Source organism: Panthera onca, chromosome Y (assembly GCF_046562875.1).
Source record: "Panthera onca isolate mPanOnc1 chromosome Y, mPanOnc1 haplotype 2, whole genome shotgun sequence".
In the NCBI taxonomy this organism is placed as follows: Eukaryota; Metazoa; Chordata; class Mammalia; order Carnivora; family Felidae; genus Panthera; species Panthera onca.
Genome location: NC_138358.1, coordinates 37012 through 109100, shown reverse-complemented (window position 1 = coordinate 109100; position 72089 = coordinate 37012).

The window sequence follows — 72089 nt, the reverse complement described above, 5'->3', positions numbered from 1 at the left end:
CCTAGCGAAGTCTCTCTCCCCATGGGGCCCAAACCAAAATCGGACAACACCATGTGCCTGTGGTTCAGAATCATTGCGGGGTCACTCAGCATGGAACCTGGGAGCACCCATGTCGTTTCACGGCCCAGCTGCAGCTGAGAGAATTCCTGAGCCCTCCCCGACCAGGGGCCCAGGGAGTTGTGTGGCCTTTGAAGCCAAACACTGATCCTGACCCGCACCCTCCCTTGGGCCCTCAACTTAGCCCTTCGAGGAGTCCACTGCACTGCTGTGGGTTCAGCTCCTGGAGCCTCCTGGACCTAACTCTAAATCTAACCCTACCCCTAACCGGGATCCTCCACTGAAACCTAAGCCAGCCTGGAACAGTACTCCTACACTTGAGTCGCACTATCTTATGGGACCTCACGTCAGCCCACGAAGGAGATCACGAAACTGGAGTCCCTTTGGCCATGGCGAAGTCCCTGGCCCAAACCTTAACCCTAGCTAAGGCTCTCTCCCTATGGGGCGCGAATACCAACGTCTGAGAACAACACGCACCTTAGGTCCAGAAGCGTTGCAGGGTCACTCTGCTTGGAACCTGGAATTTCACCATGTCGTTTCACAGGCCCGGCTGCAGCTGCTCCAGAGAATTCCTGAGTCCTTCCCGACCTGTGGTCCATAGAATTTGTGGCCTTTGAATCCAAATTCTATTCTGACCGGCACCCTCCTTTGTGCCCTCCACTCAGCCCTTCGGGGATACAACTGCAGTGCTCTGGCTTCAGCACTTGGAGCCTCCTGGGTCCTTACCCTAACCGTAAATCTAACCACAATGGTCAGTGGAAACCTAACCCTTTCTGAGAGATTATCCTACACTTGACCCTCCCCGTCGCTTGGGCCCTCACTTCAACTCTTGAGGGATATAACGAGTTTGGATTTACTTTCCCCCTGGGACGACCCTGGACTGAACTTCAAACCTAGCTAATACTCTCTCCCAATGGGGATCCAATACCAGAATCTGACAACACCACGTGCCTTGTCTCAGAAGAGATGAGGGATCATTGGACTAGATCCTGGTACATTAGCATGTCGTTTCCAAGGCCTGGCTGCAGCTGCCTGAGAGTTTTCCTGATGCCTACCCAACTAGTGGCCCATACAGCTGACTGGTCTTGGAAACCAAAGACTAATATTGACCAGCACCTTCCATTTTGCTTTCAACTCAGGTCTTTGGGGAGACAACTGCACTGCTGTGGTTTTAGCCCCTTGAGTCTCCTGGGAAATAAACCTAACCCTAACTCTAAGCTTATTTCTCAACCAAACCCTATTGTATAAACGAAGGTCATGAGACTGGAGTTGCTTCAGCCTTGGTGAAGTGCCTGGATCGAATCCTTAGCAATATTAAGGCTCTCTCCCAATCGGGACCCAATTCCAATGTCTGACAACAGCACGTACATGGGTTCGAGTATCAGTACAGAAATACTCGGCATGGAACGTGGAACATCACCATGTCATTTCAAAAGTGCACCTGCAGCTGCACGAGATGATACCTGAGGCCTCCCTGAAGGGTTGACCATATTTTGTCTGGTCTTGGAACCCACGCCTATTCCTAACTCGCACCCTCCCTGTGTACTCCACTCAGCCCTTCGGGCAGAAAATTGCTCTCCTGTGGGGTCAGTGCCTGGAGCCTCCTCGGACATAACCCTAACCCTAACCTTAACCCTTACCATAAACCTCAACCTACACCTAACCCTATCTGTCACAGTAACTCTACAGCAGACCCGCATATGCCCTCACTTCAGCCCTCCATGTAATTCACGACACTTGTGTCATTTCAGCCATGGTGATGTCCCAGGTCGAAATCTAACCCTAGCTACGGCTGTCTCCCCATGGGAACCCAATTTCACAGTCTGACAACAGCACACACACGGGTTCCTAAATCGGTGCAGAAATACTCAGCATGGAACCTGAAATATCACCATGCCATTTCCAAACCACGACTGCATCTACAAGAAAGTATTTCTGAGGCCTACTCAAAAGGTGTGCCTTAGAGTTGGCTGGTCTTGGTACCCAAAGATTAATCCTGACTGGACTCTCCATTGTGTACTCCACTCAGCCCTTCAGGGACGCAAGTGCACTGTTGGGGTTTCAGTGCCTGAAACCTTCTGGGACCTAACCCCAATCCTAACCCTTACCCTAACCATAACCATCAACCTACCCCTAAACCTATCTCATTAAAAAGAACAACAACAGAATCATAGCGTCCCAATGATAAAGAGAGAGAAAAGGGGTAGAAGTGTTAAGTTAGCAAATCATAGCAGATAATTTTTCTTACCTGGGAAAAGGCACAGACATTAAAATCCAGGAAGCACAGAAGTCTCTCATTAGATTCAAGAAAAACCCACAAGTAAAAGAAATATTACATTCCAAGTCAGAGAATACTCAGGCAAGGAAAGAATCATGAAAGCAGCAAGGGAAAAAAGTCCTCAACAAACAGTGGAAGACAGATCAGATTAGCAGCACACCTATTAACGGAGACTTGGCAGGGCAGAAAAGAGTGGCAAGGTATACTCAGTGTGCTGAATCAGAAAACTATGCAGCTAAGAATTCCTTATCCAGCAAATCTGTCATTCAATATAGAAGGACAGATTAAAAGTTTCCCAGAAAAACAAAACTTAAAGGAGTTCGCGACCACTAAACAAGTCCTCAAGGAATTTTCAGGGGGACTCTCTGAGGAATAAGAGATGTAAAAAAGAAAAAAAACACAAAAAGTACCAAAGACTGGATAGCACAAAAACACCACCACAAAATCCAACTCTACAAGACACATAATGACAAAAATCTCATATCTTTGAGTACTCACTCTAAACGTCAGTGGAATAAATGCTCCAATCAAAAGACATAGGGTAACAGAGTGGGGAAAAAAAGAAGATCCATCTATATGCTGTTTACAAGATACCCACATGAGACCTAAAGACACCTTCAGATTGAAAGTAAGGGTATGGAGAACTATCTATCATGCTAACGGTAGCCAAAGAAAGCCAGAGCAACCATACTCATATGAGACAATCTAGACTTTAAAAAAAAGACTGATACAAGAGATGAAGAAGGATGTTGCATCATAATTGAGGGGGCCTATCCACCAACAAGACTTAACAATTGTAAACATTTATGCTCCCAATGTGAGAGCACCCAAAAATATAAATCAATTAATCACAAATATAAAGAAGATCATTGATAGTAAAACCATAATAGTATGGGACTTCAACACCCCACTATAACAACAGAAAGATCATTTAAACAGAAAATCAACAGACAATGGATTTGAGTGAGACACTGGACCAGATGGACTTAACAGATATTCAGAACATTTCTTCCTAAAGCAGCAGAATATACATTCTTCTCCAGGGCACATGGAACGTCTGCAGAATAGATATCATACTGGAAACAAATCAGCCCTCAAGAAGTTCAAAAAGTTCGAGATCATGCCATGCGTATTATCAGACCACAATGCTATGAAACTCAAAATCAACCACAAGAAAAAATTTGGAAAGAAAACAAATACTTGGAGACTAAAGAACATACTACTAAAGAATGAATGGTGGAATGCAAGCTGGTGCAGCCACTCTGTAAAAACAGTATGGAGGTTCCTCAAAAAACTAAAAACAGAACTACTCTACGACCCAACAATTGCACTGTTAGGCATTTATCCAAGGGATACAGGTGTGGTGATTCAAAGGGACACATGCACCACCCCCATGAGTATAGCAGCACTATCAAAAGTAGCTAAAGTATGGAAAGAGCCTAAATGTCCATCAATGGATAAATGGATAAAGAAGAAGTGGTACATATATACAAAGGTGTGTTACTCGGCAATCAAAAAGACTGAAATCTTGCCATTTGCAACTATATGGATCGAACTGTAGTGTATTATGTTAAGTGTAATTAGTCAGTCAGAGAAAGACAGAAACCATATGTCTTCACTCACATGAGGGCTTTAAGAGACAAAACATATAAACATAAGGGAAGGGAAACAAAAATAAAATAAAAACAGTGAGGGGTCAAAACAGAATTAACTCATAACTATGTAGAACAGACAGAGGGTTACTGTACGGGATGTGGGAGGGGGTTGGGCTCAATGGGTAAGGGGCATTAAGGAATCTACTCATGAAATCATTGTTGCACTATATGCTAACTAATTTGGATGTAAAATTTAAAAAATAAAAAATAAAATTAAAAAAAAAAGGAATGAATGGGTGAACCAAGAAGTTAAAGAGAAAATTTAAAAGTACATGGAAGGCAATGAAACTGATAACACCACACCCCAAAACCTCTGGGATTCAGCAAAGGTAGTCATAAGAGGAAGTTTATAGCAATCCAGGCCTTCGAAAAGAAGTAAGAAGGTCTCAGATACACAACCTAACCTTATACCTTAAAGAGCTGGAAAAAGAACAACAACAACAACAACAACAACAACAACAACAACAACAAAAACCAGCAGAAGGCAAGAAATGATAAAGATTACATCAAAAATCAATGCTATCAAAACTGAAAACAAAACAAAAACACACACAGAAAAAACAACAACATATAACCCCACACAAAACAAACTAACAAACAGTAGAACAGATCAATGAAACCAGAAGCTGTTTCTTTGAAATAATTAATAAAATTGATAAACCCTTAGCCAGTTGGATCAAAAAGAAAAAGGAAAGGACCCAAATAAATAAAATCAAGAATGAAAGAGGAGAGATCACAATCAACACAGCAGAAATACGAACAATGATAAGAGAATATTATCAGCAAATATATGCCAATAAAATCAGCAATCTGGAAGAAACGGACAAGTTTCTACAAATATATAAACTACCAAAACTGAAAAAGGAATAAATAGAAAACTTGAACAGACCCATAACCAGCAAAGACATTGAATTAGTAATCAAACATATCCCAAAAAACAAGAGCCCGGGTCCAGATGGCTTTCCAGGGGTATTCTACCAAACATTTAAGGAAGAGTTAACACCTATGCTCTTGAAGCTGTCCCCAAAAAAGAAATGGAAGGAAAACTTCCCAACATTTTCTCTGAACCTAGTATTACCTTGATTCCAAAACCAGAAAAGGACCCACTAAAAAGGAGAAGTATAGACAAATTTTCATGATGAACATGGACACAAAAATCTCCCACAAGATATGAACCAACCAGATCCAACAATACATTTAAACGTTATTCACCAAGACCAAAAGGGATTCATACCTGGAATTTAAAGCTGGTTCAATATCCGCAAAACAATGTGACTTATCACATCAATAAAGGAAAGGACAAGAACCACATGATCCTCTCAATAGATGCAGAGAAATCATTTGACAAAATACAGCATCTTTTCTTGATAAAAAGCCTCAAGAAAGTAGGGATAGAAGGATCATACCTCGAGATCATAAAAGGCATATGTGAAAGACCCAACTCTAAGATCATCCTCAATGGAGCAAAACTGAGAGCTTCCCTACTAAGGTCAGGAACAAGACAAGGATGTCCACTCTCATCACTGGTATTCAACATAATATGGGAAGTCTTAGCCTCAGCAATCAGACAACACAAAGAAATAAAAGGCATCCAAATGGTTCAGGAGGATGTCGATCTTTCACTCTTCGTAGATGGCATGAAATTCTATGTGGAAATATAAAATAGTGCACCAAAAAACTGCTAGAAATAATACATGAATTCAGCAAAGTGGCAGGATATAACATCAATGCACAGAAATCAGTTGCATTCCTATGCACTAACAATGAAGCAACAGAAAGAGAAAACAGAGAATCGATCCCATTAACAATTGCACCAAAAACCATAAAATACCTAGGAATATATCTAACCAAAGAGGTGAAAAATCTATACACTGAAAACTACAGAAAGCTTATGAAAGAAACTGCCAATGACAAACACACAAAAAGGAAAAATATTGCATGCTCCTGGATAGGAAGAACAATTATTGTTAAAATGTCAATAGTACCCAGAGCAATGTATATACTCAACACAATACCTATCAAAATAACACCAGCATTCTTCACAGAGCTACAACAAAGAATCCTACAATATGTATGGAACCAGAAAAGACCCTGAATAGCCAAAGCTATCTTGAAAAGGAAAACCAAAGTAGGAGGCATCAGAATCCTGGACTTCAAGCTGTATTACAAAGTTGTAATCACCAAGACAGTATGGTCCTGGCACAAGAACAGACACTCAGATCAATGGAAGAGAATATAAACACAGAAATGGACCCACAGACGTGTGGCCAACTAATCTTTGACAAGGAAGGAAAGAATATCCAATGGGATAAAGACAGTTTCCTCAGAAAGAGTGCTGAGAAAACTGGACAGCGACATGAGAAGAATGAGTATGGACCACTTTCTCACACTCAAAATGGATGAAAGATACTCAAATGGATGAAAGACCTAAATGTAACATAGGAAACTGTCAAAACCCCTGAAGAGAAAGCTGACAGAAACCTCTTTGATGTTTGCTTCCACAATTTCTTAGTCAACGAGTCTCTGGAGGCAAGGGAAACGAAAGCAAAAATGAACTATTAGGTCCTCATTAAAATAAAACGCTTCGGAACAGAGAAGGAAACAATCGGCATAACTAAAAGGCAACTAACAGAAAGGGAGAAAATATTTGCAAACAACATATGAGATAAAGGATTAGTATTCAAAATCTATAAAGAACATATCGAACTCAACACCCAAAAAACAAGTAATCCAGTGAAGAAATGGGCAAAGACATGAGAAAACACTTCTCCAAGGATGACATCCAGATGGCCAAATGAGACATGAAAAAATGCTCAACATCACTCATTATCAGGGAAATACAAATCAAAACCACAATGAGATCACACCTCACTCCTGTGAGAATGGCTAACATTAACAACTCAGGCAACAACAGATGTTGGCAGCGAAGCGGTGAAAGAGGAACTCTTGCACTGCTGGCGGGAATGCAAAATGGTGAAGCCACTCTGGAAAACAGTAGGTAGGTTCCTCACAAAATGAAAAAGAGGACTATCCTAACCCAGCAGTAGCACTACTAGGTATTGATCCAAGAGATGCATATATGCTATTTCGAAGGGACAAGTGAACCCCAAAGTTTATAGCAGCACTATCAACAACAGCTAAAGTATGGAAAAAGCCCAAATGTCCATTGATGGATGAATGGATAAAAAGATGTGGTATATATATGTATGTATATATACATACACAATGGAGTATTAGCAACCCAAAGAATAATTGTACAACTCTCATGAAGGCAAATATACTTTTTAAAACAAAGCTCATTATGAAATAGACAATCTATGCAGAAAAATCCTAAGTTCTATTTCCAACAACCAGCTGCACCCAAAGAAAGAACAAGACTCTCTTAAGTATAAATAACTGACTTTCAAAGTCTACTACGGTTTTCACCAATACAGCTCAGTCATGTTACCAAGAACACATGGTAAACTCTTACAACAAAGGCAATGACCTTTTCCTCTATATTGTAGGAAAAAATAACAGCTATTATCTTGACATTATGAATTCATTGTATAATTCAGACCTGTTACAAAAGAAACAAACTCAGTATTCTTGCTGGCTAAATTTTGCAAAGGGACAAATGCATTTATATAATCAATAAGGATAACAGAAATTGCAGCAGTAAAAAATAAAAGGATGTGATATTGTAATTCAACCTGAGGGTATAATTACTCAGATACTAAACTTAATCCCATTTCCTGGAATGTGACAGCAGCTTTACATGTACCGTTGCTTATAATATACCAGGCTGAAGTATGGCCTTTCCCCGTTCATCTTGGGGACAGTGTGGTAGATGAAAGAAAGTGGGCTTTGGAGCCCATGAGAACAAAGTTATCCAAAGAACAGCACTTACTAGTACTGTGATCTCAGAAACATGACCTACTCTTTCTTGAGCTTCAGATTGTGGATTTTCAAAATGAAAATAATCATACTTACCTCAACTAGATGTTGTGATGCCCATGTTAAGGATGTAATTCCAGTGCCAGCCAGGAACTTGGAGTATAGAGGTAGAGGGAAGATGCAAGCCTATACAAATAAATAAACAGAGTTATAACTTAGGCTAAGGGCAAACTGGGATTAGCACTGTGTGAGCAAATAATGGGAAAAAGGGCATAGAAAAAAAAAAAACATGTAGGTAGTGACTAGGTACAACAGACAGAAAACTGTTATGGAATGCTTTTGCCCCCTAAGTCCATATATTGAAGTCCTAACTACCCATGGGACTGTACTTGGATACCATATCTTGAAAGGTAAAGTGGAGGTCGAATGAGCTCAATTGCTGGGAGGGACCCTAATCTGATAACTGGTGTCCTATAGGAAGAGAGTGGGCACCTACACACATAGAAGGAAGACCACGTGAAGACAGTGGGAAGGAGGTCGTCCACCAGTCATGAACACAGGACACCCACCCTGGCCACACCTTGATCTAAAGTGTGAGAAAATTGGGGGCGCCTGGGTCGCTCAGTCGGTTAAGCGTCCAACTTTGGCTCATGATCTCGCGGTTCATGAGTTCAAACCCCGTGTCGGGCTCTGTGATGACAGCTCAGAGCCTGGAGCCTGTTTCAGATTCTGTGTCTCCATCTCTCTCTCTGACCCTCCCCCATTCATGCTCTGTCTCTGTCTCAAAAATAAATAAACGTTAAGAAAAATAAAGTGTGAGAAAATAAATAAATCAATTTCTGTTGCTTAAGCCACCCAGTGTGGTACTTTGTGATCGTGGACCCAGCAAAGTAATATGAAATCCCAATATTACTTGCTCAGCAAATGGTGTTTGAGCCTTTGAAGGAGTTAGACACTGATCTAGAGCCCTACAGAAACAGCCCTAAACAAGCTAGTTTGGTCTTTGCACCCCATGGAGCCGACATTCTGGCAGGGACTGCAGTAGGCGACATCCAGCAAACAAGAAAGAAAAACAGATGGTGCCAAGGGCCGGGAAGAAAAGAAAGCTAGGAAGGGATACCGGGTGTTCAGGTTGGAGAAGGAGCAGCTTTCGGTTTTAGATAGAGAGCTAGCAGAGACTCCACTGTGCAGGTGATGTCAGAGCAAAGATATGACGGAAATGATGGAGTATGCCATGTTGGTCTGTGGGAGAACATTCCTGACAGAGAGAGGAAAAGTGAGTGCAAAGACCTGAAGCAGGAATATGTGCCTGACATGCTCAGGGGGCAGGGAGGGGGCAGGTGTGGCCGCAGCCTAGTAAACAAGGGGAGGGGAATAGGAGAAGCCTTCAGGGAGGAAGCAGAGTCTGGGGAGGGTAGCACCTTTGTGGTATACTTTGGAGTCAGTAGTCTGGAGACATGAAGAGCTGGGGGCAGGGCATAAAGACTTGGAGGCCCCAGCTGCTGGTAGATAGAAGCCTGAGGCTGGCTGCAATGACACCAGAGTAAGGGTGGACTGAAAGCAGATGGGGGAGGGTGTGGGAAAAAGATGAGTACCAACCAACACAGACACTGGTGAGCAGCGGCCCGGATGGTGGGAGGAGGACGGAAGTAATTTTTAAAGAAAGGGGGTAATCAAGTGAGTCTGTAAAATGGTGCCACGTCGTCCACATACTGGGGGTTGAGACTTCACTGTGAGCTTTAGCGATGTATGTCATTCATTAAAGAGATGAGAACTAGGGACGAGTGGGAGAGGAAGCCCATTCAGACTCAGCTGACAGAGACAAGGGAAGGTCTGCAGGCACCGGCACATGCAATGCTAGGCATAGGAAGACCAAACAGGTGGTGCTGGATGGGAAGTGATTGCTCCCCATGGGCTGGGAGAAATAGCTGGAGGTGCACAGAATGGCCGGGTCCTGAGAAAACTCGCGGTGTGCAGGAGAGAGAGAAGCGGTATGGGAAGCATGTTAGCAAGACATGGATTCCTCCCTTAGGAATACGACCCAAATGTGTCAACGGGACACCAGCCAGAGCCAAGGGGATAGATGTAGCAAGGTGGGCGACTGTGAGGTTGTTGGGAATGTGTGTGATTGGGAAACACGATAAAGATGCCCTACGTTCTCTCTGCCTGTAGAATGGGATCATGGCCAGCATTTCAATACTGATGCACACGAGAAACAGAGCATCAAGCCCTCCATAGGGACTCCCAAGTTGTCCTCTTACAGCAGACATTCCCACCTCCTTCCTGCACCCATCAACTTTGTGATGCCTGGCAATCCCTGATCTGCTAACCATTTTTATGATTGTGTCACATCGAGAGGATTATACAAATTGAATTGAAAAGCATGTGATCTTTTTAGGATTCGCTTTTCCACTCTGGGCATAATTCTCCAGAGATTCGGTCCTGCTGCAGTGTCTGTCAGCAGTGCGTGCCCTGGCACTGCTCACAGGTGTGCGCCCACCACACGGGGATAGCATGGTTTGGCTGTCTCCCTATGGAAGGACACGTTGTACTAGGCTGTTCAATGGCATTCAAAGAAAGCAAGTCCCAATAGCTGGAATCTAACTCCCATCGATGGGATCTAGTTAAGGATCTTGAGTCCTGGGTTGCCTAAGTGAGCCCTAGATGGAATGACGAGCATTCTTAGACAGGTGAAGGGAGACTTGACAAATAGGAGGCACTGTATCCATGAAAACAGTCTGGGGTGATGTGGTCACAAGCCAAGGGAGGTTGGTGGCCACCAGGAGCTACTAGACGGAAGGGGTACACTGTCCCCTGGAACCCTGGAGTCTCCACCGGGAGTAGAGCCCTGGTGACACCTTAGTCTCAGTAAAGGGATTTTGGGTTCCTGGCCTCCAGAACTCTGAGAGAACATGATTTTGTTCTCATAAGCCATCAAGATTGTGGTAAAAGAGCAGGTGTGTGCACAACAGGCCCCCCTTCCCATCTCCCTTGGACTTTGGAGTCTTCCTTCCCTGAGAAAGTCAGGGAAGTTCTGGCATTTCACCTTAGTTGACTGCAGGCAGCCATTGAGTCATTATTATGACTATTCCCCGTTCTCCAGGCAACATATTAAATTACATTTCCTGCAGGAAGAACCGTGTATCCATGTCTGGCCTATCTTATGTCACCCTCTTTGGTGTAATACTCTTCGAACCCACTCCCATACTTGTCCCCCATCTACTACCAGTGCGAAATGGTAATATCCTGCAACTCCCCTGCATGGACACCTGATCATGCGTGGACCTGATCCCACACCTCCGTTTGGAGTACACTGGAATCCCTCTATTTTCCAGGAAGTAAACACAGATGGTAGACGTGGAGCATGAAGATCACTGTTCTCGGTCATGACAGTATTGTCTTAGATGAAGCCATTGAAACCTTTTCTCTAGGGGTCCTGGGGTGGGATAGGACTATTTTCCTCAGACAGGGGAGTTGCTTCTCTTGGCAACAAACACAAGATACTCACCTTATGAAGTCATACGTTTTCTGGTGTTTTTCCCTTGCTTTCAACCTCTCCTATTTCCTGCGTATACACCAGACACCCAAAACTGACCCCAGACAGGCTCTGTAACTGCCCCCCATGGCCACAGTGACAACTCCACCCGTGATCCTCCAGTGTGCTGTCCTCCATCACTCCACACCAGCACTAGTGGTAATGTGAGCAAATGTGAAATCACCTCTTACCACCAATGTCCAGTATCCACTTCTGCCATCAAGGAAGCTACTTGTATGTCTTCTACTGGAAGATCAGTCCAGTCCCAGAATTCCAGTTCTAACCTGTTTCCTGTGGCCACTCGTGGTACAAATTACCACTGGTACAGGACTGCGACAGAGGCAGACAGCACATCCAAAAGCAGTGAGTGAAGAGCAGTGCAAAGGTAAGAGAACCTCCAGGAGATGGTGGAGAGGCCAAAGCAGCCATGCTAAGCAAAGACAAGATGTTTCCACCAAGAAGAAACTGCAAAGAAAAGTGGTTCCTGATCCTGTAATATTTATCCGGAGAGGAGAGACTTGTGGGGAGGTGTAATGCAGAGGAACATGACTACAGAAGCTCCCTGTTATCCATGGGGATATGTCCGGAGACCCCAGGTGGGTCCCGGAAACCATGACAGTACAAACACTGTAGTGGCCATGAAGGGGTGCTGGCGCCACAACCCTACGTAAACCATGAAGGGGCACAGGTGGTTCTCCCCTACATCGCCCAGGAAGGGACACAGGCGTGACATATATACAAGGCCAATGAAGGGGCACAGATGGGCTGCAAGTATCAGACCCCTGTATTGCCGATGTAGGGGTATCAAGACTGTCCTTGAAGGTCAAAATATATGATTCACACGCTGTAGGCAGCTGTTAGAGATACGGCCATGAGCATTCGTAGTAGATCTCAGGCACTGGTATATGATCTTAAGATCTGAGTATCAAAAATAGACAACCAACTCCTAAGTTAACACTGGGTGTATTTCATAATAGAAACAATATTGGTAGTATGTGCAACAAGAAATATTTGTACTTGCCTAAGCTCTATCAGGGCGGATAACCATGGATAGTTGACCATAAGATAAAAATAACCTAACTGTAAAGTCAATATCAAACCAACTGTTGATGCAACACAGATAGGCCATTAAGGAAAGATGAAAAGAAGTAAAAGGAACTCAGCAAACACAAACCCCATCTGTTTACCAGTAAAGTCACCTCTAGCATTTCTAGTTTTAGAGGCCCTGCCTGCCCAGAGACATTCGTGAAATGGCCATAGTATCCTGACCATGCAAAGTAGCATAATCACTTGTTCCCTAAATAGTGACTCATATGAATGGCCACACGAGGGTTTTACTGTCTCTTCCAATCGGTGAAATGGACCTTCCTGTGAAGAGGCGGGAATAGGGCAAGAAGACAAGTAGAACGATGGATCTGCCTTCAAATGTTTTTAGCTTCATGTTTTTGGAGAGAGAGAGAGAGAGAGAGATACAGAACACACGTGGGGAAGGGGCAGACAGAGAGTGAGACACAGTATTTGAAGCAGGCTCCATGGTCAGAGCCATCAGCACAGAAGTGAAGCCAGGGTTTGAACCCACAAACCGTGAGACCATGACCTGAACGAAAGTGGGACACTTAATCCAATGAATGGCTGAGGCAGTGCAAATACGTGTGACCTAAAAGGAACATGAACGCTACAATGCCGATGAAGGGATGCAGAAGGGACACATGCATGATCCCCTCCATGCTGAGGTGGGGGAGAGCACATGAGTGACACCCCTCCATTCCAGAGACAATGGCGCAATGGTGACCCCCCACCCTTGATGTGGTAGGGTGCATGTTTCAACCCCTGTCTGTCCAAAGGCGGGGGAGTGCTAATGCTTGAAAACCTTCCATACCCAGGGTGGAGGAAGTATGACCTAAGACTTACCCTCCCCTTATGTCAGTGCCAACCCTAACCCTTACCTTAAGAGATGCACGTTTCTTCAGCTGTGAAAGTGAAAGAACCATTCGTGAAACATCACGTTTAATAGTGACATCACTACTCTCTCCCTGAAGGATGGCACTGTGCATGCGTGGCCATCTCATACACCAACCAGGGACAAGGCAGAATTCTGAACCACCTCTGGTGTCAAGTGGGGTGGGGCACATGTTTGAACACCCTCCATCACTGAGGAGGCTTCTGTGCATGTGTGAACACCCTTCCCGACGAGGTGAGTTGGGCCAAGCGTGAATGCTCTCCCTTGCTGAGAGAGGGTTGTGTGCCTGTACAAATGGTCTACCTCACAGAGAGGGGGTTGTGGGCATATATGAACCCCCTTCGGACAGGAGGGGGGGCTTTGCATATGCGTGATCACTATTCTGGCAAGGGGAGCGGGGAGCATATGTCAACGGCCTCCCTGGCCACAGAGTTGCATGGCACATGCACGAAAGCACCACTTCCTCATAGAGAGGGGCTTGTTCGTATGCGTGAACACCGTGCCATGTCAAGGGGGCATGGTGCGTATGAGAACCTTCTCCCCGTGGAGAGGGCTGGGCGCATGCATGAACCCCATTCCACAATGAGAGTGTTTGTGCACATGTGTGAGTACCCTTTTGTCCCTATGTGTGGCAGTGCACGTGCGTGAATAGCCTCCCGCAATAAGGGGGTGGGACGCATATGTCAAAACCCTGCTGTGCCAAAGTGGGGTTGGGCTCATGGGTGAACACGCTCCCATGCCAAAGGGGGACACGCTAATGCTTGGAAATCCATGCCCAGGGGGAGGAAGCTTGATCAAACCCTTACCCTACCACTGATGGTAATGTTAACCCTAAACATAACCTTAAGAGATACGTTTTCTTCAGCTGTGAAAGTGAAAAGAACCATTCATGAAACATCACATTCAATAGTGACATCAGTACTTCCTCCCTGAGGGGTGGCACTGTGCATGAGTGACCGACTCACATGCTGACAGGGGGCCAGGCGGAAGCCTGAACAACCTCCTGTGCTAAGTGGGGCAGGGCGCATGCGCCAACGACCTCCCTGGCTGAGGTGGTGGTTGTGCGCATGTCTGAATACCCTTCTTTGCTCAAGGGAGGGGGAAGCATGTTCAAATGCCTTCCCTCATTAAGGGGGGCTGTGTGCATGCGTGAACACCCACCGGTAAGGGGGGGGTGCTGTGTGCATGCCTGTAGAGCCTACTGCAGTAGCGGGTAAGGAGCATGCATGAATGCCCTCCTTCGCTAACGGGGGTTGTGCTAATGTGGAAACGCCCTATATCTTTGAGCGGGACTTTTGTGTATGTGTGAACACACTTCCGCCAGTAGGGAGAGCTGTGCACATGTGTGAACAGCCCCCCATGGTATGGGGTGGGGGCCATGTGCGAATAGCATCCCTCGCCTAGCCGGGGTTGTTTACAAACGTGAACACACTTCCGCCATGACAGGGGCTGGTCACATCTATGAACAACCTCCAGTGCTGAGGGGACGAGGTGCATAGGTCAACACCCTCCGTGCCAAAGTGGGTATGGGGCGCATGCTTAAACCATTCCCTTGCTGAGGGATGCATGGTGCATGTGTGAACACCCTCCCTCATGGAGAGGTTGTTGTGCGCATGCATGAATACCGTCCCTCAATGACTGTGGGCTGTGCCCATGCATGAACACAACCTCCCCTCCCGGGCGGAAGAGGGTGGGGCAGATGCGTGAATATTCTCCCATGGTGATGTATCAAGTCACATAGGTCAACACCTTCTCATGCCAAATGGGGGATGGTGCACATGGGTGAATGCCCTTACGCCAGGAGGGAGGGGGCCTTACACACATGAGAACAAACTCCCGCGCTAGTGGGGCAGGATGCATGCGCAAACGCCCTCCGTTGCAAAGGGGGGTTGTGCTTGAGAACATCCTTCTACCCCGAGGGAGGGCTGTGCGCATCCGTGAACATGTGCCAAGTGGGGCAGGGAGCATGAGTGAAACACCTCTCGTGCAGAGAGGGGGAGTAAGCATGACCTAACCCTTACCCTAAACCCTAGATGTAATGCTAACCCTAACCCTTACCTTAAGTGATGCGTGCTTCTTCAGCTGTGAAAGGAAAAGAATCATTGATGAAAAGTCACATTTAATAGTGACAACACTACTCCCTCTCCGAGGGGTGGCACTGTTAATGGGTGACACCCTCCCTCGCCAAGAGGTGAGGAGCATTCGTGAACCACCTCCCATGTGGATGGAGACAGGGCACATGTGTCAACACCCTCACTCACCTTAGGGGGGATGTGCAAATGTGCAAATACGTGAACGCACTACCAAGTGGAAGGGGATGGGGCACATGTGTGAACACCCTACCATGCTGAAAGGGGTGGGGCACATGCATTAATATTCTCCTGCACTGAAGGGCGGTGCTATTGCGTGAATATACTCTGGTGACGAGAGGTGTGGAAGCATGACCTAACCCTTACCCTAACCGTTAATGGTAATGCTAACCCTAACCCTTACCTTAAGGGTTGTCTGCTAGTTCAGCTGTGAAAGTGAAAAGAAACATTCATGAAACATCACATTTAATAGTGGCATCACTATTCCTTCATTGATGGGTGGCGCTCTGCATGGGTGACCTCTCCCACACCAAGGTGGGGCTGTGCACATGTGTAAAAACGCTCCCATGCTGAGGTGGGCAAGACACATGCATGCACCATCTCCCATGCATAGGTGGGGTGTGCCATGAGTGAACACCCTCCCACACCGAGAGGTGGTGGTACACATGTATGAACAATCTGTCCCGAAGTGGGGACCTATGCAGCAGAGGTGGAGTGAAGCACATGCTTCAATATTTTACCACTCTCAGGGGGTGGGGTGAAAGGGTGAACACTCTCCTTTGCTCAGGATAGCAGGGTAATGCATGAAACATTCCCATGCTGAGGGGTGAGAGCAAGATTAAACTAACAGTTATCTTAACCCCTAACTGTAATGCTAACCCTACCCTTGACCTTAAGAGATGTATGCTTCTTCAGCTGTGAAAGTGAAAACAGCCGTCCATGAAAAATGAGATTTAATAGTGGCATCACTACTCCCTTATTGACTAGTGGTGCTGTGCACAAGTGACCCTCTCCAGCGCCTCAGGGGGGCAGGGCACATGCGTGAACCCCTCCCACACCTAGAGGCCTGTGCGTGCACATAACTGAACACCCTCCCAAGCCAATGGGGGACTGTGCACATGCGTGAACACCCTCCTGAGCCAAAGAGGGCAGGGTGCAGGGGCAAATGGCCTCCCTCGCCTAGGGTTGTGGTGCCCATGCGTGAACACCCTCGCACACGAGAGGGGTGCAGGCACATACATCAACACGCTCCCCCGCGGAAGGGGGCTGAGTCCTATTGGTGAACACCCTCTCCAGATGAGAGGGGGCGTGGAGCATGTGTGAATGCCCTCCCACTCCAAGGGAGGGTGCAGGCATGGTCTAACCATGAACGGCAATCCTAACCATAACCCTTACCTTAAGAAATGCCTGCTTCTTCAGCTGTGAAAATGAAAAGAGCCATTCATAAAACAACACATTAAATAGTGGCATCACTACTCCTTTGTGGAGGGGAGGCAGGGTGCATGCCTGAACACCCTTTGGCACCAAGGGTGGTGGGGGTCAGGTGTGACCGTCCTCCCTTGCCAAATGGGGGGGTGCAAGCATGACCTAACTCTTACCCTATCCCTCAGGGTAATCCAAACTCTAACCCTCATCATAAGAGACGCTGCTTCTTCAGCCATGAAAGTGAAAAGACCCATTCATGAAACATCAGATTTAATAGTGGCATCACTACTCCCTCGCCAAGGGGTGCTGGCACATGGATGACACCCTCCCATGCTGAGGGGTGGCAAGGTGCATGAGTGCCTCCCTCCCACACCTAAGGGGGGGGGTGTAAGTGTGACCTAACCTTTATCCTAACCCCTAACTCTAACTCTAATCCTAACCCTAACCCTAACTGTAACATAAGACTGCTTCTTCAGCTCTGACTGTGATGAAAACTATTCAAGAAATGTTAGATTTAGTGGTGGTATCACTACTCCCTTGCCGATGGGGGAGTGCTAGCATGACACCCGTCCAAGACCGATAAGGGATTTGAGCATTACACCCCTGCATCACCAAGTACGTGTATCAGGCTGACCTAGAAGGGCAAAAGATATAATTTGCGTACTGTAGGCGGTTGTTAGGTCTGTGGTGATGAGCGTTCATAGTATGGCTCAGGCACTTGTATATGATCTTAAGATCTGAATACAAAAAAAAAAGACAACCAACCCCTAAGTTATGACCAGGTTAATTTCACAATAGAAGCAATAAGGCTAGTATGTGCAACAAGAAATATTTGTCCTTGGATAAGCATCTATCAGAGCAGATAAGCGTGGATAAACATAAGATAAAAATAACCTAACTGTAAAGTCAATATCAAACCAATTGTTGACCCAACACAGATAGGCAATCAAGGAAAAATGAAAAGAAATAAAAAGAACTCAGTGAACACAAACCCCACCTGTTTACCAATAAAATAACCTGTAGCATTTGTAGTTTTAGAGGCCCTGCCTGCCCAGGGACATTCGTGAAATGACCGTGCAAAGGTAGCATAATCATTTGTTCCCTAAATAGTGACTCATATGAATGGCCACACGAGGGTTGTATTGTCTCTTCCAATCAGTGAAATGGAACTTCCCATGAAGAGGCGGGAATAGGACAAGACCCTATGGAGCTTTAATTCACTGGCCTGCAGAGACAACATCAATACAACCAATAGGGACAACACATCTCCCATGGGCCAACAATTTAAGTTGGGGTGACCTCAGAGAATATCCTCTCCGAGGGATTTAGATGTACACTTACCAGTCAAAAGTACAACCTCACTTATTGATCCAAAATACATGACCAACACCTTAGGTTCCATACATGTACCCTGCTGGAGTTTCATTTTGGGGGTGGGTGGTTGTTGTCTCCACATTTGGTGCAGGGTTATGAAACGGTGGTGGTGGGTGTTTTCTCCTCTTCCATAAAGAGTTCCAAGGCGACCATTTGTGGGAGAAAAGTGGTAGCTGGTCTGCTCCTGAATCCCTCTCTGCTTAGGGTTCCCTGTTGGGCGTCGTAGCAGTGGCCTAGTGGAAACATGAGAGAAGATGTCAGAAGACACTCAGGTAACCAAAGATGCGAATGAAGAACCTCCTCAAACACCATCAGAAGACTATGGGACAGTGGTACCATCCATAGTTACAGTCCAGTAGCCGGGAGCATGTGGGATGCGCTAGAGGAATGCAGTGTTACAGTGGACAAGAGGTGTCCGGCTCGTAGAAGAAATGTTGTGCACCCCCGATGCTGGTTGGGGAAATGTCCTATATGTCGTCAGCTATGTCAAAGATAACAAAAGAACAATGGACAAGACAGACACCCTGCTTCTTCAGGAATGAAAGTGAAAGGTGCCATCCAGGAAATATCAGATTGAAAATGATTTTAGGTACATTAATTTTTGAAAGAGACAAAGAACACAAGTGGGGCATAGGCAGAGAGAGAGAGAGACAGACGGTATCTGAAGCAGGCTCCAGATTCAGAACCATCAGCACAGAATCCACCCAGGGCTCAAAACCAGACCGAGAGACCATGACCCAAGACGAAGTGCGACGATTAACCAAATGAGACACCCAGGTGCCAAAGAAAACATCTGAAATAAAAGGAATATCACTGCTACATTGCGGATAAAGGGGAGCAGATGGGACACATTCGAGAAGCCCTCCTACACCAAGGGGGATTGCGATCATGACCTAAACCTTACACTGACATCTAATATTAATGCTAACCATAAACCTTACCTCATGAAACGCCTGCTTTTTCAGCTGTAAAAGTGAAAAGAGATATTCAAGATTTAATACTGACATCAGTATCAGATTTAATACTGGCATCAGTAATCCCAATCTAAGGAGTGGTGAGGCTCATGGGTGATACCATCGCATGCAGAGGGTGTGGAGGGTCACATATGTGAACACAACCCATGCACCAAAAAAGGAATGGGAGATATGTGAAACCCTACCATACTGAGACAGGGCGGGATGACAGTGTGAAACACTCCAGAGCAAAGCTGGAATGGGGCGAGGGGAGAACAACCTGCAATGCAGAGAGACTGGGGTGATAGCATGAACACAATCCCTCAAAGATGGAGGGTGGTGTCCACGCATGAACACCTTCCCTCTCAAAGTGGGGGTGCAAGCATGACCTACTCTTTGCCCAACTCCTAACCCTATCACTAAACGAAATCCCACCAACTAAAGCTAACACCTAACCATAACCATAACCCTAATGCTAAATCCTACCTCTACCCTTCCCCTAACCCTACCCCTAACTCTAACTAACCATTAACGTAAACATAACCTGAACTAACCCTAACCTTAAACTTAACCGTCTAACACTAACCCTCTAACTCTAACCCTAAAACCCTAACCTTAATGCTCTAACTCTACCCGCTAACCATAAAACTATAAACCTAAGGCCCACCCTCACGGGAATCCATATCGAAAGACTGACAACAGCATACACATGGGGACCATAAACAGTTCATGAACACTCGGCATGGAAAGTAGAAAACACCATGTATTTCCAAGTGTGGCTGCAGCTGCACAAGAGGATTCCTGACGCCTAACCGATGGGTGACCCATACAGTTGTCTGGCCTTGGAACCCAAAGAATAATCCTGACCAGCACCCTCCCTTGTATACTCCACTCAGCCCTTTGGGAAGACAACTGCTCTGCTGTGGGTTCAGTGCCTGGAGCCTCCTGGGACCCAACCCTAACCCTAACCAGAACTGTACGCTAACCCTCAACCTCAACCTAACCCTATCTCTCACAATGCACACACATATCTACACCAGACCGGATACAGTTGTCTATCCTTGGAACCGAAAGACTAATCCTGACAAGCAGCCTCCATTGTGCACTCCACTCAGTCATTCCGGGAGGCAACTGCACTGTTGTGGATTCAGTGCTTGGAGCCTAGGGACCGATGTGAACCCTAACCATACCCCTATACATAACCCTCAATCTAATCGTAACCCTGTTTCTAACCCTAACCCTACACTTGAGCCGCACCTTCGCATGGTATCTCAGGTCAGCCCTCAAGGGAAATCACGAGACTGGAGTTGTTTCGGCACTGGTGACTTCCCTGCACCGAACCCTAACCCTGGATAAGGCTCCTTCCCCATGGGACCCAATTCAAAGTCTGACATCAGCACGCACATGGTGTCGAGAAGCAGTGCAGGAATACTCGGTGTGGAATGTGGAACATCATCATGTCATTTCAAAAGCCTGGCTGCTACTGCACTCGAGGATTCAACAGGCCTACCCGAAGAGTGCCCGAAACATTTATCTGGACTTGGAAACAAAAGACAAATCCGGACTGGCAGCCTCCATTGTGCACTCTGCTCAGCCCTTTGGGGAGACAAGTGCACTGCTGTGGGTCCAGCGCCTGGAGACTCCTGGGACCTAACTCTAAACCTAACCGTAACCCTAACTATAACCTTCAACCTAAACCTAACCCTATCTCTCACACTAACTCTATACCAGACAAGGGTTCTCACTTCAGCCCTCCATGAAATTCATGAGACTGGAGTCCCTTGGCCTGGTGATGTCCTGGCACTGAATCCTAACCCTAGCTATGTCTCCTCCCTCATGGGGACCCAATTCCAATAACAGACAACAGCACACGCATGGTGTAGAGAAGCGGTGCAGGATTACTCAGCGTGGAACCTGGAACATCACCATGTCATTTCCAAAGCCCAGAGGGAGCTTCACAAAGGCGCTGCTGAGGCCCAACTAAGGAGTGTCCTACACCCAAGGATGGCCTTGACACCCTAAGACTAAGAAGGAATGGCACCATCCCTTGCGCCCTCCACTCAGCCCTCTAGGAGACCTCTGCACTACTTAGGTTTCTGTACTTATGCACCTTCTGGAACCTACCCCTAACCCTCACCATGACCCTAGCCATTTTCCTCAACCTAAACCTCACCCCAACCCTAACACTAACCCTACCCCTGACCTGCTACCACGCATGGCCCTCACTCAGACTCAATGGAGATAAATGGAATGTTGTTGCTTCAGCTTTGTTTATGCCCCTGGATCAAACTGTAACCCTAGCTGTTTCTCTATCCAGATGGGGATCCAATTCCTAACTCAGAGAATATCACGCACATGGGGTCCAGAAGCGGTGCAGGATTACGCCACATGGAACGTGGAGCACCACCACGTCATGTCCAAATACCAGAGGGAGGTGCAAAAGTGCTTGCTGAGGCCCAAATGAAGAGTGGCCCACATGCAAGGCTGGCACTGGTAACCAAAGACTAAGCCTGACCAGCACCTTCCCATGCGCCCTCCACTGAGCCCTCCCAGGAGACCACTGAACTACATGGGGTTCATCACCTGGGGACTCCTTGGAGCTATCCCTCACCCTAATCATGACCCAAACCATACTCCTCAATCGGAACCTCACCCCAAGTCTAACGCTAACAAGAGGCTGGTCTTGGCACTCAAAGTCTCAGCATGACCGGCACCGTCCCATGCGCCCTCCTCTGAGTCCCCCAGGGAAACAACTGCACTGCCTTGGATTCAGCACCTTGGGCCTCCTGGAACCTAGCCCTAACCACAACCTGGCTCTCCCCGTACTCCTCAACCTCTACCTCACCTCAACGCTAATGCTAACCCTACACCTGACCCTCACCAACTCATTGGCCCTCATACAGGCCCTCATGGAGATAACGGGACCGGTGTCTCTTCAGCCCTGCTTATGTCCCTGAACAGAACCTCACCCTATCCGTGGTTCTCTCCCAATGGGTATCCAGGTCCTAATTCTGAAACACCACACGTATAGGACAAAACCCCTGCAGTATTATTTAGTATGGAATTGGAACATCATCATTTCGTTTCCACTGCTGGGATGGAGCTGCCCCAGGAGGTTACTGAGACCCAAATGAAGTGTGGCACACACGGAGGCTGGCCTTGAAACACAAAGAATAAGTCTGAACTGAAGGCTCCCATGCAGCCACCACTCAGCCTTCCGTGGAGACCACTGTGATGCTAGGGGTTCACCGCCTGGAATTTCTTGGGCCCTAACCCTAACACTAACCGTGACCCTCACCATACCCTGAACCTCAAATCATTCCAACACTAACTCTAACCCTACAACTGACCCTCACCTGCACACTGGACATCATTTTTCACCCCATAGAGGTAAGTGGAATGGGGTAGCTTCAGCCCTGCTTATGGCCCTTGTCTGAAACCCAACTCTACCTAAAGCTCTCTCCAGATGGTGACCCGATTCTTAAGTCTAAGCATACCTCACACATGGGGTCCAGAAGAAGGGGCGGATTACTCGGCATGGAATATGGAATATCACCATGAAATATCCAATGCCCGGATGTTGTTTCAGAAGCAGCTCCTGAGGCTCAACCAAAGTGTGGCCCACAAAGGAGTCTCGCCCTGGGTCTCAAAGACTAAGCATGACCCACACATTCCCACGTGCTCACCAATGAGCCCTCCGGGAAGACCACTGCACTGCTGGTGCTTCAGCCCCTGGAGCCACTTGGGACAAAACCTAACCATTATATTTACCGGAGCCATACACATCATCCTCAACCTCACCCCAACCCTAAAGGTAACCCTACACCTGACCTGCACCCCTGCATGGGCGCTCATTCAGCCCTCCATGTAGATAATGGGACTGGTGTCCCTTTGGCCCTGCTTATGTCCCTGGTCCAAATCCTGACCCTAGCTATGGCTCTCCCCCAATGGGGATACAGTTCCTAACTCTGAGAACACCATGCACATAGGGCCCAAACCCCTTCAGTATTCTTCAAGATGGAATTGGAATATCAGCATTTCATTTGCACTGCTGGGAAGGAGCTGCACAAGAAGGTTGCTGAGGCCCAACTGAAGAGTGTCACACATAGGATGCTGCCCTGGCACGCAAAGACTAAGTCTGAACTTTAGGCTGCCATGCAGCTTCCACTCAGCCCTCCGTGGAGACCACTGCACTGCTAGGAGTTTACCTCCTGGAACCCCCTGGGACCTAACCCTAACAGTAATGATGACCCTCACCATACCCCTCAACCTAAAGTTCACACCAACTCTAACCATAATCCTAAACATTCTTGCATTAGTGCATTGGCCCTCACTTCAGCCTTCCTGGGTGATCACGGGACTCCTATCCCTTCAGCCCTATCTATGTCTCTGGGCCAAACCCTAACACTAGCTAAGACTCTCGCCCGATGAGGACCAAATTCATAAGTCTGATATGACCACACACACGTGGGCCCAGAAGCGGTGCAGCGTTACTTTCCACGGAAAGTGGAACATCACCAGGTAATTTCTAAAGTCCAGAGGGAGGTGCACAGGGGGTTCCTGAGGCCCAACTGAAGAGTGGCCCACAACTGAGGCTGGCCCTGCCAACCAAAGACTAAGTTGAACGGCATCCTCCCATGCACCCTCCACTCTGCCCTTCAGGGAGATCACTGCACAGCTAGGGGTTCAGCATCTGGGGAATCCTGGAACATAACTCTAAACACAACCAGGATCCTCGTTGTCCTCCTCAACCTCAACCTCACCCCAACACTAATGCTAACCCTACACCTGAACCGCACCCTTGCATGGGCCCTCATTCAGCCCCCATGGAGACAACGGGACTGGTGTAGCTTCAGCCATGCTTATGGCCCTGGACCAAACCCTAACTCTAACTAAGGCTCTCTCCCAATGTGGATCCAGTTCCTAACTCTGAGAAAACCATGAACATAGGCCCCAAACCCCTACAGTATTATTCAGGATGGTATTGGAGCATTATCATGTCATTTCTACTGCCGGAATGGAGCTGCAAAAGGAGGTTGCTGAGGCCCAACTGTAGAGTGGTACACATGGAAGGCTGGCCCTGACACACAAAGCATAAGTCTGAACTGAAGACTACCATGCAGCTTCCACGCAGCTGTCCTTACAGACCACTGCACTGCCTGCGTTTCAGAATCTGGGGCCTCCTTGGCCCTACCCCTAACCTTAACTGTGATCCTCACCATACTCCTCAACCTAACCTCACCCCAATTCTAAAAATAACCCTACACCTGACTAGCATTCACGCATGGGCCTCCATTTCAGCCCTGAAGGGCAAACAGGGGACTAGTGTCACCTCGGCCCTATCAATGTTCCTGGCATGAACCCTCAACCTAGTTATGGCTCACTGCCGATAGTGATCCAATTCTGAAATCTGAGAGACCACACACGTGGGGTTCAGAAGAGCCGGATTCCTTAGCATGGAACGTGGAAAATGACCAGGTAATTTCCAAAGCCCAGAGGGAGCTGCACAAGGGGGTTGCTGAGGCCCAACCAAAATGTGGCCTATATCCGAGGCTGGCACTAGCCCCTAAAGATTAAGCCTGGATGACACCCTCCCATGCGCCCTCCACTGAGCTCTCTAGGGAGACTGCTGCACTGCTTGGGTTTCAGCACCTAGGGCCTCCTGGAACCTAACCCTAACCCTAAGCATGACCCATGCCATAATCCTCAACCTAAACTTCACCCTAACTCTAATGCTAAACCTATACCTGACACGATCTGTGCATGGGCCTTAATTCAGGCCTGCATGGAGATAACACAACTGATATAGTTTCAGCCCTGCTTATGTCACTATACCGAGCCATATCTCCACCTAAGCCTCTCTCCGATGATGACCCAATTTTTAAGTTTGAGGATACCATACACATGGGGGCCAGAAGAGGAGCAGGATTACTCAGCAGGATTATATCACCATGTAATATCCAAAGCCCAGATGTCATTGCAGAAGGGGTTGCTGAGGCTAAACCAAAGAGTGGTCCACAAAGGAGGCTCGCCCTGGCACGCAAACACTAAGCACGACCCATACTCTCCCATGTGCCCTCTACTGAGCCCTCTGGGAGGACCACTGCACTGCTGATGGCTCAGTGCATGAGACCACCTGGGACGTAAACCCAACCCTAATACTTACCAGAACCTTACACATCATCCTCAACTCACTCTAAGTCTAACGCTAACCCTACACATGACGCGCACCCTGTGCATGGTCCCTCATTTAGACCTAAATGGAGATAATGGGACTAGTGTCGCTTTGGCCACACATATGTCCCTGGCTCAAAACCCATCCCTAGCTATGGTACACTCACGATGGAGATCCAATTCCTAACTCTGAGAAGACCACACACCTGGGGCCCAAAGCAGTGCAGGATTATTCAGCATGGAATATGAAGCGTAATCATATCATTCCCAATTCCCTCATGGAGCTGCACAAGGGGGTTGCTGAGGTCCAACTGAAGAGTGGCCCAAACCAGAGGCTTGCCCTCGCCTTCCCAGACAAATCCTGACCAGCACGATCCATGGGGCTTTCACTCAGCCCTTCTGGGAGACCACATCCATGCTGGAGCCTCCTGGACCTAACCCTATCCGGGACCTTAAACGTACCCCTCAACATAAAAATCACCCCTACTCTAAACATAATCATATAATTGACCCACATCCTCGCATGGGCCCTCATTGCACCACTCCAGGGAGATCACAGGACAGCTGTCACTTCAGTCCAGCTCATGCATCTTGATTGAACCCTAACTCTAGATAAAGCTCTCTCCCAATGGTCACACAATTCTTCAGTATGAGGACACCACACACATGGGGCGTCCAGAAGAGGAGCAGGATTAATGGATATCAGACATGGATTATCACCATGTAATATGCAAATCCCAGATGTAGTTGCAGAAGCAGTTGCTGAGGCTCAACCAAAGAGTGGCCCACAATGGAGGCTCGCCATGGCACTCAAAGACTAAGCATGACCGACACCCTCCCATGTGCACTCCACTGAGCCCTCTGGAGAGACCACTGCACTGCTGAGTGTTCAGCACCAGGAGCTACCTTGGATGTAACCCCAACCCTTAAAGTCACCAGAGCCATTCACATAAACCTCAACCTCACCCCAACTCTAAAGCTAACCATACACCTGACAGGAACCCTTGCATGCGCCCTCATTCAACCCTCCATGGACATAAAGAGACTGGTGTTGCTTCAGCCCTGCTTATGTCCCTTGTCCAAACCCTCACCCTAGCTATGGCTCTCTCCCAATGGGGATCCAGTTCGTAAATCTGAGAACACCACGTACACAGGGCCCAAATTCCCTGCAGTATTATTCGGTATGGAATTTGCACATCATCATGTCATTTCCACTGCCAGGATGGAGCTGCACAAGGAGGTTTCTGAGACCCAAATAAAGAGTTGCACACATAGGAGTTTGGCCCTGGCACGCAAAGACTAAGTCTGAACTGAAGGATCCCATGCAGTCTCCACCCAACCCTCTGTGGAGACAACTGCACTGCTAGGGGTTAAGCATCTGGGGCCTCCTTGGAAGTCTCCATAACACTATCCGTGACCCTCATCATAGTCCTTAACCTAAACCTCACCCCAACTCTAACTCTATACCTGACCCTCACCCATGCATGGGCTCTAATTCAGCCCTCCATGGACTTAACGAGACTGGTGTATTTTGGACCCTGCCTACAGCCCTGGACGTAACCCTTACTCTAACTAAGGCTCTCTCTCGATGGTGACCCATCGAGGATACCACACACATGGGGTCCAGAAGAGGAGCAGGATTATTTGACAAAGAACATGGAATATCACCATGTAATATCCAAAGCCCAGATGTAGTTGCAGAAGCAGTTTTTGAGGCTCAACCAAAGAGTGGCCCACAGAGGAGACTCGCCTTGGAACTCAAAGACTAAGCATGACTGAAACTCTCCCATGGCCATTCACTGAGACTTCTGGGGAGAACACTGCACTGCTTGTGGTTCAGCGCCTGGAGCCGCCTGGGACATAAGCCGAACCCTAATAGTAAACAGAAAGATACACCTCAACCTCACTCCAACTCTAACGCTAACCCTACACCTGACCCACAGCTGTACATGGCCCCTGATTGAGCCCTCCACGGAGATAACAGGACTGGTGTGTCTTCAGCCCCACTTATGTCCCTTGCCCGAACCCTCACCCTAGCTATGGCTCCCTCCCAATGGGAATCCAGTTCCGCATTCTGAGAACACCACACACATAGGGCACAAACCCATGCAGTATTATTCAGTACGATATTGGAGGACCATCATGTCATTTCCACTGCCAGGATGGAGCTGCCCGAGGAGGTTGGTGAGGTCCCACTGAAGAGTGGCAGACACGGGAAGCTGGTCCTGGCCCACAAAGAATACGTCTGAACTGAAGGCTCCCATGCAGCCTCCACTCAGCCCTCCATGGAGACTACTGCACTACTAGGGTTTCACTACCTGGAACCTCCTGGGTCCTAACCCTAACACTAACCATGACCCTCACCATACCCCTCAACCAAAACATCACACCATGTCTAACCATGACCCTACTCCTGAATTGCATTCACACATAATACCTCACATCAGCCCTCCAGGGTGATCACGGGACTTGTGTAGCTTCAGCCCTCTCTATGTCACTGGGTTGAACCCTAAACCTGCTAAGGGTCTCTCCCAATGACGACCAAATTCCTAAGTCTGGTATTACCACGCATATGGGATCCAGAGATGGTGGAGTGGTACTTGCCAAGGGACGTGGAACATCACCAGGTAATTTCAAAAGCCCAGAGGGAGCTGCACAAGGGGGTTGCTGAGGCCCAACCAAAGAGTAGCCCACAGCTGAGGCAGGCCCTAGGTCCCAAGACTAAGACTTCCCGGCACACTAACATGCATCCTCAACTCAGCCTTCCAGGGACACCACTGCACTGCTTGGGGTTTAGAATCTGGGGCCTTCTTAGACCTACCCCTACCCCTAATCGTGACCCTCACTGTACTCCTCAACGTAAACCTTACCCCAACTCTAATGCTAACCCTACACCTGACCCTCACCCACTCACGTGCCATCATTTATCCCACCATGAAAGTAATGTGGCTGGTGAGATTCCGCCCTGTTTTTTGCCCTGGAAAGAACACTGACTCTAACTAAGGCTCTCTCCCAATGATGACCCATTTCTTAACTCTGAAAATACCGTACACATGGGGTCCAGAAGAGGAGATGAACTACTGGGCATGGAATGTGGAATATCACCATGTAATATCAAATGTACAAATGGAGTTGCAGAAGGGGTTTGCTGACAGCAAAGAAAAGAGTGGCCCACAAAGGAGGGTCGTCCTGGCACTCAAAGACAAAGCATGAGAGACACCCTCCTATGTGCCCTCCTGAGCCCTTGGGGGAGACCATGCACTTCTCGTGCTTCAATGCCTGGAGCCACCTGGGATATAAGCTCAACCCTAATAGTGACCAGAAACATACACATCAACCTCAGCCTCAAACCACCTCTAACTTTTACCCTACACCTAGCCTGCACCATGCATGGGTCCTCATTCAGCCTTACATGGAGATAATGGAACTGGTGTCTCTTCGGCCATGCGTATATCCCTGGATCAAACCCCCACCCTAGCTATGTCTCTCTCCAATGGGAATCCACTTTCTAACTCTGAGAGCACCACACACATAGGGCACAAACACCTGCACTACTGTTCAGGATGGAATTGGAACATCATGATGTCATTTCCACTGCCGGGATGGAGGTGCACAAGGAGGTTGCTAAGGCCCAACTAAAGAGTTGCACACAAGGGAGTTTGGCCCTGGCACAAAAAGACTAAGTCTGAACTGAAGGCTCCCATGCAGCCTCCACTCAGCCCTCCATGGAGACCACTGCACTGTTAGGGGTTCAGCATCTGGGGGCTCCTTGGACCTACCCTTAACCCTATCTGTGACCCACATCATAGTCCTCAACCTAAACCTCACCCCAAATCTAACGCTAACTCTACACCTAACCCTCACACCCACATGGGCCCTCATTCAGCCCACCATGGAAATAACGGGACTGGTGTAGCTTCAGCCCTGATTTCGGCCCTGGAATGAACCCTTAGTCTAACTAAGGCTCTCTGCCAATGAAGACCCATTTGTTAAGTCTGAGGATACCACACACATGGGTTCCAGAAGGTGAGCAAGATTACTCAGCATGGAAGGTGGAATATCACCCATGTAATACCCCAAACCCAGATGCGGTTGCAGAAGGGGGTTTCTGAGGCTCAACCAAGGAGTGGCCCACAACGATGGCTCACCCTGGCACACAAAGACTAAGCATGACTGACACCCTCCCATGTGCCCTCCGCTGAGCCCTCCGGGGAGACCACTGCACTTCTGTGGATCAGCAACTGAAGCCACCTGGGAAGTAATCCCAACCCTAATAGTGACCAGAAACATACACATCAACCTCAACCTCAACTCCAGCTCTAACGCTAACACTACACCTGACCCGCACGAATTCATGGGCCCTCATTCAGCCCTCCATGGAGACACCAGGACTGGTGTCGTTTTGGCCCATCTTATATCCCTGGGCCAAACCCTCACCCTATCTATGGCTCCCTCCCAATGGGTATCCGGTTCCTATCTCTGAGAACACCATGCACATAGGGCCCGATCCCTACAGTATTGTTCAGATTTGAATCAGAACATCATCATGTCAATTCCATTGCCGGCATGGAGTTCCACAAGGTTGCTGAGGCCCAACTGAAGAGTGACACACATGGGAGGCGATCCTGGCATGAAAAAACTAAGTCTGAACTGAAGACTCCCATGCAGCCTCTACTCAGCCCTCAGTGGAGACAACTTCTCTGCTAGGGTCTCACTGCCTGGAACCTCCTGGGTCCTACCCCTAACACTAACCGTGATCCTAAACATGCCCCTCAACTTAAACTTCATACCAACTCTAACCATAACCCTACAACCATAAACCTACACGACACAGGGCCTTGTACATAGTGAGTACTCAGCACACACATGTTGAATCAATGAATGCATGCTCTGAAGTCAGACCTCTCAGATAACCATTCCACCTCCACCACTTAAGGGCTTTGTGATTGGGCAAGTTATTTAATCTCTTAATGTTTCTTTGATATTAAAAAAGTGTACCAGAATCCTTAATGAATTAGGGAGTTGTGAGGAGGAAATGAGCTTGCACATAGTAAGGGTTCATTTAGTAGGAGATTGGCAGCAGCAGCAGCAGAAGCAACATTCACAAGCATCATTTTCTGTCACACACAGTTAGGGCCACAATACCCTCTGGTGACCACACAGTGTAAATGCACATGCACATGCACTTTGCCCTCCCTCCACCCTAGGTGGGAGGCTGGGGAGATATGGCCCGGAAAATCTTTTTCCTGCACCTGCCTTCCAGGAGCCCAGACATAGCCATAATGCCCTCTGTGTCCTCGTCCCTACCTCCCTTTGAATTGGGTCCAGCTGCTCAACACAGCTGATTAAGCTATGGCCAGATATTCCATCAGGGCATTCTCCACCTCACTGGCCCGATTCAGCACCTGGAGGATCAATGACTCCTTCTCGGTTTCTGAGCAGCTGGCAGGGCTGGGTGACCCAGGCCATCAAGTGTCATATTTTGGAATGTCACATCTTACTTTTGTATGTAGGATAACTATCTCAGGGAGCCCAGATACCTGTGTCCTGCCTCTGTCTTGGGCCCCAGATATGAAGAATGGACACTCCATGTAGTAAATATGACAGTTACTGGGCACCTGGGTGGCTGAGTGGGTGAAGCATCCGACTTCAGATCTGGTCATGACCTAGCAGGTTGTGAGTTTGAGCCCTGCATTGCATTCTGTGTTGACAGCTCAGAGCCCGGAGCCTGCTTTAAATTCTGTGTCTCCCTCTCTTTCTGCCTCTTCTCCTCTCACACTCTATCTGTGCCCTCTCAAAAATAAATAAGCATTTTAAAAAAAGAAACACGATAGTCACATGCTCCCCAAAGTTTCTTACCTCACTGCCTCTGGTCAGGGAAGAGGACACATGTTTAGTCCTCCCTGAGCTCTGGGGCTTCATCTGAAACCTTCAGGAAAGTTCTGCATCCTACTCCTCATTATATGAGCATGTTTTAGGAAAAAGAAGAAAAGACTCTCTATTGTCTAAATATACATGGAAATGGGGTGCTGTAGGATAATGTAAACTTTTTCCTAGAAAAATCACTTTATTTTACAATTATGACCCATTCCTCCTTCTGTCTTCTCTCCAAGACTGCCAAATATTCATTCAACAAATGTTAACTACCTGCTATGTGTCAGACATGATTCATGGTCTTGGGGACACCATAGAGAAAAACAGCAGGGTCCCTGCTCTCAGTAAGTTACATTCTCAAAATGATAAGAAGGTTACCACAGATTAAGCTGTTACAGTATGCAAGTGTGGTGCAGATTCATTTCCACACCTCATGACTCTTACACTTCATAAAGGATTAGAAAGTACACAGTTAATTTCCCAGGTTCTCTAAGGTAACACAGACTCAAATGGTAAAGTAATTTGTCCCATGTCACCAGCTAGTGTTTGGGCTCAGAGTGGAATTATCACCTGTTTTGTTCTCATGTTTAGGCTGCATGTTTTTGGGCACATGGACTGTAATTGCAACAAAGTCAATAAGATTTTCTGATCTGAAGTTGAAGATTGCCTCGTACATGTTCTATTGCTATTGTATTACTACCTCAGCTTATGAGCTTTCAGGTTAATGAAAATGTCTCACTCTAGGGGCGCCTTGGTGGCTCAGTCCATTAAACGTCCGACAGTTGATTTCGGCTCAGGTCATGATCTTAACGTTCATAGGATCAAGCCCCACATAAGGCTGTATGCGAAGTGTGGAGTTTGCTAGGGATTCTCTCTCTCTTCCTCTCTCTGTGCCCCTCCCTCTCCATGCACTCTCAAAATAAACAAATAAACTTAAAAAAAATATGCCTCACTCCAACGTGTAGGCAGGTAACACAGAGGTATGAACAGAGTCAACATTTCTTATACTTTGAAGGATTTTCTAAAATAATGTGGAGATACTCCGAACTTGAGATCCAAGACCTAGTTTTCCCGTGTGCTAAGGAACAACTGAAGGAACATTCAAAGGTTCCCCTCATCCTTGTCTGTATCCAAGCTTCTGATTCATTCACTCATTCATTCATTTATTCATTCATTCCATGCGTACTAACAGAAATCCTATTCTCTTCTAAGCAAAGTACATCGTGGTGAACCAGAACACATGGCTCAGCCTCATGGGAATCAGATACAGCAGAGGAAAAAAATTAGCCTAATAACCATGTAGTAAGAAAATAGCCACAAACGAAAATATGTGCTATTAAGGGAAGGACCAGATAAGGCCATGAAGATACATTTAGAAGGAAATTACCAATTTTAGAAGAAAAATGATACCTTCCCTAAAAAAAAGTCCTTCTTGCCCTGACATCTGAAGGATAAATGGGACTTTACCAGGTGAGATGGGATGCCTGGAAGGGGGGCAGCTCGCACCAGAGAAACTCTCAGAAGGGTCATGCACACACTACTGAGTGTTGGGGGTTGGATGTCAGGGGTCACTGAGAGGTGGGCTTGGTCTAGACCTTCCAGGCCACTTACAGCCAAGATGATAACTGTCACCCAACATCCATTCCCCCTTCTCTGTCACAGTAAGACAACACTCTGAGTGGAGGATGAATAATCTGAAGCTCCAGAGAAGCTGAACAACTTGTAATGATCACAGAATCACTCCAGGTTGGATATTTTAATTGACATATTGACATACCATGGGATAATTCATTGAGCACTTTTATGTAGATATTTTGTACTTCAGTTAGTTCTTTTTAGAAAACTAGAGAAAAAGGTATTTCCTCACCATTAAATTTATCATGGTGGATTTTAGTATATTCATAAGGTTCTACAACCATCACTGCTAGATACACTTGCTTTTAAGTACTCTTCATTCTTATCAAAATTGTTTTCAAAATACTATTTGAGTTTATAAAATACACAATTTAATTTGCACACATATTGTGACACAGCTCAACGAAATTTTTACATGTGCATTCATCTATGGAACCACCTACCACATCAAGATGCTTAGGACACCTCCTGCCACCTAGTTGGCTCCCCGGGTCTCCCACTTGGTATGTCCTCCCAGAATGACCACTAACCATTCTTAAAGCCCCTTATAGTAGAGAACAAGAAGGCAGGGACTTAGAAGGGTCAGGTGTTGATCCCACCTGTGATGCAGCAAAGAAGGGCTGATGAGATCTTCCCTTGCTCCCTCAAACAGGCTTCCTCCTGAGAAGTGAGTAGAAAAGTCCTGAGAGGCCTTGTCCATCTCAGAAGGGATGAAAGCAGCAACTATCGTGGCCCTGGTAGTGTGGGCATTAGAAAATTTCACCTTAGCCCTTAAACAGTCAGTTGCTTCAGACTGAACCATGGGGAAGGGATCATCCGGATCCTCATTAGGATCCATGGGTAGGATGATGCTGAGGGAACCAGCACTGGCCACTGACCCAATGATATATCCTATGGAACCTGTTGCATGTACCACTGATCACTGTGATGGCTTTGTCATGCATCAGCACAGCACCACACACATTTCCTAAACCCACATGTAACCTCCACACAAATGCAATGACCAAGTAATGCTTCTCCCAGGATCCAACTAAACCTTGTACAACTGAAAACACACTAAATTCTTTCCCCTAGAAAGTTTTGTCCTTGGGTAATGTTCTCATGTATTCCTCTCTAATTCATTCAAGTGGCTATTCCTCACCCTCCTTGTAACATTCTTGATGCTGGCCTCTGCTGCCAATGGTCTATGAGTGTGAGATTTCAGGATGCTAAGAGGACTGATGCTGGAAAGTATTGAAATCATTCATAAAGTGACAATGGAGGGTGTCATAGAGTTCGATCAGAAACATCTGAGGGAGAGAAAATGAACAGTAGGAATGATGTGACAAGTCCTTTAAGAAAAAAGAAGACGAGCAGATTCCATAACCTGATAACATTTCTGAAGCCTCTAAATATTGTTCATTAAACAAGAACCATTTTTGGGTTGCTTGAGTGGCTCAGTTGGTTGAGCATCTGACTTCATTTTGGCTCACGTCATGATCCCAGGGTCATGGGATGGAGACCTGCATTAGGCTCCACACTGAGCATGGAACGTGCTTGGGATTCTTTCTCTCTCCTTCTCTGCTCCTCTCCCTTCTCATGTGCACTGTCTCTCCAAAGAAAAATTTTAAAAAGAACCATTTTCATGACAGTATTGTACAATTAGGAATGGATTTCAAAACATTAAAGTACGGATGACACATAATTTTTGTCAGAAAATTTGCATACAAGCTCTCCTGCATCAACACTTGACTCAGTATGTCTTTATGCCAGGAATGAGCACATAGTTGCAACTATAGCTTCAATGTTATTACATAAAGTAAGCTAAAATACACAAGATGTTTTCAGGGCAAATTCTTAACCCTAGTATTCTCAACCCTTTCTTTTCTCAACCCTAGTATTAAGTTTTGGATTCCAATGCTTCAAATACAAAATTAAGGAGCAAAACCAAATAAGAAGTCAATCTCATCAAAAAACAAAAAGAGAATCCAGAGACTGGTAGAAAATATTTGTAAAGCACACACCTGTAAAGGACTGTTATCTACAATATGCCAAGTACTCTTCAAACTCAACAGTAAGAAAACAACCTGAGAGAAAAAATGGGCTATGACTTTAACAGATGCTTCAACAGAAAGATATACACATAATAAATAAGAATATGAGAACATGCTCTACCTCATATGTCACAAGGTAGATGCAAATTAAAACAACAGTGAGATACCACTACACCTGTTAGAATGCCAGAATCTAGGGCACTGATGACACCAAATGCTGTCGTGGATGTGGAGCCACAGAAACTTGAGGTGTCTGACTTCATTTCAGGTCATGATCTTGTGGTCTGTGTGCTCGAGCCCCGCATCGGGTTCTGTGCTGACAGTTCAGAGACTGGAGCCTGCTTCGGATTCTGTGTATCCCTCTCTCTCTGACCCTCCCCCATTCATGCTATGTCTCTGTCTCTATCTCTCGCTCTCTGATAAATAAATTAAAAAAAAACATAAAAAAATAAGAAAAAATGAAAGAAAACTGAGGTACATCCGGACAATGGAATATTATTCAGGGCTATAAAGAAATGAGGTATCAAGTTGTGAAAAATCATGGAGGAAAACCTAAACAGATGTTATTAGGTGGAAGAAGCCACTCTGAAAACGCTACATACACTATGAATCCAACTATATGACATTCTAGAAAAGGAATGATGATGGAGATAGTAAAAAAGTCAGTGACGGTCAAGGCTTAGGAAAGAGGGAGGTGGAGGGATGAATAGGTGCAGTACAGAGGACGTGAAACTAGTGGGTATGATAGCATGATGGTGGATACATGTCATCAAAAATTGTCCAATCCAACAGAATGTACAATCCAAGAGTGAACCCAAATGAAATCTATGGTATGTCATACATAGGTTCCTAGTGTCAAAGACATATCCTGTGTGGGAGTCCACCCAGGATTTGGGGGGGTGGGAGGTTGGGAGCAGGGGCGCGTATGGTGTGGATTTTTGGTAATGGACCTTCTCTACCTGCTTCATTGGTTCCCAAGGACTCCCCTTTGGCCTACCTTTCAACTCACTGCAACCAATTAGGATTGCAAGGCTTACAAAAGTACTGGTCTTCTGTAACATTGCAAGACCTCATTATTCCTTAGGATATGAGGAAAAATGGCCCATTAATGGAATATTAAGCTTCAATATAACTTTCTGTTAGATCTCTTCTGCAGGAAATAGGCCACATGGACTGAGGTACCCTATGTCCAAGCCTGAGTGGCCCTAAATCAGGACCCCACTCTAAGGGTCTCTTGCAGAATGTGTTTGGCCACTAACCAGGCTGATAAATTCCCTCTTGATATATTGGCTGATTGTCTCAACAAGCCTCCTCTGAATAAACCAAGCTTGCTGGAGGAAACACAGGTCATCCCTAACAAAGAGGATGCTGATATTCTTCCTTCCTCCTTACAGACTCAGGTTCCTCTAGCTGTAAGTGGGAGCCTCTCCTTCCTTCACTTCCCAGGTTAATGGCTATGATAATTGGAGCCAAGTGTCTCTGGTGAGTCTACCTTGGGACAGGGAGTTTAAGGAATATTCTCAAGCAGCTGCCAAAACTCCTTTTGTTTTAGGAAAATTCCCTGTCTTCTCTGGCCAGATATGGACTGCCCATTTCCCCTTGTTGGTGGGAAAAAAAATATCTGCATCTGGTCATCTGTCTGAGTTGACAAGCTTTAGGACCAGAAAAGCTCTTTCTCTGCCTTCTGGGCTTTGACTTGCCTCCAGCCTTCCTGGAAGCAGGAGGATGGTCTCCCATCCCAGCCTTCCCCTCCCCCTCTTCCTGTTACTGCACCACCTTGGGTACTGCCTGCCTAACTGGTTCTTATACCATCCTGGGTGCCTCTGGCACCACTGGCTCCTCCTGTTGCCTTCACTGTCAGAGAACAAAGAGCACCTCCTTGGACTTTAAATGCTCACTTCAGATTCCCTACCAATGTCCCAGGTACAAATTGACAATGGGGAGCAAATTGGTTGACTTTTAATTGGGCACAGGTAGAAAAAACTCAGTATTTAAACTAAATTAAGTTTGTTGGTTTAATTAAGATAGACATGTCTTTGGAGTTGTCAGCATGAAATGTGAAACTTTACCAACATTTGCTAAAGGTCAAATAAGCTCCTGTTATCTCTGTGGCCATTTGTTAACAAAAGATGACTTGAAATGATGGTTAATGTCATCTGTCTCAAAGTTTTCATGAGTAATTGTTAAGATAGCTATCAAGAGATTTGGTAACCTGAAACTTTATAGTTTTGCTAACTTAAGTGATAAATTGGGTTCAATTCATTGGTATCTAAGTATTTTCCAAATGAAATAAAATAAGAAAGCAATGTTTACGGAAGGTAGATTTGTGCTTTCAGCTTCTTATTGCACAAGCCTGAGGATACTTGGGTTTCTTGGTAAATATGCTTTGTGCTTTATTGAAAGATTCTACTATGGAAAAACCTCTGTTTTAAAATTTCAGATCTAGAAAAATTATGATGTAACAGTTCACAAATGGTCCCTACTTAGTTTTCACTGGAGACCTAGGTTTCTGAGAGTTAATATTCTTCTGCTAAGTGTAATTAAATTTTATGGAAATAAGGAAAGCATCTCTGAATTTGTTTAAAAAAAGGTTGTAAAAGTTTTATGAGGGGAAATCTTTGGAAAGGAATTTTATGTGCTGTTGGGACAAGGTTGAAATAAATGGATTTTAACAAGTACACTGGTATTAGATTGAAATTCTGCTTTTCTCTCTGTTAAAAAAGACAAAGGTTTCTTGGATTGTTGGTCGGCTCTTGATGAGAAAAATGTAAACAAAGTTGTTTTTTTCTTCTCTTTTGTCTCCCTAGATAACCAAACTTTCTATGTTTTGTCTTTATCAGGTCTTTGGTTACTTAAAAAAGGTTAAAACTTCTCAATATATAAGGAGCTAAGTTTTACTCACAGCTATATAACCCTACATATTTCCTTTTAAAATCTTATTGCCATGTTGGTTAAATAAATAATTAAGTTTTAAGTTTTATATTTAACCATAATCCTATTTAGACATGTACATTAGAACTTTCTGAGGGTTGGGATGCCTGAGTGGCTCAGTCGGTTAAGCATGCACCTTCACCTCAGCTCATGATCTCACGGTTTGTGAGTTTGAGCCCCGCATCAGGCTCTGCGCTGACAGTTCTGAGCCTGGGGCCTGTTTTGGATTCTCTGTCTCCTTCTCTCCCTTCCCCTCCCCTACCTGTGCTCTCTCTCTCTCTCTTTCTCTCAAAAATAAATAAATGTAAAACTCTCTGAGGGTTTTAACAATCTTCCTCATAATGTGAATTGTAAATGAAGTCCTTTTGACTAATTAGGCTTTTTTATTTGGTATGTTAAATTACTTGGAAAGAACTCTCAAACAAATAATTATAAACCTTAGGTTGTATTGCTTGGGTAAATGCTGCAAGTGTTCCAATATATATATGAAATTCTGGAAACTTTAATGTGCTTTGATAATAAGGTCATCACTTGATATTCTGATTATTGAAGTGTTCTGTGTCACAGAAATAACTGAATTTTCTTGTCAAGGGCATTACAGTCATTTGTCATTTGCAAAATAAGTTTCATCTTCAAGGAGATTCATAAAAAGAACTTTAAAAAAACAAATACAGCTTTTTGTTATCTTCAAAGTCATAAAAGTGAAATGGGCAAGAATTTCTAGAACTAAAAAGCTACATTCAAACTGAACAAAAGATTAGCAACATGACACTAAATGAAGTGAAAAAAATATGATTTTTATGACTTTTGTTTGAAACATTATTTGTTCTCTAATGTTTGCTCTTCCAGATTAGGAAGAGCTCATTCAGGCTCGAGGCTGAGCATGGAGTCTCCTTGGGGTTCTCTCTATCCCCCTCTCTCCCCTCTCCCTCTGCCTCTGCTCACTTCCCACAACTTGTACTCACTCTTTAAAAATAAAATAAAAAAATCCCAATGAAGCTCTGTCTGCCCACGGATCCTGTCCCTGTGCTATAAAAAAATCACATTTTTGCACCAAAGACATCTCAAGAATTCTTTCTTAGCCGTTCGCTCTCTCAAACCTTCAAAAATTTTTCACATTTCATCAAAAACATGTGTGAAATTGTGTAAATTAGAAATGGGAAACCTGACAAAATGGACACAGGATGTTTTGGTAGGGGCAGCTCTCCCACCTTACCATGGCAAATCAATTGTAGACACAACAGGAAGAGAAGGCCTTGACCTTACAAAGACTTGACCTTGCATGTGGATACTCATCTACTACTCCAGCCACAGGGAAGAAACTCTTTCCTCACCACCACCATCTCTGCAACAGCTCAGACAATGAGAAGCCACCGCATTTCAAACCCCCATTTTACTCCAGTGGACTTTTTATCAGCCTTTCCTACTTACCTCTTTTCTCCCTAAAAAGAGCATTCCCCTCCTTTGTTTCCTGTACTTGCTTATGGTTTTGCCACAACTTGTATGTCCCAGATTACAATTCTGTTTCATTACTCAATAAAAACATCTTCCTCTGGTAAAATAACTGGCAGTTTGTATTTTTAAGGCTGACAACTCTTGGTGATCAGAAGTGGGCTCCAGAGAAGACCCCAACTGCTCCAGAGCTGGCTAGCAAATAGGTGCAGTACCCATGGACATTTCTGAGCTGCTTTCATGCCTACCCTGGGGTTTTAAGGACAAGTTTTATCCTGGTTTCAAGCTCCACACTTCCTGTCTCAGTTTTCCAGGATTTATTTGCGATCTATTACGATTTTTTTTTAAATCATCTCGATGGGTACTCATCTGAACTTCAGTCTAAAGGCACTGTGCTAGCTTTTGGTCTAATTCCTGTTTTGAATGAGACTGCTCCTAATGGAACTGGGCTAGCCCTCAGTCTGAGTCCTTTTCACAATCACACCTTTCCAGTCCGAACTGTGCTAGTCGGAATAGTGAAGGCCTTTGTTCCTGTTTCGCTCTGCAACTGGATTGTTCCCATTGGAACACTGCTGGTTGGAACTGTGTTATCTTTCAGTCTATGATCTGTTTGGGGCCCAACTGTTCTCTCTGGAACTGTGCTGGCCTTGGGTCTGATTCCTTCTGGAAACAGGCAATCCCTGAAAAATTTCTAAGAAAGGGGATCTCAGACATCAAAATGCTTTGAGGGCATCCTGCCTACTGGGACTCTGGATGGTTTTATGTTTAAAAACTATGGCCCCTCTCTGTACGCACGTTTATAAATGAATAGACTGACTGAACCAGAAATAATTTAGAACTTCAATGACCATGATGGGGAACTTTTGGTCATCTCAAACTTAATTTTCGCAAAGCTAAATTGAACAACTATGGTTCTAAATTTGACAAAACTGAATGAGAAGCCTATTTCAATAGGTATTTTGAAGCTTCCAAATGCTATCAAGAATCAAAAATTACATCTCTACAAATACAATTTACAACCTAAATGATGCAAGCATAGATTGAAAAGACAAAACGGGGCTTCTGAGTCCTCTTCTTCCCTTCCCCCACCTTCTCTGTCTACAGACAGGAGGCAACAACATTGTGCTTAGGCCACAGCTCAAGCCCTGCCTCTTGTGTCCATCTTCCTCTGACATAGTGTGTAAGGCCAAGACTAAAGCCTCACGTTTTTCTTAAGGCTCCTTTCCTGTTGTTTTGTTTTGATTTGTTTTTTTTTTTAATTTTTTGAACGTCTATTTATTTTTGAGACAGAGAGAGAAAGAGCATGAATGGGGGAGGGTCAGAGAGAGAGGGAGACACAGAATATGAAACAGGCTCCAGGCTCTGAGCTATCGCCACAGAGCCCGGCGTGGGGCTTGAACTCATGGACCGCGAGATCATGACCTGAGCCAAAGTCGGACACTCAACAGACTGTGCCACCTAGGCGCCCCTGTTTTGATTTGTTTTCATCTCGGTTGTAATGTACCCAATTGGCAGCTCAAAGACCAACTCCAGCATCCCTTCCAGGCCAATAGCCAAGTTTTTCAGCTTTCTCTGACTCTCTGGGGGCAATTGAGTGACAAATTTGTCATTTTAAATCATCTCAGCTTCAGGGGTGTCAGGGGAAATAGCCATATATTTAAAGAGAGCCTCCTCGGGGCGCCTGGGTGGCGCAGTCGGTTAAGCGTCCGACTTCAGCCAGGTCACGATCTCGCGGTCCGTGAGTTCGAGCCCCGCGTCAGGCTCTGGGCTGATGGCTCGGAGCCTGGAGCCTGTTTCCGATTCTGTGTCTCCCTCTCTCTCTGCCCCTCCCCCGTTCATGCTCTGTCTCTCTCTGTCCCAAAAATAAATAAAAAAAAAAAAAAAAAAACGTTGAAAAAAAAAGAAAAAAAATAAAGAGAGCCTCCTCAACCTCTCTAGGAAGGCCATCGGGCTCCATTTTGTGTTTGTAAAATAGTGGCTACTTTAACACAATTTAAGGGTTTAACCTTAGACCTCCTTAATGTCTCTAAAGCACAAGCTTGGAAGTGGTGGCAATACCATTTCTTAATGGGATGGTCATAGTCCCAGGTAGGATCTTGGGATGTAATTACCTGGGTCCCAAGGAAACTGAAAGTTCCCTATAGGGTCTTCAACTCCATGATAATTAATGGGTTGTTTTTATCTTTTTCTTTCAAAAATTATGGATCGAAATCATCCCAACTTTTCAGAATGCATCCCACAGGAGGATTGGCTTTGGTTGGGGAAATGACCATCTATAGGGAAAGGAGGAAGAGGCATCCCTTAACTTAATTTTCCATAGCTGGCCAGGAGAAGCCTCCTGTCCTGACCCTGATAGTTGGACAGGAGAAGAAGCCTTATCTCCTGGCCCTGCATTTTGTCTGGCTATTTGACTGGCAGCCAAAAGCTTTGTCAGTCTCATGAGATGCTGGGAGCAGTCACTCTTATCCAGGCTTGACCCTACCTCCCAGAATTGACCCTGTCTTCCCTGATTTCTCCTATCCCTCTCTTTTCCACCTCAGGACTTTGGGGGTATCGACTACGACCAAGAAATAATTCCCTGGTTGTAGAAGGATGCACTAATATTATTTTGGCCCAAGAGTAATCGACTTTACAAATATATTTTAACAGGCTTGCGAAAACCATATTTTTTAGGATAAAATAGGCTGCCAAGAGGACTAAAAGGGCCAAAGTACAGGTCTATTTCCTTGCCTTTTACAGCAGTGCCCACAGATATATGTTCCAGCAATTTAGAGTATCTAGGTTGCTACCAATTGGCAGACACTGGGCTAAGTGTAGCAAATCGGCTCCTATGTATTCTAGAACACGCCCTGTATATATTATGGTGATCAAACGGGCATGCTGTCCTGCTCTTTTGGTTAAAATCACATTTTTACACCTTTTGGGACAGACAAAAGTGGGGGGGAAACTTTGCTTACCTTTTTTCTTTTCTTTTTTCTCAAAAGCATACCGACAATCCAAGAAACCTTTGCTTTTGTAACAGAGACTAGGGCAGAATTTTAATCTTATACCACTGTATTTTAAAATCCATTTATTTGAACCCTAGTCCATCCTGAGCACATATGAAATTTATTTCCAAAGATTTACCTTCACAAACCTTCTACAACTTTCTTTTGCTTTCAGATTGTGACTTAAGCCCTTTTTCTCCAAACAACCTGTCTCATTTGGGACAAAATTACTTTCTTTTACCATCAACAAACATGTATTCCATTCCTTATATCTTTCTTACATATCTCCTACTTTTCTTCATAATAACTTTCTTATCTTTATCCATCTTCATTACATTAAGCAGAATTTTAACTCTTAGAAACCTTAGTCTCCAGTGAAAACTAAGTAGTAACCAAGTACAAACTGTTACAGCAGAATTCTGCAGATGGCAAATTTATCAATTAAGCAAAAGCATGTTTTCCGAAAGACCCAAATATCCTTTGTTTCTGTGCAATAACAAGTCAAAAGCACAAACCTATGTTTATCAATCAAAGCTTTAGCACTTTGTCTTGTTTGAAAAAGACCTAGATGTCCAATGAATTCAATTTCAATTTATCATCCTAGCAAAACTTATACGTTTCAGGTTACCAAATACTTTCAAAGCTATCTTCACAATTACCCATGAAAACTTTGAGAAAGAATTAACCATCATTTTATGTTACCATCATTTTGCTAACAAATTGCAACATAGATAACATGAGCTCATTTGAACTTTAGTAAATCTAGATAGAATAAAGTTTTCTATTTAACGCTGACAATTCTACTTTTAATTAAGCCAAAAAACTTAAATTCGTTTACATACCTAATAAATTTCTCTTGCATCCATTAAAAAGACACTCAATGTGTTCCCTATTGTCAGTTTTTACCTGGGACACTGGTTGGGAGATCTGAAGTGGGTGGCCCAAGGGAATTCTCTTCACTCCCTGACATTAGAGGGTGGGAGGGGAAACCAATGGTGCCTGAGGCATTGAGGATGGTATAGGAGCCAGTTATGCAGGCCTCACCCAAGGTGGTGCAGAAACAGGAAGTGGGAGAAGGCAGAAGAGGCCAGATTCTGCCTAAAACCCAAAGGCAGATAAAAGCCTAGACGGCAGAGAGAGGTCTCCTGGTCCTAAAGTCTGTCAACTTGAACAGTTAAGCAGATGCCAGGTTTTTTTCCACCAACAAGTGGAATTAGACAGTCCATGTCAGGACAGAGAAGACAGAGAACTTCCACTGATTAAAAGGAGTTTTGGCAGCGGCTTGGGAATATTCCTGAAAGCCTCCATTCTGAGGGAGACCAACAAGAGACCATTAGCTCTAACCACCATAATCATTGACCCAGGAAATGAATGAGAGAGTAACCCCCACATACAGTTACAGTAACCGGAATGTATTAGGAAAAACACTAAAAGGGTGTTAGATTCCCCTTTGTTAGGGATTGCCTGTGTCTTTTTGTTTCCCCAGCACCCTGGGTTAGGTTTTGGAACACTTGTATATATTGCTCACGGTTGTCTGCAAGTTTGCTCAGGTCCTTTTATTTGCTTAGAATATTGCAACGAAAATGGACCCTTCATGGGACCAAATTCACCTTGAAGCATTTTAGTCAATAGATACATTGAATGTGCCTTCCTTTCGAGGGGAAGATATTTCATCTCTGACAATCCTGGATAAGGAGGGCATGAGGGTCTAACAGGTGGCTTTTCCTGAGAAGAGCCCTCAGAGGGCAAGTCTGCAAGAACTTGCGTTTCTCAGTGCCTTTAAGGACCAGAAGGTTGGCACCTAACTTACAACTCTTACATAAGGAAATTTTGACCATTTACCCTCTCTTTAACAATATAGATATAACTTTAAGATAGTAGTGATTGAATGCCTCCCTCAGGAGACCAGGAATCTCTATTCTACAAGAGGATCCTTTGAAGGATTTTCTAAAATAATGTGCAGATACTCAACTTGAGATCCTCGACCTATAATTTGACAACAGTAACCAAAATAGCAAAAAGGGGAAACAAATGATCCTTTGGCACCTTTTCTGTGCTGTGTCTGTGCTGGTCCTATAGCTGAGTCTGGAGGTACTGATCATTTATTCCTATTGGATCAGCTACCATCCTCTTTATGGGCAAAATCTTCAACTGATATTGGCAGAATCCACAGTGTACCTCCCGTGAAGATTCAAGTTGATCTTGCAAAACTTCTCCATAGTATTAATATATTTTAAATTCAGAAGACCTTCAAGGCATCAACATCATAATAGAATGTAACAAGGCTCATGGTCTCATGATCCTCTGCAGTAGTCCATATAACACCTCTATTATACCTGTGAGAAAACCCAACTGCTGTGGACAGTATTTTGTCTAGGACTTCTGAGAAATCAATAGCACTGTAATCCCTCGACATCCCCTTCTTCCCAAACCTCACACTCTACCAACATCCACTCTTCCTGAAAGCAACGTTTTCACTCTACACGACCCATGTGGTGTAGTTTTTAGCATTCTAGTTGATAAGGATAGCCAGTATCTTTTTACCTTGACATGCAGGGAATGACAATACATCTGGACTGCAACATCCCTGGGTTTCACAGAGTGCTTCATGTTTCCCAAAAACCTTAAAGGCTGATTTGGATGATGGAAAGCATTCTTCAGGCTCTACTTTGTTACAATGTGTAGATGATTTGCTTCTCTGCTCCCCTGCTCATGCCTCTTCACACGAAGACAGCACCCTCCTGGGAAAACTTTTGGTTTTAAAATGCCCATAAAGTCTCCAAAGAAAAACTACAGTTTGCTCAAACTCAGGTTGGGTATTTAGCTCACCTGTTCTCAGAACAAGGCCGACATCTAGATCCAGGCACACTCAAGGCATCCACAATCTCTCACAACTTAAATCTAAGAGCCAATTACAAAGCTTTCTTGGACTGGTTGTCTACTCTCAAAACTGAATTCCAAACTTCTCTCTTAAGGCTCAGCTCAATGCAGGCTTTCAGACACCTGGGAAATATCTGAAAAAGTAAAAAAAAAAAAATTAGTCCTTACTTCAAAAGCAACATTAGTGTTAGACACAAAGGGATTGTGATGAAAGGTTTAGGGAGAAAATATGTGATTTCATGGTGCTCTACCCATGGTCCTGTACCCTCATGTCTCATCAAATTATACCCTTTAACTTGAGGCTTTGTTATATGTAAATTATACCTCATTAAAGAGAGTTTCAAAACGTAAAATACTAGAAGCAAATGTTGCAAAGTTCCTTTCAAATCCTGAAGTGCATTGGTGATATGAGTCTGCCTGCCCATGTCTCAAAAATCCAAAATAATAAGACATTTAAAAAATTAATAATCGCAGAGTAAGCGGATCCTGAGCTCACCTTGTCCCATGTGTTCAACTACATAATATCCACATCCAAGTCCATGAAACAGAGAGCAATCCAAAGACTGGCAGAAGAAACTCCACACCTAAATAGAGAGAACCTGCATTAGAAAGGTTACGAAGGCCAGAAAGGTAGAGTCTGGCTGCCTGCAGAATGGGCAGAGAATGTGAGCCCTCACACCATGCAGCTCACACAGTGAAGACCAATCTCCATAACATTTGGCATTAAAACCCAGAGGGGCTGAATTCCCTTGAGTTTAGATCCTGGAGGTTTGGAGGTCAGCTGGCCCAGCACTGGGTGATATAGGAGGATGAGTGATAGCCAGGTACCTGCCTGTGTAGAGAGGCAATGTAAACATGGCATTTTACACAATGCAGAGGCAACAGGAGACAGATGCATTCATGCTGATTACTGAGTGTGTTGGGGGACTTCTCCAACAATGAGGGAGCTCACAGACACCATTCTTCTCCCCAGCCTCCCAGAATAAGCATAGAAGCACCCACCAGAGGGCGAGGCTGCACAGACACTTGCTAACTAACCCGTTAGCAGCGCGCCAGTCCCAAGGGTTCACAGGAGGACTCACCACACCAAGTCTGCTGGTCTCAGGGCAAACATTCTTAAAACCACAAGGGCACCCTATCCAACAAGCTGCATGCATAGCTGCCACAGCACGCTGTGCACATCTGCACCTCACCCAGCTCTGCATATCTAGGCAACCTTATCTGTCACACCCAGCCACATATCCCCAGGCACAGACATGCTCTGTGCATATCCTCAAGCCCCTAGCTTCCACCGCTGGTTCACAGCCCCCAGCCACCAAAGGACATCGGGAAATCTGGCATAGGACTAGTAGCCCTGTGCAATTTTGCTAACACTCCTGCACTGGTCCCAAGTTACTCAGCGGGCATACTACCTCACAGTTGGCTTGCCTGAGCCCCACTGACACTACTGAGTGTAAGCACAGCCCACAACAGGCACGCAATCAGTGCGGACATCTATACTAAAAGGAAAAGTAACACAGACACAACAGCATGGAATGAGCAATACCCATGCGATATCCTCCTGAAGGTCCAGGTCCTATAAATGGATACGTGCACTATTGAGGACTCCAGGACCTCTTTTTCATACCATCGTTAATTTCAAGATCAAGAGGCACAGCTGACTTTCTTAACACAGAGAAATAGAGCCCGAGAGACAGACAAAATGGACACACAGAGATGTTTATCCACAAGGAAAGACCTAGTCAAAGTCACAGTGAGAGATCTAAGCCAAAGAGATATAAATGACATACCTGATACTGAATTTAAAGCAATGATCACAAGGATACTCACTGGAGTTGTGATATGAGTAGAAGAGTGAGACCCCTGACATAGAGATAAGAAATAACACAGTACACATTGAGGACACAATAAAGGGGAAACAAGCTAGCTGGAATGAACAGAGGGATGGAAGAAGCAGCCGAACAAACTAGTGACCTTGAAGACTGAGTGATGGAAATTAATCACACTGAACAAAAGAGAGAGCACAGAATTCTGCAATGTGAGATGAGACTAAGGGAACTAGTGACTACAAGAAAGATAATAATATTCATATTGTAGGACTCCCAGAAAGAAGAAATTTTGGGGCTGAAAATTTATTTGAGGAAATAATAGCTGAAAACGTCCCTAATTGGGGGAGGGAAACAAATATCCACATCCAGGAGACTAAAGAACTCCCATCAACATCAACAAAATCAAGCCAACACACAAACATAATATAACCAAACTTGCAAATTACAGTGACATTAAAGAAAAACTCTTAAAAGCAGCAAGACAAAAGACCTTAACTTAGAAGGGAAGACCCACAAGGCGAGCTACCCTATTTCTGAACAGAAACTTGGCAAGCCAGAAGCTAGTGACATCACATATTCAAAGTGCTGAATGGAAAAATCAGCAGCCAACAATATTCTATCCAGCAAGGCTATCCTTAAAAATGAAAGGAGACACAGACTTTCCCAAACGAAAACTAAAGGAGTTTGTACCACTAAACCCTTCCTGCAAGAAATATTAAGAGGGATTATTTGAGTGGAAAGGAGAGACCAACAGTGACAGTCTAGAGGTAGAAGACACAAATCAAGTAAAAAATGAATATGTCTGCAAAAAAATCAGTTAAGGATCTCAGAGAAATGAATTCGAATTGTAATAACATCTACCAAAAAACTAGGGAGGAGAAAATAATGGGTGCGAAGTTAAATGACCATCAACTTAATACAAACTGCTAAACGCAGAAGAGGTTATATAAACACATAACAGTAACCATATACTAAAACCAATCATAAATATGCTAAGAATAGAGATAAGGAAATCAAAATATATCACTAAAGAAAATAAGCAAAACATGAAAGAAAGGCAAGAAAGGATCAGAGAAAATCATTAGAAACCACAATAAAACAGGCAATAAAATGGCAATATGTACATCCATATCAATCATTACTTTGGAGGTAAATGGAGAATGCTCCAATCTAGAGACGAAGGGTGTAAGAATGGATGAAAAAACAAAACAGATTTATATGCCTATAAGTGACCCACTTTACACCTCAAGAATGATAGTGAGAGGATAGAGAAACATTGCACACATTAATGTCAAATGAAACCTGGAGTACCAATACTTGTATCAGAAAAAAATACACTTAAAAAAGTACATAACAAGAGAGAGGAGGACACTGTATAACAGTAAAGGGTACAATCCAAAAAGAAGATATAACAAGTGTAAATATATCCCACAATTCAGTGGGATTTATTCCCAAGCTGCAAATGTGGTTCAATATTTGCATATCAACCAATGTGACACAATACATCAACAGGAGAAAGGATAAGGACCATATGAACAGGGCACATTGGTGGCTAAATCCTTTAACAGTCTGACATCAGCTCAGGTCATGACTTAATAATTCGTGAGTTTGAGTCCCATGTCAGACTCTGTGCTGAAAGCTCAGAGCCAAGAGCCTCCTTCGAATTCTGTGTCTCCCTCTCTCTCTGCCCCTCTCCTGCTTACGCTCTGTCTCTCTCAAGATTCATAAACTTTAAAAGAAAAGAACCATACTGTCATTTCAAGACATGCATAAAGGAGCATTTGACAAAGTACAACATCCACTCAGGATTATAACCCCCTAAACTAGGTTTACAGGAAACATACATCAATGTAATAATGGTTATCTATGAAAACCCTGCAGTTATAATCAACCTTAATGGGGAAAATCTGAGAGGTTTTCCTGTAAGGTCAGGAAGAAGACAAGGATGTCTACTCTTACCACTTTTAATAAATTACTGGAAGTCCTAGCTACAGCCAGCAGACAAACTAAACTAAACTAAACTAAACTAAACTAAACTAAACTAGTCTAAACTAAACTAAACTAAAATAAAAACAACTCCAAATGTGGAGGAAGTGAAACTTTAACACTTTGCAGATTACATGACACTATATATAGAAAACCCTAAAGAGTCCACCCAATAACTGCTAGAACTGCTAGAATGAATTCAGCATTGTCACAGGATACAAATCACTGTACAGAAATCTGTTGTATTTGTAGAACACAATACTGAAGCAGTAGAAATAGAAATTAAGAAAACAGTCCTATTTACACTTGTACACCAAATAATAAGATATCTATGAATAAATCTAACCAAAGTTGTGAGTAACCTATACTCTGAAAAGTATAAAACAGTGATGAAATTCAAGATGACACAAAGAAATGGAAGGACATTCCATACTCATGGGTCGGAAGTACAAATATAGTGAAAATGTCTATACTTAGCAAAGCAATTGACACAATTAATGCAATTTCCATCAAAATACCAACAACATTTTTCACAGAACTAGAACAGTCCTAAAATGTGTATGGAACCACAAAAGACCCCAATCTTCAGAGTGAACAACCTTTATGTGAAGTGGTAATTATGGATGGCGTTATGCCTCTGGATCTTCTGCTCCAAAACATGGTAACTCTGGCCTAAGCATTTGAACAAACGTTAGACATATCCAAATCAAGGATCATTTTACAAAATACATTCTACACACGTACACTCAAAACTTTGCAGATTATGTAAAATATGGAAAAATCTAAAAATTGTCATGGCCATGTGGAGCCTAAGGAGACAGGATGACTGTAATGTGCCAGCTGGGATGAGTCTGGGACAGAAGTTAAACCCGAAGAAATCTGAATACAAATATAAACTTTAGTTAATACTACCATATCTCACAGGATATTGATTGTGATCATGTATCAACTCATATAATATCAATAGTCAGAAAACAGTCTGTTGTATGTAGAGACTCAATAATATCTTCCCAATTTTTCTGGTAACTAGAAACCCATCACGAATGACAAGATTATTAGTAATCATGGTTTTATGTTTGCAACACATGATGTTATATGACTAGTTCTAATATTAGTTACTAGTGATGGACATGTACCTATTCTTGTTGTTCTTACTATTGTTTAATTTAAATAATAGCATTCATGGTAGAGAAAACTGAATGCATGATAAACACTTCATAGAAACATCTACTTTACATATTTTAGGATAATAACGCACGTGTATACCACTCTATTATGTGGTATGTAAATTAAGTGTTTTTCTGACCTTGAACGAGCATGTCATTGAATGGCTTTCCATAAACGTGGTTATCCTAGATAATGAATGATACTCAGATATTACAGGATATACTTCACTTCATGCCTGAACATTGTGAAAACTAAAAATGTACACACAGCCAGATGAATCATTGTGACTGGCTCACTGATTGTAAAGAATCCTTGGTTTAATGTTTTCACACATATTTTTTTTTATCAGGAATACAAGAGAATCAAATGTTTCCAAATCAAAGAGATATCCAAAGACTGGAAGAACAATAGGGAATTCAAGGGGTTTCAGAACGATAAGATGTGACCATGAAGTGGCAGTCACAAGCAAGCAGCTTTTTGTGGTCCACTTTGACAGGTTTGCATGAGGATATGTGACTTGCCAAAGGGTAAGTCCCGGAAGTACCACAGGGAAAGACAACGCTTTAGGGAGAGGGGACTTGGAAAGTGTGTTTCTGTGCCTAAATGATGGCTCAGCAACCTCACTGGGGGTCTCTGGGTGAAAGACATCGAAAGGCCAAGAGTAACCTAGACTCACAATGATCTTAGTAACACAGATCAAAGTAACTTAGAGCCACAAAGATCTCAGAGCCACAGAGTTTATCTTCCTCTATGATTAGGAGATAGTTACAGTTTCACAGGATATGATCACCGGGCTGGCAGTAGATGGCTAAAATATTATTTAGGGCTATACATTTAATAAAAAATGTATACATAAAATTTGGCTTTGGAATGTTAAGAAAAATCACAGGCCCATCACGGAGTTACTTACGTTAAGGCCACATGTCACTAAACCTAATTTCATTCCTGTAGGAATGTAACCTTTAACCAGTCAGCAAAGAATTTCCTAGCCAGTGCTGGAAATATAGCTCATAGATCCTTGCCATTCCCCTCAGAGAGGCAGTCTTCCCTTAATAAGGTATTCCATGCCACTAATTTTTTTAAGTTTATTAATTTTGAGAGAGAGAGAGAGAAAGAGAGCACATGCAAGGGAGGGGCAGGACAAGAGGGAAAGAGAATCCCACGACCAAGAGGTCATGATCGGATACAGGATCAAGAGTCAGACACTTAACCAAGCCATCCAGGTACCCCGAGACTGTGGAGTTTCAAAGGTTAGAAGGCTTGGCTGGGATATAGCCCTGAGGACACTGGCCTACTCCTGAAGAGAAGGCATCAAACAACTTGCAGGCAGATGGCATGGAAATAGTGATCTGTACAAAGCCTGGAGCACACAGTGGGGAGATTATACACTCATCGTGGAGAACATCCCTGAGAAGCAGTGTTCACAATGAGGGGACAAAGAGCTAGGACAGCGGAGCTGGGTGGGGCTATTTCCCTGCTCTTCCCCCTGCCCCCTGCCCCCCAACATAAACACAGAGCTGTCTGCTGGAAACAAGGCAGTTCCCACACTGGCTGCCTAAGCTGCTTACACCATCCCCACCTTCCTGTGCTCTGGCAAGAGTGGCCTTCTAGGTCATTCAGGGTTGCCTCAGTCCCAGTGGAGCTGGCCCCTGCCCCAGAAGACCAGGTGAAGCCCATGACCATACCACCTCTCTTGACCAAAGAGTTGTGCAGGGCTTCACTTCTAGTAGCAGTCGTTTCAATTCTGATTTAGCAAGCAGATCAGAGAAGACCTAGATAAGACTCACCACATTCTGGCCAAGGACCCTACCTTTCCCATACAACTGACCTGAAGGATAGTGCAGCCAGAACACAAAACAGTGCATGCAACACACACCACAAACACTCCATGATGTGCCCGGCCCTGGACATTGGATGACCTCCTCTTCATAAAACCATTCAACTCACAGGCAGGTAACACAATGAGCTTTGATAACACAGAGATGGCAAATACTCAACCAAAATTCCAAGACAAGAGGAAGGCATCCCAAATGAAAGAACAAGATAAGGTCATGGGCAGAAAAATGGAGGGAACACTTCCAAACTCATTCTATGAGGTCAGCATGGCCTTGAGTCCAAACTGGACAAAGACCCCACTAAAAAGGAAAACTACAGACCAATTTCCCTGATGACCATGGATGCAAAAAATCTCAACAAAAAGTGGCAAACTGGATCCAACAACACATAAAAAGAATTATTCAGCACAATGAGGTGGATTTTATTCCTGGGATTCACAACCGATTCAATATCTGCAAATCAACTGATGTGATATATCACATTGATAAAAGAAAGGATAACAACCACATGATCCTCTCAATAGATGCAGAATAAACATTTGACAAAATGCAGCAGCATCCTTTCTTGATGAAAAAAAAAAAAAAACCCTCATGAAAGGAGGGATAGAAGGATCTGGCCTCAATGTGAGAATGCCCAGATACGAAAGTCCCACAGCTAATAACATCTTCAATGGGGAAAAACTGAGAGCTTTCCCCCTAAGGTCAGGAACACGACAGGGATGTCCATTCTCAGCACTGTTATTCACCATTCTGTTGGAAGTCCTAGCCTCAGCAATCAGACAACAAAAAGAAATACAAGGTGTCCAAGTTGGCAAGGAGGGGTCAAACTTTCCCTCCTCACAGATATGATACTCTCCATGGGAAATCCAAACGACTCCACCAAAAAACTTCTAGGACTGATACAGGAATTCAGGAAAGTCTCAGAATATAAAACCAACATACAGAAGTTGTATGCATTTCTATACACCTATAATGAATCAACAGAAAGAAAATTAAGGAATTGATCTCATTTACAACTGCACTGAAATGCATAAAATACCCAGGGATAAATCTAACCAAAGAGGTAAAAGATCAGTACATTAAAACAATAGAGTGTGCCTGGGTGGCTCAGTCGTTTAAGTGCCGACCTCAGTTCAGGACATGATCCCGCGTTTGTGGGTTTGAGTCCTGTGATGGGCTCTGTGCTGACAGCTTGGAGCCTGGAGCCTGCTTCAGATTCTGTGTATCCCTCTCTCTGCCTCTCCCCTGCTCACGGGCTCTTGCTCACTCGCTCACTCTCTTAAAAATAAATAAACATTAAAAAATTAAAAGAACAAACCATACAACATCTATGAAAGAACTTGAAGAAGACACAAAGAAATGGAAAAACATCCCATGCTCATGGATTAGAAGAACAAATATTGTTAAAATGTCAATACTACCCAAAGCAATGGACAAATTCAATGTAATTCCTATCAAAATAACACCAGCTTTCTTCCAGAGCTAGAGCAAACGATCCTAAAATTTGTATGGAACCAGAAAAGACCCCAAAGAGCCAAAGTAATGTTGAAAAAGAAAAAAACAAACCTGAAGACATTACAATTCTAGACTTTATGGTGCATCAGAAAGCCACAATCATCAAGACAGTATGGGATGGGCACAAAACAGACACATAGATCAAAGGAACAGAATAGGGAGCCCAGAAATGGACCCTCAAAATTATGGCTGACTAAGCTTTGACAAAACAGGAAAGAATATCCAAAGGAAAAAAAAAAAGAGTCTCTTCAGCACATGGTACTGGGAAAAATGGACAGTGAGAAGAATGAACCTGGACAATGTTCTTAAACCTCAGGGTGTCTCTCTGTCTCTCTCTCTCTCTGACTCTCTCTCTCTCTCTCTCACACACACACACACACCTCAAAATGGATGAAAGATCAAAGTGTAAGACAGGAGACCATCAAAATCCTAGAGGAGATAAAAGGCAACCTACCTCTTTGATCCTGACTGCAGCAACATCTTTCTTGTCAAGTCTCCAGAAACAAGGGCAATAAAAACAAAAAGGAACTATTGAGATATCAAGATAAAAAGCTTCTGCACAGGAGAGGACACAATCAACAAAACTAAAAGGAAACTTAATGGAATGGGAGAAGATATTTTCAGGTGACATATCAGATAAAGGGTTACTATCCAAAATCTATAAAGAACATATCACACTCAACACCCAAAAACCAAATAATCCAGTGAGGAAATGGGCAAAAGACATGAAGAGACACTTTAACAAAGATGACGTCCAGATTGGTCATACATGAAAAGATGCTCAACCTCATTAGTCATAAGTGAAATACAAATCAAAACCACAATGAGATATCCCCTCACACCTATCAGAATGGCTAAAATTAACATCTCAAGAAACGACAGATGTTGGAAAGGATGCAGAAAAAGGGAACGCTTTTGCAATGCTGGTGGTAATGCAAAATGGTGTAGCCATTCTGGAAATTAGTATGGAGATTCATTACAAGAAACAACAAAATAACTACACTACGACCCAGCAATTGCACTAATAGGTATTTATCCAAAGGATACACTAACGCAGACTCGAAGAGGCACATGCACTCCAATGTTTATAGCAGCATTATCAACAATAGCTAAATTATGCAAAGAGCCCAAATGACCATTGAGAGATGAATGGATAAAGAAGATGTGGTATATTCATACAGTGGAATATTACTCGGCAATCAAAAAGAGTGGAATCTTGCTATTTGCAACAAGGTAGATGGAACCAGACTTTATAATGCTAACCATAATATGTCAGAGAAAGACACACATCATATGATTTCTCTCATCTGTGGAATTTAATACACTGATGAACATGGTGAAAGGAAAGCAAAAATAAGATACAAACAGAGAGGGAGTCAAATGATAAGAGACTGTTAAATAGAGGGAAGAAGCTCAGGACTCCAGAAAGGTTTCTGAACAGGGGTATGGGCTAAATAGGTGATGGGCACTCGGGGGGCGGGCACTTGGGATGAGTACTGGATATATTTTGTAATTGATGGATCACTAAATTCTAATCCTGAAACTGTATTCCACTATAAGGTAACTAACTTGGGCTTAAATTTTAACAAAGAAGAAGTATAAAAATAAGTAAAGAAATGTACTACCAGTCAAAAGAAAAGAATATTTAAATCAGACTCTTGGAGTGGAAATGAAAGACCAAACGTGTTACAGACAAGAAAGGATCAGAGAAAACATCAAGAAACAATGGCAAAACAACTAGTAGAATGTCATTAAATATATACCTATCAATAATTACTCTGAATGTAAACCGACTACATGCTCCAATCAAAAGACAAGGATAGGGTGTCAGAATGGACAAAAAAAAATAAACAAACAAACAAAAAAACAAGGTCTATCTAGATGCTGCCTACAAAGCCTTATTTGGACGCATGTCACCTGCCTTTTAAAGGAGGGAATGAAAAAACATTCATCATGACAATAATGTAAAAGAAAGCCAGTAGCAATACTTATATTAGGCAAAATAAAACTGAGAGTGTAGTTTGCTACCCTTTGGGTCAATACCTAGTAGTAAAATTGCATACACCCAATATTTATAGCAGCATTATCAACAGTAGCCATACTATGGAGAATGCCCAAGTATCCATCAACTGATGAAGGTATAAAGAACTTGTGGTGTGTGTGTGTGTGTGTGTGTGTGTGTGTGTGTGTGCATGTATACGCATATGTACTCACTTGTATGCTCATATATACGTACATATATACATACGTATATACAATGAAATGTAACTCAGCTTCAAAAAGAATGAAATCCTGCCACTTGCCACGATGTGGATGGACCTAGAATGTATTATGCTAAATGAAATATGCCAATCAGTGAAAGACACATATGATTTCACTCATGTGTAATTTAAGAAACAAAACAGATGAAAACATGGGAAGGGGGCAGGAAAAGAGAAGAGTGGTAAAAAACCACATGAGTCTCTTAACCGTAGAGAAAAAAAGTGAGGGTTGATAGAGGGAGATGTGTCGGCGCTGGGCTAGATGGAGGACGAGTATTAAGGAGAGCACTTGTTGTCATGAGTACTGGGTGTTGTATGTAAGGGATGAATCACTGGATTCTACTCCCGAAACAGAGAATGCACTATATGTCAACTAAGACTTATATTAAAAAATAAATAAAGCTGTAACAAGAGATGAAGATAGACACTATCTCATACTAAAGGGGACAACCAAACAAAAAGATCCAATGATTGTAAATTTTGATGCACCCAATATGCAATCACCAATATAAAAGAAATTAACAAAACCATAAAGGAATTTATAATAATATAACGATAATAGAGGACTTTAACACATCAGTCACATCAATGGACAGAACCTGTAAACAGAAAATCAACAAAGAAACAATGGCTTTGAATGACACACTGGACCAGATGCGTTCAACAGATATATTCAGAACACTCCATACTAAAATGGCAGAGTACACATTCTTTTCAAGCACACATGGGGCATTCTCCAGAAATGATCACATTCTAGGTCACAAATAAGGCCTCAACAGGTACCCAAAGACAGAGACAGACCAAGCATCTTTTCTGACCACAAAGCTAGGAAACTTGAAGTTAACCACACTCATACACACACACACACGCGCGCGCACACACACACACACACACACACACACACACAAAGGGGGAAAGGTCACCAATAAAGGGAGGTTAAATAACATACTACGAAATGAATGGGTTAAACAGGAAATCAATGAGAAAATACACTGAAACTAATGAAAATGAAAATACACTGGTAAAAACTTTTGGAATGCGGCAAAAGCAATCTAAGATGGAAGTATATAGCAATACAAGCCTACCTTAAAGAGCAAGAAAAATCTCAAACCCTCCTAACTTACAACTAAAGGAATGAGAAGAACAGCAGAAGGAAGGAAGTAATAGAGATTAAGGCAGAAATAAGGGATATACAAACCAAAAAGACACTAGACCAAATCAGTGAAACCAGAGGCTGGTTCCTTGAAAACAGTAATCAACATGAAATCCTCCTAGGCAGAATTTTCACAAAGAAGAGAGAAAGGACTCAAATAAATAAAATCACAAATAAGAAAGGAGAAACAACAGTCAACACGACAAAAATACAGTTAGAAGATAATATTATGAACAACTATATGCAACAAATTGGACACTCTGAGAAAAATGGACAAATTCCTAGAAACACAAAAACTACCAAAACTGAAACAGGAATACATAAAATCTGAAAACAGAAAGAAATCAAATCAGTAAGAAAAAAAAAATCTCCCCCAACACAAGAGTTCAGGGCCAGAGGGCTTCACTGATGAAATCTATCAACCATTTAAGGAAGAGGTAATATGTATTCTCCTCGAATTACTACAAAAAATAAAAAAGAAGGAAAACTTCTAAATTCATCTTATGAGGCCATCATTACCCTGATACCAAAACCAGATAAAGCCTCCGCTAAAACCGAAAACTGCCGGGGCGCCTGTGTGGCTCAGGCGGTTTACTGTCCAACTCTTAATTTTGGATTAGTACATTATCTTGCGGTGCATGGGTTCGAGTCCCACATTGGACCGTGCATTGACAGTGTGGAGCATGACCAGGATTCTCTCTTTCCCTGTCTCTCTGCCCCTCCCTCACTTTTATGTACTCTTTCTAAGGAAAGAAATAAACATTTAAAAAAATGTTTAAAAAAATTTAAAATAAAACTGCAGACCAATAGCCTGAGAGTATGTATGCAGAAATTCTCATTAAAATACCTTCAAATTAAAGTCAACAATACATTAATAGAATCATTTACCATAATCAACTGGGATATATTCCCGGGCTGCAAGGGTGGTTCCACATTCACATATCAATCAACATGATGCACCACAGTAATAGAAGAAAGGATAAGAACAGTATGATGCTTTTCGCAGATGCATGAAAACCATTTGACAAAATGTCACATCCATTCATGATAAAAACTCTCAGCAAAGTAGATTTGGACTAAACCTACCTACGCATATAAGGTCATCTAGGAAAAACCCACAGCTCAGCTCATACTCAATGGGGAAAAATTGAAAGTGTTTCCTCCAAGGTCAGGGACAAGACAAGGATGACCCCTGTCACCACTATTATTCCACATAGTACAGGAAGTCCTAGCCACAGCAATCAGACAAAAAAAGAAATGAGGCATCCAAATTGGCAAGGAAGAAGTAGAACTTTCGCTGTTTGGAACTGACATGATGCTCTCTATAAAAACCATGAAAGACTCCAATGAAAATTGCTAGGATTTATATATGAATTCCACAAATCACAATATACAGAAATCAATGTACATAAACCTATTGCATTTCTATAGACGAGTAATGAATTAACAGAAAGAGAAAGTAAGGGATCAATCCCATTGACAATTGCACCAAATACCCCAAGATACCTAGAATGAACCTAACCAAAGAGGTGAAAACCTGTACTCTAAAGGCTATGAAACACTGATGAAAGAAATGGAAGAGGACACAAAGAAAAGGAAATATATTCCACCCTCATGGATGGGAAGCAAAAATACTGTTAAAATGTCTACACTCCTCAAAACAATCTACATATGTAATGAAATCCCTATCACACTAACAAAAACATGTGTCACAGAACTACAACAAATAATCCCAAGATTTGTATGGAACGACAAAGACTCCAAACAGCAAAAACAAAATTGAAGAAGAAAACTAAAGCTGGAGGCATCACAATTCCAGACTTCAGGTTATATTAAAAAGCTGTACTGAACAGAACAGTATGGTCCTGGCAAACAACAACAACAACAACAACAACAACAACAACAACTACACACAAACGCAGAGATCAATAGAACGGAAAACACAGAAGTGAACTCAAACCTATATGGTCAATTAATTCTCAACAAAGCAGGAAAGTATATCCAATGAAAAAAAAAAAGATAGTCTCTGGACACATGGGTGGCTGCAAAGCATGTGATTGTGGATTCAGCTCAGGTCATGATCTCAGGGCAGTGCAGAGCATGTGTGGGATTCTCAATCCCCATTTCTTTCTGCCCCTCTTCTGCATTCTCTTTGTCTCTCAAAAATAAATACATAAACTTAAAAAAAATCTCCTCAACATATGGTTTTGGAAAAACTAGACGGCAACCTGCAAAACAAAAGAAGACCAACAACGGACCACCTTACAACATACACAAAGATAAATCCAACATGGATAAAGACCTATGTGTGAAACCTGAAACCATAAAAATCCCAGAGGATAATTAACACAGGCAGTATCTTATTTGACATTGGCTGTACAAACATCTTTGCAGATATATCTCCTGAGTTAAGGGAAACACAACCAAAAATAATGGGACTTCCTAAAAATAAAAAGCTTCTGTCACAAAGGAAATAATCAACAAAACTAAAACATCTACAGAATAATATTTGTAAACGACATCTGATAAAGGTTTACTGTCCAAAATATATAAAGTCATACAGCACCCAAAAAAGGAGAAATCCGATTACAAATGGGCAGAAGACACGAATGGACATTTTCCCAAGGAAGACATACACATGGCCAAGAAACATATGAAAAGATGCTCAACAATACTGATCTTCAGGAAAATACAATTCAAAAGTACAATGAGATAACACATCACATCTGTCAGAATGACTGAAATAAATGAATGATGAAACAGCAGGTGTTACCAAGGATGTGAGGAAAGAGAAACCCTCTTGCACTGTGGGTAGGAATGCAAACTGGTGCAGCCACACTGGAAAACTTCATGGAGATTCATCAAAAAAAATGGAAATGGAACTACCTTAAGATCCAGCAGTTTCACTATGAGGTATTTACACAAAGAATACAAAAATAATCCCTAAAAGGAATACATGCACCATGATGTTTACAGCAGCATTTTCTACAACAGCCAAATTACGGAAACTTCCCGAGCATCCATCAAGTGATGAATAAGTTGAGATGTAGTATATGGAATGTAATATTATTTAGCCATAAAAACATGAAATCTTGTCATTTGCCACGAGGTGGAGGAGTGACAGTATGTTATGCTGGGTGAAAAAAAGCCTGTCAGAGAAAGACAAATACCAGATGATTTCACTAACACATGGAAATAAAACAAAACAAAGGGGAAGGGTGAAGGACACAGTGACAAACAGACTCTTAACTAGGAAACAAACTGAGGGCTTCCACAGTGAGGTGAGGGAATGGGTGAAACAGCTGCTGGGGATTAAGAAGTGCACCTGGGATGAGCTCCGGGTGACGTGTGGAAGGGTTGCTCTATATTGGACACCTGAAACTAATATTACACTGTGTCTTCACTCACTGGAATTTAAATTAAAAGATAACATAAGGTTAATGACACCTACCTACCAGGTTTTCTGTAGTTTTCAATCACTTCACTAGGTTGGAAAAATAACCATGAAATTTTTTAAAAAGCATGTATGATGTGGGGGCAGTTTGTGCCCTTACCTTGGTCTCTGGTTCCAGCAGGACTCGGAAACTGGGTCCCAGCTCATTCTTCTAGAAGGTCCTGAGATGAGCATTTCATGTATTCACGTCCTAACGGAATGCAGCTCCCGTTCTTCTGAACTTCTGTCAGGGTTTCTTCCCGGAAACAAGCCTGAATCTGGAACAAACCATCGACTGCATCGATGAGGTGATGTCGTGGGACCCCGCAATCCACGAGTTCTTTAGTAAAATATTTCTTGATCAAATACTGTCCGGGAAGGGGTGGAATGAAACACGGGAACAGCCCAGAAAATGCAAGTGCCTGTGCAGCTCAGCAACCAGCTTGCCCAGGGAAGCCACCCAGCGCCCCCTCCTCAGCACTCAGTACAACAAGGCAGATACTCTGTGGGACTCAGGAGATGCCAAGTTGCTGCAAAGCTCCCGAGGTCTCCCCTGGGGTGGGCCGCAGAACGCGCTGGAAAGGCAGCTCTGCTCTCTGTCCTGAGGCAGCAGCAGAGGCCCTGCGTTCTCTGGAATAAATAGAAGCCCTTCCTGCTCTGAGGTGCCCTGGGTCAGAAAAGCCGATGGTGAGCCCTCTGCTGGCCATCACTGCCTATGTAGAGGAACCAGCGCCTCCGGGTGTGTGGGGCTCGAGCTCTCTCTGCTGGCCACCATGGGAATTCCTGCAATGTTGAAGACCCTGGTGGCTCAGCTGAGGGACCGAAGGTGCTCTGGGAAACTAAGCCTGTTCTCTACACTGGGAAGGATTTTAGTGACAGGGCCTAGGGCACAAAGAAATCTTTTTCTTCTCCTTTCTTGTGAGTGAAGAATTAAACCAAATTTATTAATGTAATGACATCATTTGTAATGCTTTAAGCAATGTTCCCAGAAAAATAGACTGCCAATTTATACATGCTGAACAAGAGGTAATTGTGTTTACCACCTAAGTGTTTAGGTTTGATAAAGAATGGCCACCTTTGAGAGAGAGATACCGGCTTCCAGCTATGGAATGTATGCGTCCTACGGATACAAGGGTCAGCCAATGGAAGAGAGTCAATCCTGTAATAATACTGTTGCATGCTTTCACATGATAGCTACACTTGTGCTAAAGTACAACATAACTTATAGACAAATGGAAGGACTACAATGTATGCCTAAAACTAATACAACAAATGTGTGAAGAACATTTCAATTAAAAGTCGACATCCTTTATGCTATCTTTAATTTCTCTTTCTTTGCCAATAAACTATCATTCCTGAGCGCTTGGATGGCTTACTTGGTTAAGCGTCCGACTTCCACTCAGGTCATGATCTTGCAGTCCATCAGTTTGAGCCCCGTGTCAGGCTCTACCTGACAACTCAGAGCCTGGAGCCTGCCTCAGATTCAGTATCTCCCACTCTCTCCCCCATCCCCAGCTCGGGTTCTCTCATAAAAGGAAAAAAAAAGAGACATTAAAAATGAAAAATCATTCCTAATTTAGAATCTGTGAAATTCTATTTATACCAGATTCTCTAACATGACCATCTTGATGTTTAGAGCTTATCTGAAAAGTCACTAATAATATCTGATGACACATATGTGACAAGGTCAGAATGCAACTTACAGGGAGCTACACACCTGTTATGAATTTACGACATGTATCCGTGGCTTATATTTCCAATGAAATGTGCTTTAGGGATATGGATGGATGAAATAATGCCCATCAGTCATGTAGGTCAATTTCCTACAGGACCATTATGCCCTCAATTAGTAATTGCCATCTCTTCAACATTAAAAGAAAGCTTGGAAAACAAATTGTCTTTAAATGATGTAAGAGAAGACTATGGTGTTTTAAAGGGTTTACCTACCTTCTGGAATCCTCAGATTGGTTGTGGACAGGAGGATAGCAACCCACGGTTAAGGTGCACACCGCTCGTTCCAGAGGGAGAATATGGACCTTATTATCAAATATGTTTTTTTTATTTTAAATCAACAGTCCACCTCTGCCAGGTCCAGACTGCAGAACCCGGGGGCAACACAATGCCTCATGCCTGGGTTCAGACCATGAGGAACACCAACTGGTGGGGGGAGGGGGGAAATCCAACAGGGCCTGGGGTCAGTGAGGGAGATGACCCAGGGACACCTCCCCACAGGGCGGGCTCTGGAGTTTAACTGCCAAAGAGCAGCACACTCTCCCTGAAGACATCCTTCTCCATGAGCCCCGCAATTCCAGGAGAAATGACGGATACCCATCTTTTCAATTGCAATGGCCACTGCAGAGTTTGGCCCCAGGGATGTTGGAGTCTTAGAGTCATGAAACTATGATGCCCATGATACCAGCCCTTTCTGCCCCAGCGCTCAGAGCCACATCATACATCCCCTCTCCCCTGGCCCATCTCACCCCGTCCACATACCTGGACCAGGTCTCCACTTTTCTCCTTGTACTTCCTCTTTGTCTCTGTTTCTCTCTAACCACATCTCTCTGTGTTTCTTCCTTTCACTCTCTAGGACTTGCCCAATTCCCCTATCACTCATCCAGTTTCTCTCTCCTTACCTGTCTCTTTGTCCACCTCTCCCCAGGCTTCAGGCTATCTGCTCTGTGCGTGCAGCCCTGTCCAGGACCACAGGGAACTCCTGCCTCTCTCTCTCTCTCTCTCTCTCTCTCATCATGTTTTGTCCCAGGCCCTGATCAAAATGGAGGAGAATCCCCCATACAGCAGCTGCTCATATTGACATTTGCTAAAGCAATGCTGGCAGCATGTGGACAGCCAGACATTTACTGTTGGTGGCCCAGCCATGACCCAAAAGCTGCTGGAGGGCTGGCTGCTTCCCTAAGCTGGAAGGAAAAAGGGGCTCACAGGGTTCAGGGTCCCTGATGTAGATTGCATTGGCTGATGTATAAGGAGCCGTATGCTTACACCCAACTCTCCTGGGTGATGTCGAAGGAACCTATCTCAGACTATGGACTTCTGCCCTCCCCATGCCTCAATATGGCATCAAGGGGAGCTTTATGGGACACCATGTGACTCGCCACAAAAATTGCGCCATTTGCCCCCTTGGAGGCCACCTGGATTGGTGCTATTGGTGGCAGCTGGTAAGGTGCACAAGGGCACAACAGCTGAATTAATGCAGGGCCTCCTTACTGGTCTCCTGAATCCATTCCTCATCATCAGAAGAGACCCTGGAGGGGCTGCATGGGATTCTGTGTCTCCCATTCCTCGGACCTTCCCCGGGAGTTTCTGAGCTGAGACCACAGGGTCTGGAGGCTGTTTGGGATTCTGTGACTCCTTTCTCTCAGGTACAGGGAGCAGCTTCAGCTCCCTGACGGGGAGTGCTGTCAGCCATGGTAAATGACTCAGGACCTGGAGGCCCGGGGCTCACAGGGCCTCTTGGCATTCTGTGTCTCACATCCCTCCGACCATTCCCGGGAGTTTCTGAGCTGAGAGCACAGGGTCTGGTGGCTTCTTGGGATTCTCGCTTGTGTCCTGCTTGGGATTTTGTGCTCGCTGCACAGTCCCTGGAGGGGCTGCTTGGGATTCTGTGTCTCCCATCCCTCGGACCTTCCCCGGGAGTTTCTGAGCTGAGACCACAGGGTCTGGAGGCTGGGATTCTGTGACTCCTTTCTCTCAGGTACAGGGAGCGGCTTCAGGCACAAGGAGCGTTTTGAGGCACGGGGCGCACCTTCATCCATTGGGCTTGTCTTCAGGCACTGGGAGCACATTCAGGTACAGGGAGCGGCTTCATGCACAGGGAGCGACTTCAGGCAAGGGTAGCCTCTGTGCTCTTCAGGTACGGGGCGCGCCATCAGGCACTGTGCTCGCTATCAGGCACAGGGCGCCCTCAGGCAAGGGGTGTGCAGTCAGGCATGGGGCAAGTCTTCAGGGAGTGCTTGTGCCCTTGAGTCAAGGGAAGATCCTTGAGGCATGGGGCTTGCCATCAGGCACTTGGAGCTTTTTCAGGCATGGGGTGCAGCTTCAGGACGGGGATCTCCTGTGCCATTCAGGAAAGGGGAGTACATGTGTCTTTCAACAAGGGGTGCCCCGTTGTGCACAGGGAACTCAAGGAGACAGAGAGACTACCCTCAGGCATGGCATGCATCCTCAGTGTGTGCCTGTGCATTTCAGGCACGGGGAGTGCTGTAAGCCATGGTAAGTGACTCAGGACCTGGAGGTCCCTGGCTCGCCGCCCAGTGCCTGGAGGCCCTGGGCTCGCCGCCCAGCGCCGGGAGGCCCTGGGCTTGCCATGGCTGCTTGGGATTCTGTGTCTCGCATCCCTCAGACCTGCATTTCAGGCACAGGGAGTGCCATCAGGCATTGTAAGTGACTCAGGACCTGGAGGCCCTGGGCTCGCAGCCCAGCGCCTGGAGGCCCTGGGCTCGCAGCCCGGGGCCTGGAGGACCTGGGCTCGCATCCCTGGGCCTGGAGGTCTGGGCTCGCAGCACAGGGCATGGAGGCTCTGGGCTCACAGCACACAGCCTGGACTTCATTCACTGGGCATGACTTCAGCCCTGGAGGGGCTCCTTGTGGTTCTGTGTCTCCCTCTCCCTTGTACCTTCCCCGGGAGTTTCAGAGCTGAGACCACAGAGCCTGGAGGCTGCTTGGGATTCTGTGTCTCTGTCTCTCTGTCCTTCCCCTGCAGGTCCTTCCGACACTGGGTGTGCCGACTTCAGGCTCCTGCAGTTAAGACTTGAGGCACTGGGTGTGATGGCTTCAGTCACTGGGAGTGATAACTGCAGTCCCAAGAGTAACTGCAGACACTGTGTGTGACTTTGGATTCAGTCACTGTGTATGAGTGTGACATCAATCAATGGGAGTGACTTTGACTTGAGTCACTGTGAGTGACATCAGGAGTGACTTCAGTCACTGGGATTGACTTTTGGGGTGACTTCCATCACTGGGAGTGTCTTCGAGAGGGACTTCCGTAACTGGTGTGACTTGTGACATTGGGAGTGACATCCGTCATGGGGAGTGACTTCGGGAGGGACTTCCCTCACTGGGAGTGACATAGGGTGTGACTTCTGTCACTGGGAGTGACTTTGGGAGAGGCTTCCATCACTTAGAGTGACTTCGGGAATGACTTTATTCACTGGGCATGACTTCAGTCATTGGGGGTGACTGACTTCAGTCACTGGGCGTGCCCTCAGGCACTGGGTATGCCTGTGCCCTTCAGACAGGGGGCTAGCCTTCAGGCACAGGGTGAGAATTCAGACATGGGGCAAGCCTTCAGGCATGGGGCTTGCCTTCAGGAACAGGGCTTGCCTTCAGGCAAGGGGATTGATTACAGGCACATGGAGCTGTTTCATACAAGAGTCATGCCTTCAGGTACAGGGAGCGGCTTCAGGCACAGGGCGCGACTTCAGGCATGGGGAGCCTCTGTGCTCTTCAGGTACGGGGCGCACCATCAGGCACTGTGCTCGCCATCAGGCACAGTGCGCCCTCAGGCAAGGGGTGCGAAGTCAGGTATGGGGCAAGTCTTCATGGAGTGCCTGTGCCCTTGAATCAAGGGGAGCACCATGAGGCATGGGGCTTGCCTTCAGGCATGGGGAGTTTTTCAGGCATGGTGTGCAGCTTCAGGCACGGGGAGTTCCTGTGCCATTCAGGCAAGGTGAGTACATGTGTCTTTCAAAAAAGCGCCCCATCACGCACAGGGAAGTCAAGGAGACACAGAGAATACCTTCAGGGATGGGGTGCCCCCTCAGAGTGTGCCTGTGCATTTCAGGCACAGGGAGTGCCATCATCCATGGTGAGTGGCTCAGGACCTGGAGGCTCTGTGCTCGCGGAACAGATTCTGGAGGCCTGGTGCTCATGGCACAGAGCCTGGAGGCCCAGTACTTGCGGCACCACGCCTGGAGCCCAGTGTTCACGGCACAGTGCCTGGAGGCACGGTACTCGTGGCACAGAGCCTGGAGGGGCTGCTTGGGATTCTGTGTGTGTCTCTCTCTCTGTCCTTCCCCGGGCGTCTCTGTGATGACAGCACAGAGCCTGGAGGCTGCATGGGATTTTGTGTCTCCCTCTCTCTCTGACCTTCCCCTGGAGTTTCTGTGCTGAGACCACAGAGCCTAGAGGCTGCTTGGGATTCTGTTTCTCCTGTCTTTCTGTCCTTCCCTTGCAGTTCCTTCCAGCACTGGGGTTGCCGACTTCAGGCACTGGCAGTGGAGACTTCAGGCACTGGGTGTGACGACTTCAGTCACTGGGAATGATGACTGCCTTCACTAGGAGTAACTGCAGACACTGAGTGTGACTTTGACTTCAGTCACTGGGAGTGACTCAGGCAAGAGATTGTGCTGCTTTTTGGCAGGTAAACTCCAAGCCTGCCTTGTGGGGAGGTGTTCTGGGGACATCACCCTCACTGCCCCAGGCCCTGTTGGATTTCCCCTCTCCCCCACCAGCTGGCCTTCCTCAAGTTCTGAACCCAGGCATCAGGCATCACGTTGCCCCCAGGTTCTGAAGTCTGTACCTGGCAGAGGTGGAATGCTGATATTGATAAAAAAAAAAAAATTGACAATAAAGTCCATATCCTCCCTCTGGGACTAGCGGTTTGCATCCCAATCGTGGGTTGCTATCCTCCTTTCCATACAACTATCTGAGGATTCCAGAAGGTAAGTGAACACTTTAAAACACCATACTCTTCTCTTACATCAAATTCAAAGACATTTACTTGTCCCAGCTTTCCTTTAATTCTGAAGAGATGGCAATTAGTAATTGAAGGCATAATGGTCCTATAGGATAATTACCTATATGACTGGTGGACATTATTTCATCCATCCGTGTCCCTAAAGCACATTTCATTGGAAATATTAGCCAAGGATACATACTGTAAATTCACAACTGATTCATAGCTCCCTGTAAGTTTCATTCTGACCTTGTGACATGTGTTATCAAAGATATTATTATTGACTTTTCAGATAAGCCCTCCATATCAAGATGGTGATGTTAGAGAATCTGGTATAAATGGAATTTCACAGATTCCTAGTTAGAAATGATTTTTCATTTTTAATGTTTCTTTTTTCTTTTTTTTTTTTGTGAGAGCCCTGGCTGGGGAGGGGGGAGAGAGTGGGAGATACTGAATCTGAGGCAGGCTCGAGGCTCTAAGCTCTCAGGACAGAGCCTGACGCGGGGCTCAAACTCATGGACTGCAAGATCACGACTTGCATCAAAGTCGGACGCTTAACTGACTAAGCCACCCAAGTGCCCCAGGAATTATAGTTTATTGGCAAAGAAGGAGAAATTAAAGATAGTGTAAAGGATGTCTATTTTTAATTGAAATATTGTTCACACATTTGATGTATGAGTTTTAGGCATATATTGTAGTCATTCCATATGTCTATAAATTATATTGTACTTAAGCACAAGTGTAGCTATCTTGTGAAAGCATGCAACAGTATTATTACAGGGTTGACTCCATTCCATTGGCTGTCCCTTGTATCCCTAGGACTCATTCATTCCATAGCTGACGCCGGTATCTCTCTCAAAGGTGTTCATTCTTTATCTAACCTAAGTATTTTGGTGGTAAACACAATTATCTCTTGCTCAGCAAGTGTAAATTGGTGGTCTATTTTTCTGTGAATATTGCTTAAAACATTACAAATGATGTCATTACATTAATAAATTTGGTTTCATTCTTCACTCACAAGAAAGGAGAAGGAAAAGATTTCTTTGTGTCCCAGACCCTGTCATTAAAACCTTTCCCAATGTGGAGAACAGGTTTACTTGCACTGAGCACCTTCAGTGTCTCAGCTGAGCGACCAGGGCCTTCCACATTGCAAGAATGCCCATAATGGTCAGCAGAGAGAGCTCGAGCACCACAGACCTGGAAGGGCGGATTCCTCTGCCCAGGCAGTGATGGCCGGCAGAGGGCGCAACATCGGCTTTACTGACCCAGGGCACCTCAGAGCAGGAAGGGCTTTGAATGCTCTCAGAGGACTCAGGGCCTCTGCCGCTGCCTCAGTACAGAGAGCAGAGCTGCATTTCCAGCAGGTTGTGCCTCCTGCCCCAGGGGAGACCTTGGGAGCTTTGTAGCAACTTGGCATCTCCTGAGTCGCCAGAGAGAATTTGCCTTATTGTACTGAGTGCTGAGGTGTGGGCGCTGGGTGGCTTCCCTGGGCAAGCTGGTTGCTGAGCTGCACAGGCACTTGCATTTTCCAGGCTATTCCAGTGTTTCATTCCTCCCCTTCCCGGACAGTTTTTGAACAAGACGTATTTTACTAAAGGTCTCGTGGATTGCAGGGTCCCACGACATCACCTCTTCGAAGAAGTCGATGGTTTGTTCCAGATTCAGGCTTGTTTCTGGGAAGAAACCCTGACAGAAATTCAGAAGAACGGGAGCTGCATTCAATTAGGACATGAATACATGAAATGCTCTTCTTGGGAACTCCTAGAAGAATGAGCTGGGACCCACTTTCCGAGGTCTGCTGGAACCAGAGACCGAGGTAAGGGCACAAACTTTCCCCTACATCATACATGCTTTTTAAAAAATTTCATGGTTATTTTTCCAATTTAGTGAAGTGACTGCAAACTACAGAAAACCTGGTAGGTACCAGTCATTAATGTACGTTAAATTAAATTAAATTCCAGTGAGTAAAGATACAGTGTAGTATTACTTTCAGGTGTACAATAGAGAACAACCCTTCCATACATCACCCGGTGCTCATCCCAGGTGCACTTCTTAATCCCCAGCAGCTGTTTCACCCATTCTGCACCTTGCTCTGGAAGCCCTCAGTTTGTTTCCTAGATAAAAGTCTGTTTGTCCCTGTTTCCTCCCCCCTCCCCCCGCTTTGTTTTGTTTTATTTCCATGTGTTAGTGAAATCATCTGGTATTTGTCTTTGTCTGAAAGGCTTATTTCACCCCGGATAACATTCTCTCGCTCCATCCAGCTCATGGCAAATGACAAGACTTCATGTTTTTACGGCTGAATACTACATTCCATATACCACATCTCAATTTACTCATCAGTTGATGGATGCTTGGGAAATTTCCATAATTTGACTGTTGTAGAAAATGCTGCTGTAACATCAAAGTGCATTTATCCCTTTGAAGATTTTGTATTCTTTGTGGAAATACCTTGTAGAGAAATTGCTGGATTGTAAGGTACTTCTATTTTCGTTTTTTTTTTTAAATTTATTTATTTATTTTTATTCTATAGAGAAATCTCCATGATGTTTTCCAGAGTGGCTCCACCAGTTTGCATTCTTACCCACAGTCCGGTACGGTCCGTTTCAGAGTAGGGTTGGGGATTGCGTTACGTCCCAGGAGGCTGCAGGCGCCGAACCCACAGCAGGGCAGTGGTCTCCCTGAAGGGCTGAGTTGAGGGCACAAGGTAGGGTGCCGGTAAGGATCAGTCTTTGGCTGCCAAGGCCACACAAGTCGATGGGACCCTGGTTGGGGAGGCCTCAGGAATCTTCTCGGGCAGCTGCAGCCGGGCCTGGGAAACGACATGGCAAGCTGCCAGGTTCCTTGCCGGGTGAGCCTGCACTGCTTGTGGACCCCAGCCGCGTGGTGTCAGACTTTGGTATTGGGTCCCCATGGGGAGAAAGCCTTAGCTAGGGTTAAGGTTCTGTCCAGGGGCGTCGCCAGGGCCGATGCGACTCTGGTCTCGTGATCTCCCTCGAGGGCTGAATGAGGGCCCATGCGAAGGAGTGGCTCACCTGTAGGATTAGGGTTGAGGCCAGCTTAGGTTTTGGTTGAGGGGTCCGGTTCAAAATTGGGTTAGGGTTAGTGTTCGGTCCCAGGGGCCCCCAGACGCTGAAGCCACAGCAGGGCAGTGCTGTGCCCAAAGGGCTGAGTGAGGTCACAACAGAGGGTGCCGGTGGATCAATCTTGGGCTGCCAAGGCCACACAAGTCAATGGGCCCCTGGTCGAAGACGCCTCAGGAATCCTCTTGGGCAGCTGAAATCAGGCCTAGGAAACGACATAGTGAGATGCCAGGTTCCATGCCAAGTGAGCCTGCACCACTACTGGACCCCAGGTGCGTGGTGTTGTCAGAGTTTGGTATTAGGTCCCCATGGGGAGAGAGCCTTAGCTAGGGTTAGGTTGAGGTCCAGGCACTTCGCCAGGGCCGAAGCGAGTCCGTTCTTGTGATCTCCTTCGAGGGCAGAAGTGAGAGCCCATGCAACGGGGCGGCTCAAGTGTACGGTTAGGGTTCGAGGCCGGCTTAGGTTTTGGTGTAGGGTGCCGGTTCGGGGTAGGGTTAGGATTAGGGTAGGTCACAGGAGGCTCCAGGCGCCGAACTCACAGCAGGGCAGTGGTCTCCCTGATGGGCTGAAATGAGGGCACAAGGGTGTGTGACAGTCAGGATCCATCTTTGGCTGACAAGGACCACACGTTCATGGGCCCGAGGTCAGGCAGACCTCAGGAATCCTCTCGGGCAGCTGCATCCAAGCATGGGAAACGACATGGTCAGCTTCCAAGTTGCATGCCGAGTGCGTCTGAACCGATTGTGGGCCCCAGGCATGTGGTGTTGTCAGATTTTGGTATTGGGTCCCCCTGGGGAGAGTGCCTTAGGTAGGGTTAAGGTTCGAACCCGGGACATCGCCAGGGCCGAAGCAACTCCAGTCTCGTGATCTCCCTAGAGGGCTGAAGTGAGAGCCCGTGCGACGGGCAACTCAAGTGTAGGGTTAGGGTTCGAGGCCCCCTTATGTTTCGGTGGAGTGTCCTAGTTTGGGGGAATGTTTATGGTTAGGGTTAGGTCCAGGAGGCTCCAGGTGCTGAACCCACGGCAGGGCAGTGGTCTCCCTGAATGACTGAGTTGAGGGCACAAGGGAGGGTGCCGGTCAGGAAGAGTCTTTGGCAGCCAAGGCCACACACGTCGTTGGGCCCCTGGTCGGGGAAGCCTCAGTATCACCTCGGGCAGCTGCAGCCGGGCTTGGGAAATGATATGGTGAGCTTCGAGGTTCCATGCTGTGTGAGCCTGCACCGCTTGTGGACCCCAGGCGCGTGGTGTTGTCAGACTTTGGTATTGGGTCCCCATGGGGAGAGTGCCTTAGCTAGGTCTAGGGTTCGATCCAGAGATGTAGCCAGGGCCGAAGCGACTCCGGTCTCCTGATCTCCCTCGACAGCTGAAGTGAGAGCCCATGTGACGGGGCGGCTCAAATGTAGGCTTAGGGTGAGAGGCCCCCTTAGTTTTCGGTCAGGGTCCTTGTTTGTGGTAGGGTTATGGTTAGGGTTAGATCCCAGGAGGCTCCAGGCGCCAAAACCACAACAGGGCAGTTGTCTCTCCTAAGGGCTGATTTGAGGGCACAAGGGAGGGTGCCGGTAAGGATCAGTCTTCAGCTGCCAAGGCCACACACGTCGATGGGCCCCTGGTCGGGGAGGCCTCAGGAATCCAATCGGGCAGCTGCAGCCGGGCCTGGGAAACGACAAGGTGAGCTTCCAGGTTCCATGCCGTTGAGCCGGCATCTCTTGTGGACCCCAGGCGCGCGGTGTTGTCAGACTTTGGTATTGGGTCCCCATGGGGAGAGTGCCTTAGCTTGGGTTAGGGTTCCATCCAGGGACGTCGCCAGGGCCGAAGCGACTCTGGTCTCGTGATGTAGCTTGTGGGCGGAAGTGAGGGCTCATGCGACGGTGTGGGTCAAGCATACGGTTAGGGTTCGAGGCTGGCTTAGGTTTTGGTTCAGGGTCCCTGTTCGTGGTAGGTTTTGCGTTACGGTAAGTCCCAGGAGGTTCC